This window comes from Sinocyclocheilus grahami, unplaced genomic scaffold (assembly GCF_001515645.1).
Source record: "Sinocyclocheilus grahami isolate Dianchi unplaced genomic scaffold, SAMN03320097.WGS_v1.1 scaffold538.1, whole genome shotgun sequence".
In the NCBI taxonomy this organism is placed as follows: domain Eukaryota; kingdom Metazoa; phylum Chordata; class Actinopteri; order Cypriniformes; family Cyprinidae; genus Sinocyclocheilus; species Sinocyclocheilus grahami.
In genome coordinates, this window is record NW_015505717.1 from 613,576 (window position 1) to 685,664 (window position 72,089).

Below are 72,089 nucleotides of genomic sequence, written 5' to 3' on the forward strand. Positions count from 1 at the left end.
TGTGTGTGTGTGTGTGTGTGTGCAGACCACCCTTTATATAACAAAACTTATAAAAACTTAACATTTATTACAAACATAAATGTCATCACAATACATTGTGAAGATAACATGCACATAAACACACAACTAAATCCACACATTAATTTTATATAATGTTTTTTATTCAGTATGACTTAAATAACACTTGTTTATATAGGCGGACCAAGTGTTTATACTAAAGATCAGAGGAGAGAGTGTTCTGGCTGTGGATGTAAGGATATTGCTCAAGATAAATCCCTTAGCACTCTATTTGTTGAGTTCATTTAAGTGTTAAACTTAGAGAAGAGTGTGCAATAGCAAACACCCACACATGCATTTGTTCACATGTCTCCAGCTTACAAATGCTTGCAGTATGTTGAACAAGCACAGAGATCATCCACACAGACGTTCTCTAAAGTCCAGCACATTCTGAAAAATGGATGCACAGCACTGTGAAAAAATGCAGAAGGGGTTTGATTTAGTGATGCATTATCCACTATCACATTCAATAAATTATTATTACAGTGGAAACTCAAAGGTGCTCAGAGAGAGATAGGGAGTGAGGTCTGATAAGGGAACATTTTCCCTGTCAAGTTTGTACAACAGATGAGTCTAATTTAGAGAGACTAGTGTGGGCAGTTTCTGTTTGCTAAATGCTCATACTGAACATCTAATATAAAGTTCTCTCAACATGCCGTAGAAAAAAATCAAGTATTGCTGGGAAAAACATCAATCACTGTTTTATGCTATATTATTATGATACAGTTTTTTGTTTTGGCCAGATTATTATTATTATTAAAAAAGAAAAATTAAAATGCAATTGATTCATTCACTGACTTGAATACACCTCTTCTATAATGAGCATGTTTTTAATGTATGAATTAATATTTATTTTGACATTTTTTTGGAGACAAGTCCAGTGTGATACAAATGTCCTAAAATCATAAAAGAGGGTGAAACAAATGTAAAACTGTATTAAATATTTTGACATAATCTGATATGATTTATTATAGAAAATATGAATATTTAAATTAATTAATTATTTTAATAAAAATAAATAAATGATTGATTTTCAATTTGTCTGCCAAATCAAAATCATTTGGTCTGACTCACCAAAAACGGATATTTCTGAATTAATAGTTCATGATATTTGTATTAAAAAATACCTTGACTTTTTTTTACATACATTTAAAAGTAAAAAAATGATGCTTCCACTCACATGTATTAATGGTTACATGAAAATATTATATAATTTGTCAAAACCTCCAGCATTAATGTGTACAGTTCTAACAAATTGATTTTTAAAAGATTGTTCTTTTCTTTATTGTAGAAATCCCTCACATTTCACAACTTTTTAAAAAATCTCTGTTTTTATAGACCTTGCACACCAATAAATCTTTCTCTGTGACCAGTAGAGGGCAGAAGTCTTGCTCTAGAAACAAGCTTCTTCCCTTTTGCTATAGTCTGCTGAGTGCACACATTCTTCTTCACACAACCCAAACTCTTTGCAACTTCAAGACAGCTGTGGCTGCGAGGATAGAGCAGAAATAAGGTATGGGAATCAACATGTCCTTCCATCATAGTGAATACAACTTGACAAGATGCCTACAGAGTGTGACTGTGCTTGCAGGCGTAGATGACTGGCATAAAGTGCGTGGCTGATATACAGATGAACATCTGACATGCCAGGGGAAGGAGGAGTGCTGTACATGCTGTGCTGTGGATTTGACAGGCAGATAGTCTCAGTGCTTGGGTGTGGTGCGAAAACAGCTACAGACAACTCAGTCTGTCGGCATTCAGAGAAAGTGAAATGTCGAAATGCAGCATCCGTCATTTTCATATTGAATAATGCTGCATGTGTTTTTTGGCAGGTGGTGTATGGTGGTGTGATCTAGCATGTGGATGTGGGTTGGAGAATCAGTGGCTGATCATTAGGGCACTAAGTGTAAACAGCAGCATGCCCACAGGAGAAGGCCTAACGTGGCCTCCTCACAGAAGATCAATAGCCCATTCACAGAGAGCAGCACACATACACAACACATATCCTTAGCAACAGTCTTGGAGATCCACCACCAGATTTCCCATTAAAAATGAGCATTCTGTCATTATTTACTCATTGTTTATTTACTAGTGAAAGTGAAAAGGGACTTGTCAAGCTCCACAATGACAAGAAAGCACCATAAAAGTCATTAATATGACTCACACACACTATATTCCTAGTCTTCAGAAGAATATTTGTGTCACAAGGTGCACAGGAATGCATTGTGATTTTGTGATAGTCGATTTCAGTGCTTCAGTTTAAATTTCAACTTAAATTTCAAACATGCAGTGCTTGAGTAGCATGTACCAATAACAGTACTTTAGTAATGCTGCTTTTTGTCATTTTGAGACACAGTTATGAATACAGTTCTCCTTCACTTTCATAATATTCTTCAGAAATTCACCTTTGTGCTCCATGGAAGAAAGTGTTTGTTCATGAGGGTGACTAAGCACAATGTTGTTTTTGTTAAGTAAAACAGAAACTATTAACAATATAAACAAATAATGCTGAAATAAAATAAAACATAAATAGATTAAACATAAAACTTGAAATAAAAATGAGAAATATTCCCAAAAAACAAACAAAATAGAAATAAGTATTAAAATAGCTAAAACTGAAATAAAATAAATTGAAACTAAAAAGAAATACAAGTAAAATGCGTAACAATATTACTAAAACTTAAACTAAAATTTAAATAAAAATTGAAAATATTAAAATAAAAGATCATTCAAAATTTTATATTATATACATTTATGTGTCTGTATAATGTATTAAATGTCAAATACTAGAATAGTACATAAATAATACTAAAATAACACTGAAGAAGGTAAAGCTCTGCATGTGTTATTTCAAGTGAAGCATTTTCAAATACAATTGATCATGTCCTCCATAATCAAAAAAGTATGTTTGTACATTTTAATGTCATGCCATCATCCACGGCTATTTTTATGACAAGCGAAAAAGTATGACTGATATGTCTCTGGTGTCTCTCCCACTCTTTTTATAAACATTTTTAGGAAAAACACTGAACCCTGCGCACTGTTATAATTCTTAAAGGTCTGGTCATTTTGACAATGTTGTATTTACAGGTAATTGTAAGTCATGTAAAACTTGACCAAATGCTGTGCGCTAAGACTCTTAAATAATATGCCAGATATGCTGATGTATTCCAGGGTGGAGGAAGGGTATGTTATAGTCTCCATAGAAACATAGCCACAAACTCTTGTGGAAAGTCCCTTCCCAAACGCTGACCACAATGTGTCTGTGTATGTGAGTGCATGCGTTTAACATTTTGTCTAATTCTATTCCCCCCATAATAGCAAGAGTATTCCTTAAATAAAATATATAGAATATCATTGTCATTTAAACTTACCCAGGTATGTCTTAGCAAAATGAACAATAATCATGCATTTCTCACTCCATGTATTGTGTTTTCTGGTTGAAACAGAATGTTCTACTCATAGCAACTAGAACAGAAAATTTGTTTCATAAGGCTATTTACATGAGTAACTGTGAGCACTGGACTCAAACCTAGGCCTACTGTCAGAGCCAGCAAACTGCCTATTACTCTTGGCTAATCACATTGGACGATTCCTGTATCTATAGGCCATTCTTGCTTTTATTTTATTATCATCATAAACAAATTGGTTATACACATTGGTAATAGTTTTAACATTTACTGCACTTTGTTTTTCTTCTAGGTATTTACCTATAATAGCTAATGAATCAGTAGTCTCGCACAGTGAAATAAAGTGATACACATTTTTTCCCCTCCAAACCAATCCAGGCGCAAGATTTCATTGGTCAATCACAAGTCTAAAACAAATAGTACACCCTAACCTTAATGGCTTTGTTAGCAGATACTGATAGTAGCCTATTACTATTTGTTAATCGGACAAGTATATGATATTTTATAACACTGAACTAAATCCTTGAACTTTTCTTGACAGGTGACTGAATGATTTGACCAATGACCAATTCGGCTACGGGTTGAACTGGTTTGAGGAAAAAAAATTGTGGATAATTCAGATCTTTGTATAATAATGCAAGGTCGCAGATAACCACAGGCGTGCTGATATTTGTGATATTTTTTGGTGATGTGATATTGCTTTCATAAAACATTAATATACAGGTGCATCTCAAATTAGAATGTCGTGGAAAAGTTCATTATTTCAGTAATTCAACTCAAATTGTGAAACTTAATTATTAAATAATTAAGTATTAAATAAATTCAATGCACACAGACTGAAGTAGTTTAAGTTTTTGGTTCTTTTAATTGTGATGATTTTGTCTGACATTTAACAAAAACCCACCAATTCTAAAAGAACCAAAGACTTAAACTACTTCAGTCTGTGTGCATTGAATTTATTTAATACACGAGTTTCACAATTTGAGTTGAATTACTGAAATAAAGGAACTTTTCCACGACATTCTAATTGATTGAGATGCACCTGTAAGCAAGAAATTAATACTGAGCTACTTGTATTTAGTTAATACATTTATTTTTAATAAATATCGCTGGCAGAGTTCCAAAACAATCCACAGCGTCTACCTTTCCACGTTAATGCACAGGGTAAACCCCGGTCTGGAGCATTGAATGAGTGGAGCGGAGTGACAGAGCTCCATGGCTCATAGCGTTCTATAATCACTTGGCTCTAACTCCACTCCGGGATTTCCATTCCCTGTTCTGAGCAAATGATACAAACTGCAGTTTCTCAGTGATGTTGAACTAAATAGCAGCACTCCCGGAACGCTGCTGTGTATTTCAGATTAGAGAAACTAACTGACATGTAATGTTCAACTTCAAAACACACCATTTGTTTATGGAGCCTCAAACGTCATTATGTTTTTCTATACTTTTAATGGAACAACCTCCAATCCCTTCTCTTTAACTGGGCCGGCCAACTGCTCCATATTTGGATTACACATTTCACACACACTCTTACGCACGCCTACACACACATACTCACTCCCTCCGTCACACACTCACTCACTCACTGGAGGTGGGGGCAAGGAGCGATAGAGCTATTAGCTCGGGCTGCAGCAGACATCATTGTACGAGCGGAGGGGAGACGATTCCACCGGCAGTGCGCGAGAACGCACGGAGCCCTGGCAACACGGAGAGCCTCGCGCTTCCCTGCCCGTTATACCGTACAGTAAGTCCGTGCATCTAATTTACCAGCACAAAACTGTCTTTTAGATTTGCTTGCAGTCAGGGAAAAATGGCTGGGAACTAAAGGACGCAGGAGGAACAGAGTGTGACGTTTATTTAAAAAAAATATTTGTAAATATGTACTGTGACAGTTGCACTAATTATTATGTCAACCTGTCTGCGGTCGACCGGGCGAGATGTTCAAAATGTGCTGTTTGTCATCTCGATTAAAAATTATATAACTACTTTGAAGTAGCGTACGGGAAGCGGGGCGGTTACTTGTGAGCTGTAAGCCCGAGCAGGGAGCGCTCTCGGCGGGGCTGAGCAACTGCGCCACCCCGCCTCCTTTTATCGCTCCAGATAGACTTATAAACATCAATTTATCTGCGGATTATTGATCAGTCAGCTGTACTTTTTTGAACACACTGTCACTCGTCGTAGCTGTGCACACTTCTGCTGAGTCAACATTGTTGCTGGAAACCCTTATGATGTGAAAACACAATCGCGGAAGTGTTAGGCTACACTACAGTTGCGACTTCAACCCTTGTGCACCGTTTAATCCACGGCTACGCGGTTTATGCAAGTGCATTTATCGCCCGTGTCTGTTTAATTGAGAATAGCACGTACAAATAGGCTACAACACTTTGTCTCCGCTTCACTGTCACAGTGTTTTAATATACACTGGTTGTGTTTCAGTACCTAGTGAGCGCACCATATCGTATGGTTCCTAAAAGGCGGTGTGATTTGTTCGGCGCGTTCTGAACAGACTCCAGTAATGCTGTCTAGGTAGGCAGGTTTACTAGGCTTTGAGATGCAGCCATTGAGTGTATCCCGCCGTGATGTCACTCGGTTCATCCCGGCTGGTTATATAATGAGCTGTTGCTGTGTATATTTCATGTGTTTTTGCAGGGCTGATGGGGGCTCCATGCATTGTGACCGACATGCAGCGCCAGGTTTTGTTGCTTTACTAAATAAACCGTGCAATTTAGCTTTGATTATGTAAACAGTTGGTTGAGACAGCCTTAAGTATGTCTTTTGTTAGGATTAGAGTATCATTATATCACGTACTATACTGTACTATGTGTTCTGTACATTAATATACTATGCCTTGCGTTTGTGCACAGTTTGCAACAGTTGCATACTGTACTGTACTATACTGTACTGTACCAAACTATATTGTGCAATGTACATATACTGTATAACCTTAACCATTTTACATGTGCAAAGATTTATGGCACATGTCATATGACGGCTTATGTTACACTTTATACTGTAATGTATACTATAGTATTCTATAATGTAGTATGCTGATATACTTCACTGTACGATGTAACATTGTTTTGACTTTTGATCCGCAAGTGCACATCTGTTGCTGTTTATACATCTTACATGTTCCACATATACTTTCAAATTTGAATCTTGCCACATGTGCCATGTGGTGTTTTGAGTAGAATGATTTGCATTATCTTAAAGGGACAGTTCACCCAAAAATGAAAATTCTGTCATCATTTACTTAATCTTTCTTCGCTCTGCATAACACAAAAGATGATGTTTAAATAATGTTTCAGCTTTTTTTTTTGTTTATACAGGGTTAAAACGTTTCAAGCTCCAAAAAGGAGTTCAGTGGTTTAGTTGAAGTCTTTGACATTTTGTAATATGAACAGGGCAACATTTTCAACCTAGACTCATTGGAAAAATGTGCCTCTACCTTAAATGAACACTAGAGGCAGTAAAACACTGTTATTCCTTTTCACACTTATTATTAATACAGGGACAGAATATTGATTAATAAAGATTATTCTTGCATGGTTCTGAACGTAAAAGGCATTTTTCCATAGTGTATGATTTGTAAACTAATGCATTTTTACATTTGCATCACATAACCTGATTCATATGTACTGTATGGCTTTTCTGACATAGTAAACTTGCTCAGTAGCTCACCTGGTATACTGCATTGCATTTTGCGATCGGAGGAGTGGATGGGTACGAGTCCCCTGAAACACAAGTCACGATAAAAGAGCTCAAAAACTTGTAAAACACGATAAATGCACCAAAAAACACAATTTTTGCTTCAATAAATGCATTTTTATCTCACATTTGCTTTTGTTAACACTATTGGCTAGGTTTAGGGTAGGGTTTAGTAGGGTTAGACATTTCACCTGAAGATCCAGTTATGACATTTTGATAAAATATTATGAGGTCTATAATTAAAAGTTACATGCATGGATGAATTGTTAACAATAAGAAAATAGACAGGGTGATTTTTCATTTCATTTCAGTTCAAATGCTTGTTTACAGTGTGGCCTTCGAGTCAGAAATATTGTGATTTTGAGTTCAACTCAAAAAGCACATGAATGACCAAGTGAAGTCATTTTAAGAGTGGGGAAATTCTTATTGATACCTGGCCACTGCAATCTCAAAGATGTCAGAAGGCAACACTGCAGTAGATTGAAGTAGGGCTCCTCAATATTGGAAAAAACTGACATTATGTTTTTCTGCAATATATATTGTGATATGATTATTTATTTTTTGACCAGATTACTCTATTGGGAAAGAACTTATAATTCTAGATTTATTGGGGTGTTTGCATAAAAAATAAAATTATTACTTTTTACTCTGAATACTTTTTTTAAGTGAGAGCTTTTTTGGTTGAATGATTTTGGAAAAACTTGAAAAATGTGGATGTATACTCGTAAAAAGATCCAATTCAAATCTCAAAGCCATATTGAGATGTTGATCAATATGTTTTGATATATCATGCAGCCCTATGATTTTGCTCATTCCAGTACTGTATATCAGTAATATTAATGTGTTTTATGACAAGGTTTTGGTCAACAAATATAAAGCTTATTACTCACATTGTGGGTACATTATGCCAATTAATCTATTACTTTTCATATAGCATGCATGCATACATAAGGCTGTGTGAAAGTGATGTGCAGGCATATTTAATTATGCTTATCCACTTGTACAAGCTTATCAGGTTGTCCCCTGTTTATTTATATGATTTTGTCTTCTTCCGTATTTTGTTTCCTACTCTAATTCTGTAACACGTTGTGATATGTCTGCCTATACCTCGGAAGTGGCAGCTTACCAGGTGTCCATGAAAGCAGCATCCATACTTGTCAGTCAGCTGATCTGAGGCTTTGTAGTGAAGATAGGCTCAGATATAGAAGCAATCGATTGCTGAAGTTCTGAATGGCAGAGTGTGAATAGTGTAGCGGCTCTGTGTCAGTATGGGGATCGATGACCCCTCTATGGGCTGCTGTCCTCCTTTGGCGTGGGGATCTGTACGTTTGCTGCTCCCTTTGGGCATATCCAGATAGTAGAGCCACTATTGATGCCACTCTTTCACCATGAAGGCAACAAAGAACAGCAAAGCTTCACGCTCATGTGCAGCTGGTTTAGAACATGATGAAAACCCATTTAAAGCTTGTTGTGGAAAAGGCCTGTTTCAGAAAGCCTTAAGTAGCATCCGTTTTTGGAGCCTCCTTAAAGTGATAGTTCACCAGAAATGAAAATTTGGTTATCATTTATTAATCTTTATGTAAATCCAGACTTGTATGGATTTTTTCTTTAGTGGAGCAGAAAAGTAGACATTTAGGAGAATATTCATGCTGCACTTTTCCATACAGTGAAAGTGAATGAGACCAAGATACGAAAAAGGCACCATAAAAGCCATATTAAAGACTTGTATACCGTAGACCAGTATTTTGCAATTCTTCTGAAGCTTACTGTGGTGAATAAATTGAAATTTATGTCCTTACTGACCAAAAATCTTTCTTGACCTCCACTGTCACCATTCTCTTTGATTGAATGGAAAAAAGCAGCTTCGGCGTTCTGCTAAACATCTCATTTTGCATTTTATAAACATTATACAGGTTTGGAACAACACAAACGCTAATAAATTATGTCATAATTTTCATTTATAGATGAACTATACCTTTTTGTTGTCTGTTTTGCAGTTCGTGAATGAGCAGAAGGTTGATGGTTCTTAATATATCAGCCCTCAGGAAATCGACAGACTAAAAAGCCTCATTCTCAACATATGCATCAGTCAGTTATTGAGGTACTGCACAAAGTAAGACCTCTGTGCAATTTTTAGTGTTCATTCATGTGTCTCAACCTTTTTATCCCCACAGTTGGCCATATTCATATTTAATGGCCTTCGATATAGTTTGGCACTAGAATTGCTTTATTTGTAATGAGGAACTTGGTAGGGAAAAATTGCCCACATATTTTTACGCTCTTTAGTGTCAGTCATGTTTCTTGTCACTAGTAATTCTTTTGGTATGAAAATTACTAAATAATATAGCATTATGTGGCTGAATATCTCATCTCTGTTTCTTCCTTTCCATCTGATTTGTATTACATTTTGAAACTGCAATAAATTTAGCTTGTTTTGAACTGTTTTGCATATAGTTCATAAACAAAGGGCAGCTGGAATAATTTGACCAGCATGTTATAAGCCCTGAGGCACAGAACACACAAATGAAGACAATGCTCGTGGAACAAAGATGCCATCCTTTCTGATGCAACTAGTCAGATAAATAGGACCACCAAGTGTTCTTTAACCGCAGCACATACTTCTGTCTGCCCTCACATTTCATGCTGTACAGGACGGGATTGCAGATTAAAGGGGTCATATGATACGATTTCAAGTTTTCCTTTCTCTTTGGAGTGTAAAAAGCTGTTCGTGAATAGATAAGATCCCTAAAGTTGCAAAGACTAAAGTCTCAAACCCAAAGAGATATTCTTTATAAAAGTTAAAACTGGTCCACACCCTCCTAAAACGCCTCGTTCAAACACGGCCCCACATGTCTACGTCACGATGTGGGAAGATTTGCATAACACTGCCCAAATGTTCATGCAAAGAAAGAAGGCGTAACGTTATTGTTGCTGCCACCATCGCCGCCATGTTGTGAAGATGCTGTGTGTTTCGTTGTGAAAGCGAAAATACTTTGTTTGGCCTTAAAAAAGAGGACACGACTAGAAATCAGTGGTTAAGTTGTATTTACAACACTGTTCCAGAACAGTTCAACCCAAATATTCAGATGTGTGCAATGCATTTTATGGAGGACTGTGTTCTGATCCTGGGAGAGTAGACTACAATGCCGGCTGTTCTGACTCACAGACTGTAAGTACGTTTTCATGTTTAAAGAATTTGCCACTAATGATTCAAACGCGAGTTTTGAGCAGTGTAGAGTAGCGCTTGTTGTTTGTCATTTCTCCGATCACAAATGCAGACATGGTTTTATGTTTATGCAACGCAACGCGTAAAAAGACAGTATAAGTCATTATAATCCGAAATTATGTCCCCACTGGATGTAACAAATGCCTCGTTTGTAATAGGTTTTATTGTTTTTCTTTCGTCGCTCTGGCCGGACAGGGCATCACAGTATGTTAGGGGCGTAACATTTCTGTCACACGCTTGAGGTATTCGGCCAATCACAACGCACTAGATAGCTGGCCAATCAGAGCACACCTCGCTTTTCAGAACGATGAGCTTTGTAAAAATCGACGTGTTTCAGAAAGGCGGGGCATAGAGGAGAAACAATAATATACAGTATGTGGACAATAATGTTTTTTTAACCTTAAACCGCATAAACACATTTCATTACACCAATACACAAAATAATGTTCTTTTTAGCAACATCACATGACCCCTTTAAAGTTCCTTGGAGTGACAAGCTTGATAGTCAGAAGGGAAAGAGAAGGAACTAAGGTAGAGATTCCATGGGGAATGTATTCCAGGGGCCGGATTCTTCTTCTTTTTTTTTTAGAAATATAAAATATAAAGGTGCGGTTCCTATTTACCTGTATGCGAAATTCCACAGGCAAAATTCAGCTTGAGTTGGAGTGTTTACCAATATAAAACTACTTGGTTTGGAAGTGACTTCTAAGTAAGCGTTCTTGCATTACCACACTATTGATAATGGACCCTTTTCCCCAATGTTTCACTAATGTTCTTAGGTGCAATTCTAGGAGCTAAAATGCATAAGGTGCTAATATTTTCTTGAAGTTAATTTTTTTAATGTGCTGTGTATTTTAAATAGTTATTTTATTTCTCAAGATGGAGCGATCTGTTGTATTCATTTGTCCTCCGTCTTTCTTGCACTCTCACTAGAGCGAATGCATCATATGTTAGCATGCTGAAACAATGTAAAATATTAATTAAACATCTTACCATGATTTATGACAAGTTGTAATAACAGAAATTAAGAAGAATTGCATTCTTATGACTATTGCGTGAATCCGACCCACTGAGCTAGGAAAACCGGAAGATGTCTCCACCTAGCCAGGTGAGAGGGATGTAGTGGGACCTGCAAAGCATCATGGGTCTCACAGCGGGTATCAGGATTGAACATTGTGGCGGCCACTTTTGTCAAATGTAAAGATCCAGTAGCTCGCATTTCATATTTTAGCTAAAAAGCCTGTCAATGATAATTCTGAAGGTTCTTGCTAAATAGGCCATCTCTTGCACAGAGTCAGCAGCTGTCAGCGTGGTGAAGCAGTTTTGGGATGAGGAGGTTTGCAGGTTGAATGAGCAGCAGGCAGTGGGCTGATGAGGCCTGACACCGATGAATGAGGTTAACTGAAGGCCACCGTGCAAAACGGTATCCCAGGTGTCAGCAGTGACTGAGAATATTTACCATAAGCTACTGCACATGAAGTCCAAATATCTGTTTGTTTACTTTACTCTTCTCGCAATGGTTACCCAACTGAAAACTCAGAAACCATATGGAGAAGGGGGTCGTGTAGTACACGGCATGAGGATGTTCGGCTTTCTGATGAGTCTTGTTCCTGAAATGTCAGCTGTCTGTGACATCTGCAGATCCACATTTGTTTCTTAATGCAGAATCAAAGAGGTCTGCTTGTCCCAGCATGCATTTTGAGGGCATCATGGAAATCCATATTGAGCATTGTAAATACAGCCGGCACTGAAAAAGAGAACTTTCCCATACGTGAGACAAAATGCATCATATCGGCAATAAAAAAAGAAAGATTGATCGGTACTGAGGGCTTTTGGTTTGTGTCTGAAGGGCTGTTTTCCAGAGAAGGAGGTGGGATATGCAAAATAGATACTACAGCCTTGGCTCTGTTAAACATTTCATGTCACGTCCGGAATTGCTATTTATTTACCCTTCACAGTTGGAGATGAGAAGGAGAGCAGGCGCGAGGGAGGGGAACAGGGGGAACTCTCTTCTTCAGCAGTCTGAATGCAGTCTGATATCCATCTCATGAAAAAACACCATCTACTAACGGAAAGCATTTCCTAGTTGACTTCATAAATCTCTCTCTTTCAGTGGTGAGTGGGGCACGTTCATTATGCTATAGTATATATCTATAGAAAGCTTGCAAGGAAGCAGTATCAGGGTTATTATAGTCAATTAAAACTAAACCCATAAAAAATGCATTACTTAAAATAAACGTTAACTTTTTTTATTTCAGCTAGTTCCCAAGGCAACATTTCTTGTTTTCAGAAAAGATGTGATTGCTTTATTATAATTAACAGATTTAATTGAAGCTTTTATTCACATATGTGACCCTGGAGCACAAAACCAGTCTTAAGTCGCTGGGGTATATTTGTAGCAATAGCAAAAAATACATTGTATGGGTCAAAATGATTGATTTTTCTTTTATGCCAAAAATCATTACGATATTTAGTAAAGATCATGTTCCATGAAGATATTTTGTAAATTTCCTACTGTAAATATATTAAAACAAAATTTTTGATTAGTAATATGCACTGATAAGAATTCATTTGGACAACTTTAAAGGCGATTTTCTCAATATTTAGATTTTTTTGCACCCTCAGATTCCAGATTTTCAAATAGTTGTATCTTGGCCAAATATTGTCCTATGCTAACAATACATACATCATACATCAATGGAAAGCTTATTTATTCAGCTTTCAGGTGATGTATAAATCTCAATTTCGAAAAATTGACCCCGGGTTTTGTGGTCCAGGGTGACATATAAACATTGATTGATGCACTTACATGGAGCACATCTAATATGGTAAACAGAAGCTCAGTTGTGCTTCCTTGACATGCAAGAACCAATATGGTCTGTTCTTGTGCGTCAAGCATGTACTGACGTTTGATTCTTGAAAGTTTTGCTTGCTTGAAATTTTAATGGATGGCCGAAATTGAAAAATACTGCACATGAATTTGTGTTTTGAAGATGAGATTGGTCTGGATCCACAGTGACCATAATTTCACGAGTAGGATGTGTTCGTGGATCTGTTGGTCCTGGGTCAGTGTTCCTACCAACCAATCAGATTAAATGGTTAGTGTGGGCTTGGGTCTTCCACATTGTTATCAACTGTGATTTTAGGGGTAGATAATGTTAAGGGTTTGTTTTAGTGTAAGAGAGGCATATGTTTATATATTCCAGGACTAAGATCCAAGAGTTTGTCCTACTTGGCAAAATCATGCTAACCCTGGATTCACCTACTTAGGCTAATGTTACTTTACATGGCTGTACCAAGCTTTCAGTATGACCTTTAGAAGAAAAACTACATAAATACATGAAAATGTTCCGGTATGACTGAATGTAGCACCGGCCATGCATGTCACGATACATGTTTCTACACCAAGCCAGTCTGACACCTACCCACATTCAATGCGATTGTGATTCTAGTAAATGTCAGTACTTGATGCATAACCAGCTGTCAGAGAATTTCTAGTTGACACTGGCTGAAGAGTTGTAACCTTGCGTGTCCATGAACTTGAATTGACTGGGCCGGGGTCATTACTGCGAGGATGGTCCTCTTGCTGAGCGTGCTTGTGTTGTTCTGGAGATTGCAGTACATCAGGAAAGATATACCAGAAAGGGGCTGAAGGAGGGCTGCTTCTTTTTTCCTATTGGGAAATGATTTGATTCATGTGGCCTGTTCACTCAGCAACCTATTCATACTAGTTACCTCAATGTTGAAGCACAAACTGAGCTCTGGCGATTCCTCTCAGCCACTGACAGAGAGACAGTGCAGGGGGTAAAATATGGGGTGTGCTGTGGAACACAGAATAGCACTGTATTTTTTGGGCTTTGAGCAACTTCAGAGAGGAGGCAGTACTTTTTGAGCTTCTGTGACAGGAACCCACCCTTAGAGAAACATTATATGGTAGACTCGCAATTTCAAGGGTAGTCTACTTTGAGCACAAAGACATTCTTTCCCATTCGCCGCAGAGCCTTCAAACGTTCAAGTCCAAAGACAAGGGAACGCAACTGTTTCCAAATAGTTTTCTCTGTGAAAAACTTTGTCAGATGATATGCCGTAGCCCTCGCTCTATCTGCTCAGAAGTTGTTATATTAGCGGGTTTCATTGAATTCTCACAATCTGTTTGCCAAGAGTAGCGCGTGATTGTTCCATCAATAGTAATATTTCTCAATCCTGCCTGTTCTAGCTTAGAAAGCGGTGAACTTGTTGTTGTCGGTGCTGCTGTTTAATCTCTTAAGCCTGAGGGCAGATTTTGTAATACATTGTAAAGGAATTACACATTGTTACACCAACTTCCCATGGTTACTCCAATTTCCCAAATCTCAGGATAATTCAGACCTTTCAGTAAGCATTCTCTATTAAATTTTTGGAAAGAGGATTTTGTTGTTATTTGGTGTGGTAAAAAAAATCATTCAGCATTACTATTTTTTAGAGGAGCCACATTTCGTGTGCCAAGTCACAGACGCTTTAAACTGTGAATTGGGCAATTAGAGATTGATTTGGTTATCGAGGATAGCTACCTAAAGTTATACAGTAGTTATATTGATATCTAAAGAATAGCATCAAGACAATGACAGCACTGTCCATTAAATTATAAACAATAAAAAGTAACATACTTAAAGTAACATATTTGCATAATTGTTCATGTTTACTTTTCATAACCATTCATTCTCATATGGGCAATTTAAACGTAAGTTTTGAAAAACAGTTTTGCATAAATATAATAAAATATGCAACAAAATTAATAATAATAATGATTATGTAAATTATGATATTATGAATATTCATTGTAATTTAGATAGCAAAACAACTTTGCATAAAAATAATGGTTTTAAAATTATAAATATGAATAAAAATATATTTTTATTGTTGTATATTGTAAATTATTATTATTATTAATACAAGTAAGCCATGTTTTTTTGTTTTGTTTTAATATTTTTGTTATTATTGTGTCAAAGATGAAATACATCATCATCTTCATCTTCATCATTGATATTCATAATACATGTCATTATTATTTCATTTTCTAATTTGTGATATTATTGTGTTAAAAAGCTGAAAAACTCAATAATTTAAATAAGTTCTGTATTTGTCACACGCAAACTAAAAAAATATAATTTGTATCGTATAACCAAAGAGTTAACTAATTGCTGTGTTTCAAGACATGACAGCTTTCCACTCTCGCTTGGTTTATTCAGTTTTCTCACAGCAGTTTAATCATGTTAACTAATCACTAGGGGTCAGATGATAAGAAGTTTTTCCATTAAATGGGTCAGTTGAAAAGACATGAAGCACTGCAGTCTAATCTGGAAATTCCTCTTAAGGGCTTTTCAGTAACCAGTGCTGCGTTACTTAAAATTGTGCAGCGTTTCTCATATAGTTAATTAAAAGGCCCCAGATCTTTCTCTCAATTAATTATCAATTATCCCGGTGCTTCTCTGTGGTTCTGCAGGGCTGACTGGGCCGTTCCCCCAGGTGATATGGATTTGAATGGGATGGTATAATGAAGCGGAGCTGTGTTGGTGTATTTATGCGTATGAGAGTGGGGGGTGGAGGAAGTTTCTTTTCATTTCTACCACTGCAGTCATTTTCATTTTTTTCTTGTCATCATCTGCCCCACTTTCAATCTTTAATCTGCAGAATGGACTATCAAGGAGATGTATGTTTGTGTGGGAGTGTGCCACCTTGTGTTTTTATGTGCATGTGTGGGTAAGATGCCTTTCACGCTTTTATTTTACGTTGTGTGTGAAATGGGTGTGTACACTGCGGTTTATAGAGGGTAAGCGTACGCAGGGAAGAGCTATTTCGGGCCTCTTGTGCTCTTGTATTTGAATCTGTATACGTGTTGTGTGGGCTGGAAACTGAACGTTATGAGCTGCAACTGATATGGTGTGTGGAAACTAGTGGGGTCATTGGTGAAACTCCAGCTGAGGCTTACCAGCCTTGATTTATGGCAGCTCTCAGGAGGTTGAAGTTCAGATGAGTTACATACAGGGTCCAAAATGAACTTTTTGCCAAATCAGTCCATGGTGATTGAATTGAGAAAACAATTTAGCCATATATTTTAAGGGTCATGAAACTATATTTGAGATTATTTACAGTAAATATTTTTTATAATTATTTTTCTCACAATAAAATGCCAGAATTGTGAATCTATTCTTCATGTTAATTTATTCTTCATTAAAGGTCAGTATTTTTCTTTTCTTCAAGGATGCATTAAATTGATCAAAGGTGACAGTAAAGGCAATTCTAAAGTTCAATTTTAAAACTCAATTTTATTATTCTATTCTCTTTTTATTAAAGAATCCTGAAAAAAAATGTCACCACAAAAATGTTAATTAGCACAACTATTTTTAACACTGATGTGTTTCTTGAGCAGCAAATCAGCATATTAAAATGATTTCTGAAGGATCACATGACACTGAAGACTGGAGTAATGACTGCTTAAAATTCAGGATTAAATTACATTTTAACATATATTAAAACAGAAATCTGTTATTTTAAATTTTAATAATATTTCACAATATTATTGTTTTTATAGAATTTTTGATCAAATAAATGCAGCACAAGAGACATCTTTTTAAAAACATGAAAACAATCACACTGACCCCAAACCTTTGAATGGCAGTGTTCATTCATTCATTTATTCATTGATGTGTTTAATGATTTTTTGGAATGTTGTGGTTATTGTGATTTCATCTGTGCATTATTTTGTTGCATGTACTTCCTAGAAAAGCTGGAGGCAGTTTTATCAACTTTTATCATTTTTTCCCCTCATATTTTTATGCAAATTTTCAACATTCCTTGGATGGGAATATTATTAATAAATAATCACCAACCACTAATATTATTATATTAAGCTACAGTGCACATCTCTGTTTTTTCTTCAGGATGTCATTGCTTTCCAAAGACACACACATACTGTAAATGCAGCTCTCTGGGCTTTCAACAGTGGCTGTTGTTGATCACAGGGGGCCTGCGTTCCCCCCCTGGGATTTGGGAAAGTTTTCAGGCTGGCCGGGCACCAGAAGGCTTCACATCCCAGCAGACATCCTTAGACCCAGTGTGCGTTAAGTAACAGCAGCACGAAGCTCTCTAGTGTAAGTGTGTTTATGTGTCTCTGCATCCTTCTTTACATAAGCAGGGTCATTGCAAACAGAGACCCGCAGAGATGAGAAATGAGGGCCCCTGACATGTCTGCTGAACACACACACACAATTTTTGTGTCTAGTTTTACAGGATGGCAACCATATCGACAAATACAAATCAATTTAACAACAAACAGACTGAAAAAGCATTTTCACCCCAGGCGGGCAGGTCTCAAATACCCTTCCTGATAAAAATCACAAGGTGGGTCACATGACGTGCATGCTCAGGTCACTGGGTAGCTCTTTGAAAAATAGCTCCGCTTTGTAGAACAGGTTTTGTCTGCAGAATGAGTCGTATCATGTGTTGTACGTCCCACTGCCAATGAGATTACTTCGCGGGTCAGTTCAGTATTTCAGCATTTGTTTCCTGCAGTTTCAGAACTACCGTGGCGCTGTTATGTAAGAGTCTTCATTAAAAGTGACAGAAAAAGGTTTTCCGAAAGGTTGCGTGACCTTTTATCCGGTCGTTCTGAGGCTGTAATGTTAACAAACCGTTTGTAGGGGTGAATGGAAAGGCTAAAAGGTTTTGCTGTCAGAGTGGTGAAATCTCGTGGTGGTTTGGATTGAATCGGCAGGTCCCCGCTGACTGTCTGCCTGGCCTCGCACATGTGCACACACACACACACACACACACACACACGCACGCACGCACGGTGGGGGTGCCGCGTGATTGACTGTCGGCGCTGGATCGCTGGGCTTGTGGTGTTTCATTCACACTCCAGCTCCGTTTGTGCTGCTTTCACAGATCTCTGAGAGGAGGCCTCAACTTTCGTAAAGCACATGCTTGTGTTCATTCTTTATGTTCTGCGAAAGAGGATGGGAGGGACAGCTTTCACAGTGGGTTTTTTTGGACGTACTTTTCCATTATATTTCCTTATATTTATTGCCCATTTTCTGTACTATTAAAATGCTAAATTTGTATTGTTTTCATGTTATGTCTGATAACCCATAAATGGCCCATATTATAAATCTACGTATACATCTATTAAAATCTATTGAAAATAAAATACTAAAAATAAAAGTAATTGTATTTGATGTGTACTGTACCATGGTATTGCCTAGTTTTTTGTAGACAACATTTGGTTTAAACCAATACCATTGTATTTTAGAAGTGTACATGGTATTAGTTTTTTTATATATATTAACTTGCTTTTTAGATATGCACCATATTATTAACTTGTTTTTTTTACATGTACCATTTTATTACCTTGTTTTTAAACATGCACCATGTTATTGCTATTTTTGATTTTTTTACATGTGCCATGGTATTACCTTGTCACTTATGTACTGTGGTTTTACCTTGTGTTTTTTAGATACGCGCCATGATATTAGGAAAAACCCTGTTTTTTTCCTATGTGTACAATGGTTCTAACTTGTTTACTGTACTTGTTTAAGTATTTTATCATGGTATTAGTTACCATGGTTTATTTGACATACCATGATAATACTGTGAATAAATACTATGATTTTTGGATCTGTATCATGGTAATACTTTTTTTGTTTGTTTTTAGACATTTACAGTACCTTGTTTATTTTGCCATGATTTGTTTTGAACAATTACACTGCCATGGTCATATTTCAACCATTTTGATTTACTGGACATGATGGTACTATGTTAAGGTCATAATATTATTTGAGATACCTTTGAGAACCATGAAAATACTATAATTTATGAATATTGCAATCATTCAGTGTCGTGGAATACATCAAAATATTACCACACTGTAAAAAATAAGTTGCTGCCTTAAATTTCTTAGTACAGTCAATTTAGCTGTTTGTGATTTCAACTTAAATTACATTTAACTGTTTTAAAAATTAGTTGAACCTTGTACAACTTATAAAATAAAGTTGAAAATTGCTTAACTTATTTTGATGAGTTAAAGTAATGTAAAAACACACGCTGTCATAACTTATTGGTCATATCATATTTTACATCTGATATCACTAGTATGTTTTTGTCAGGGCAGGATGTGTAATTATTGACACTGAGAAAGACAAGGGAGAGAGAGAGAGAGAGAGAGAGAGTGTACTGGCAGGTGAATAGAGATGCGTTTGAAGTGTGCTATATATTTTGGATTGTAATGCCTTGCAGCTCTAATCCCTGCATTATGCCCTCTGTGGATTTGCCCATGGAATTACCCTGTAGTAAAGAGCTCAGTGTGCGTGACTGGGCCAGCGTGGGCTGACGGTAGCCAGACACTGATATGTAATGCTGATGGAGGGGAGGGTGCAATCTGAGCGACAGCGAGAGGGTCTCTACTGTGTGCTGTTCTCACTGAGTGGCATGAAGCCAGGACAGGGAGAGAATCTCATTGGATGTGACAGTGTTGTGAAACAAACCAGCAGCAACATAGCAAGTGAATTACAGACACAGAGGCCTGGTGTTTGGGAAAGGACCGACTGCTGGTGTGTGTGAGCCCGTTGTCGTGTGTGTATGTGGGAGAGGCTGATGTTAGCACAGTCATGTGCAATTTTTTTTTTTTGTGTGTGTATGCTTGTGAAGGATTTTTTTTGTCTCCACTGTAGCGACAATTTTAATTGCAATACTAATTGATTTAATAGTAATAGTATTTAAACACCCTATCTACACCGCAAAGGGTGAGACCACTCAACAGCTTCTGAGCATTTACTAAAGCACAGAACTTGGTGTGTTTGCTAAGAGAAAGTGTTTCTCTCATTAATTTTATAAATACTCACTTGTTTATATCAGTGTTACTTGTTAACTAAAATTATACTAGCTTTGGTTTGCAACTAAGTGAAATAAAATAAGTTTAAGGTGATTAACTAAAATTACTACAACAGAAATAAAAATAGATTAAAGCTACATAGAAATATTAAAAAACAAAAACTATTAAAATGCTAAAAGCACCTATCAAAATTGACTTAAAAAAATAACAATAAAATAAAAACTTAAAATATAAAAATAAAAAGCTAATTAAAAATATCAAGAAATCCTATAATAGCATATAAATAGTACAAAAATAATAATTTATCTGTACTGTATATTTTGTATGTAATGTATGTCTGTGGCGAATGAAAATCCATATGCTTCCTTTTGTTTTAACCCAAATATCAATTATTTATTCGTCCCAGAAAATGTGTGCAAAATGGTTATTATTTTATACTTTATTATTATTATTGGTTATTATTTTTATATTACTGAATAATGATTCATGGAGTTTTGAGAATTAGCTTATGGTTTTGTCAAATATGTGGCAAACTTTAACAGTGCATACAAGTTCTGTGCTTAATTTAACTTTTATTACACTGTAAAACGGTGTGCAACGGGGTTTGAAATAGGTTTTCTCTTGTTTGGTGGGTGTGTAAAAAATGTCAGCCCAATCAGCAGCAACATGTATATAAACCACGCGGTATTAAAGAGACAGCTCACACAATGTAATTAACATCCAAATAAATTCACAAGAACAAACATCGAGCGTATTTTGCAGTATTAAACATGAATTTATACCGATTTCATCAGGCTCCGAAAATTCTTCAAAAAGAACACAAAGAGTGGCCTTCTCAGCTGCCATAGTTGCAACTCTTGCGTCATCAGCCCTTTTGTGACATTTAATTAAGCCGACTGCTATAGCCTATATCCAGTTAGGCGTGCTTTCCCTTTTTTAAATTTGTATGTATACTGTTTGAATGACAGCTTGGTAAATCTGTTGGCGATCAAATATTCAATATTGCTACTCATAACTACTTGGTACATTATCAGCGCAGCGGGAGACGTTCAAACTAATATCACGTAATTTATGTCTCTATGATGAGTGGTTGATATCAGAAGGAGGCTAGCCTCACTTGCGAGGTTTCTTTTCTCAACACTCCTCAGCACTGAAAGTGAACACTCGATGCTGATTGGCTAATTTTTTTTTACCAACGGAGGTACGAGAGCTCAGCTCTCCCCGGCCTCCCCCTCCCCTTCTCTATCACCTAGCGGTTGTAATTACATCAGCAGATTCGGCACATTCACGATAGAAAAGCAGCGCTTTCCAACTTCATTCTTGTTATGGTATTACAGCTGTGAAATTACAAACAAAAAATACACATTCTAAGACATGAACTGAAATGAATTGTGAATTTTATTAACATTAAATTGTCTTCCTCCCATTTTCACCTCAACATTTTGGGGAAGCTGTGCCTCCCCTGCCTCCCCTGACGAGCCGCCACTGTATATATATATACATATATAAAACACAAACAAGAAAAAAAGCTTAATCAAAAAATATGTAAATAATCAAGCTATTAATAATGCTAATGTAGACCGAAGACTATAAAGTCTCCAATATACTCAAGGGGGGATCAATTGAAAAATTAAAAAAAAATTATCTTTTTCCCATAATGCATTTGGCCCTGCAGTCTTGACCTCATCACCAATGCCTCTGTAACCTGTAGTTCTCATCAAATTATGTGGAGTTGTTTAAAAACCTAGAGATTCACCTCAATTAGAGATGAGCAGAAAAACATCTTCAACAAACGAATAACCAAGTCCAGGTTCTCTTGAATGAAACTGTACCTGATATTTACAGATACCCTGCATGACTGAAATCATACATAGACACATTACGTAAGTTCAGAACAGCAAATACTAAACACTGCCAAATTATCAGTGTTCATGTCATAAAGTGACTAGAGGCTGTCTCAGTCTTATGATCATGTCTGGACTTAAAGGCATAGTTCACACATGAATCTAATTTACACTCTAATTGTAATTTTATGGCATAGAGCAGCCAGCATAGTTTTGAAATATCTTATTTTGTCTTCCACTGGAGAAAGAAAGTCATACAGGTGACATGATGTTGAGTTAATGATGACAGAACCTTATTTTTGTGTTACCTGTCCCTTTAAGGATTAGGTTGTAGGTACTCGCTTACAGCCGTAGTGTTATATTACTGTGAAGCAAGAGTCCATTGAGAGTTCACCAGTAAATCATTGTCATGAAGCTTGTTCTGGGTGGAGTGTTTGTGTGTGTTTTCATTATCTGTGTCAGCAGTGTGCTGCGTGACTGGCTGCTGTGCTCTGACAGGTTAGAGGTCAGCCATCTGCGATGAGCAGGAGAACTTTGAGCTGACCGATAGGGGTGTGTGTTTGTGGTTATGTGACCACTGCTGAGCCTATAGCGTATGTGCACCAGAAGCTTCATTCAGTAGCTTCTAAAGGGCCGTTCACACTGACAGCAAATTGTAGCGACAGAACAACCTGAGGTCTTTCATTTGAACACTTGCCATGATTAGATAAAGTTTATGCGAATGGGCAATGACATCACAGAAGGTTCTGTTCTGATAGGGTGTGCCAAAATGTTAAATGCAAATAATACAGATGATCTAACCATATAATTGTGTATAATATTTATGATTGCAAAATAATAATTCAAATTTAAAGTAAAGGAGAAAACGCTTCCTGTATCTTGCGTTATTGACATTGAAGGCTGTGTTCAATCAAACATCTGCCAGTTACGCTACTTTACAACATTAAGCAGGATGTATAATAACTTTCTTTAAAACAAAATACTGAAAATAAATGTAAATAGCTGTTAGTTGCAGTTCCAACTAATACAATACTATTGCATGCTTATGCTGTTGTGTATTCACAAAATAGTTTACATATTCATTTTGTTGGATCAGTGCAGTTTATGGTAATATTAATGAACTATAAATAATTGTTTAATTGTTTTGACTTTTTCATCTTACTTTAAGACTTTCTTCTTCTTTTTTTTCAGGACAAAATAAAACCAGACAGTTAAACACACTTAGCCTAAGTTAAATACTGTACATGAGGGAGTTAAAACATAGTTGGAGATGGTGGAAGAATAATAGATAGATCCAGAAGAAAACAAGACTGATAGAGTGAGTTTAGAGAGTAAAGTACACACTGTGTGTTTGTCATTGTGTGTGTACCTACTTAACCATATTTTGGGGACATTTTTACCCATAGTTGAGTTAAATCTGACAAATTTTGGGACATTCTCATTTGTAAACATGTTATAAAAATTGCAGAAAGTTTTCTGTTAGGGTTAGTGTTAGGTTAGAGTAGCCTAGTAAACGTGTGTAACTATACTTCCTTAATTTTTAAATAGTAAGGTCCTTAATGTCCTCACTATTCAAAAATGTACTCAGTAATATAGTGAAACAAATGTAGTGTGTGTGTGTGTGTTGGAGAGAGAGAGAGAGAAAGAAGGGAAAGTTGAGGTTAAGACATTTTTAACCTTTTCTTTAGTAATACAAACAGCTGCTAATGTGAATAGGCAGATGAACTTGACATTAAGAATTTCTTAAAGCCCTCAGGAACACACACACACACACACACACACACACACACACACACACACACACAGACACACTTGCATTTGTGGTTTACGGGGACTCTCCATTGGTGTAATGGTTTTTATACTGCATAAACTGTATATTCTATCACCCTACACCAACCCTACACCTAAACCTACCCCTTACAGAAAACTACTGGCAACTTTTGAATTTCATCAAACACTGTTTTATTTATGCTTTTTAAGCCTTTTGTTTTACGGGGACACAGGAAGTGTCCTCATAAACCATGTTTACGTTGTAGTACCCATTAGGGGTGGGAATCGCAGGGTACCTCACGATATGATACGAATCACGATATATGGCTCACGATACGATAATATCATGATACAGGGATTCTGCGATAATCGATATATTGCTAGACAATTCCATAATGATACATCACAATATCCGTCTAACTATGAAAACAAAATGCCTGTGAAAAGGTTAAGTGCAAGTTTTGTTGACATAAAACTGGACGTGCTGGCGGCGCTCTCTCTTATGCTGGGTTCAGACTACACAATATTTTTGTCGGTCACGATAGTGTCAGATTACACTATTTTGACTCCTAAAATCTTGTTGTGTCGTGGACAAGAAACATGTCAGACTACACGTTGCTTCCCGACCATTCATCGCGTGCCATCTTTAACGACGTGTGTGATGTCATCGAGAAGGCGGAACTAGCGACTGACTTCCGAAAACAAGAGTGTAAACATTGCTGAAGCGCTTCAGCTATAGTTCGCCAGCATTTTTCTTTCTTTGTGCTGTCATGGTAGTCCCTCGATGACACATCATACAGGCAGGAGTACTGTTGCCACAGCTCCACGAACCTTTCCTCCATCTCATAATTCCACCTAGCAGCACCATCATCTCTCTTTTGTTTCACCATGTTTGAAAACTGTGTATGAAAGAGCTTTTGTGCTGCTATTGGTCAACGTCACCAATGTGACGGAACTCGTCGTACACGACGGGAAAAAAATTAAACAACAGAAAAAAAATTTAACATGCTAGTCTTTCTGTCGTGATATCGTGAAGCATCGCAGACGTGGAATCGGTTGTCGTCCACTATGACACACTGCACGAGCTGAAACGATAGAATCTTGCGTCCCGACGCCCATTCACGAGTTCACACTTACATATAATAAATGGAGTAAATGTTATGCGTATTTGGTGTGCTGTCCTGGGAGAGGGTACCGAGCTTTTCTCTGCATTTAGCCCGGACCCAGAGCGCTCCCCACCGTGCTGGGGTAGGAACGGGCCAATGGTGAGGAGTCGGGTGGTGGAGGGATGCTGGAATACTGTAGAGAGAATGAAGGTAAGATGGCTTGGGCTATTTATAGAAGTTCTCTCTCTCTGATAGGATAGATGGTGTAATTGCTGACGATGAATTGGCCGGGTTAATTATCTGAACGTGCTCCTCCCGAACTTTGTTAATAAAACATAATTTGTTGTTTACGAATCCCCACGACACCCTACGTCAAGCAAATTGTGGCAAAATTGGGCTAAAATCGTGTAGTCTGAACCGGGCATTAGTCAAGTCAAGTCAAGTCAAGTCTGCTTTATTGACAATTCTTCCACATGTACAGCACATATTGAAATTGCGTTACTCTCAGACCCTTGGTGCATACAGATAACACTACAGTAGAACATAAATACAGATAGATACAGATTAAATATAAAATACAAAATACATTACTCATATAGACTATGGCTACTCATGGACTGAATATGCGCTCTGTAATAATAACGTGATCGCGGTGCCTATGGTCCACGCCGATAGCTGTTCCGGGGCAGGTTTTTATCTGTTTATCCTTCCTCGTGCTTCCCCATCTTTTAGATGCTGGGAGCAGGAAAATCTATATAGAGCGCCTTATTGTAGTAATATATTGTAGTATTGTTTTGTAGTAAAATATCGATATTTGGCGCCAGATATCGATTCTCATATTGCATGGAGAAGGACAACGATATATCGCCATATCGATATATTGTCCCACCCCTAGTACCCATGTCATTATACACATCTGTGTCCTCATTAACCATATACTGTATACCAGTACACATACACACCGTAGCTGCACAAATACAAGTGGTGAAGGTCATTTTGTTAGTAGGATATTAAAGCTCTAGATCTAGATTAAAGATCACTTAGCATTGTTAGCATGTTAATAATATTCTTGATTTGTTTCGTAAAGGAACAAATACAAGTGGTGTAGATTTGACTGTTTGTGGTCAGCTGCCATTTTACCATTACACTTCTGTAATTCATCAGAAAGATGAGAGAGAAACAGCAGCCTGAAGCCCTTCTCAGCTGCTGAATTACTGGAAACAGAAACAGAGAGTGCTCTTTATGAAAGCAGGACGAGAAGATACTCTTTTTAGTATTATCCTTGACACTAAAGAGGCAAAAGTGCTGTTTGAAATGTAAAATGACTCAAACCGCTACCAACGGGTAGAGATAAAGTTACAATGTCAGAATGCTCGTGCCCTTTCTAAACTGTATTCATCTCTTTGTAAATAGCGATTTAATTCATAGTAAGAAATAACTGACAAAAATAATGGCCTCATTTTAACTATAGTTTTAAATATAGTTTGGGTTGTTAACTGAACTTCAACATTCATCAGCAGATTTATTAGTTTACAGTTCAATCCATCCACACTAGTGGAAGCATTCAGTATCATAAAATTTTGACTGCATTAATTAGGTTAATGTTAGCATTTATATAACCTAGATAGTATTTTTCTAGGTTAATGTTGATGTGTGTGTATATGTATATGTATATGTATATGTATATATTTATATATATATATATATATATATTTGAAAACTGTGTATGAAAGAGCTTTTGTGCTGCTATTGGTCAACGTCACCAATGTGACGGAACTCGTCGTACACGACGGGAAAAAAATTAAACAACAGAAAAAAAATTTAACATGCTAGTCTTTCTGTCGTGATATCGTGAAGCATCGCAGACGTGGAATCGGTTGTCGTCCACTATGACACACTGCACGAGCTGAAACGATAGAATCTTGCGTCCCGACGCCCATTCACGAGTTCACACTTACATATAATAAATGGAGTAAATGTTATGCGTATTTGGTGTGCTGTCCTGGGAGAGGGTACCGAGCTTTTCTCTGCATTTAGCCCGGACCCAGAGCGCTCCCCACCGTGCTGGGGTAGGAACGGGCCAATGGTGAGGAGTCGGGTGGTGGAGGGATGCTGGAATACTGTAGAGAGAATGAAGGTAAGATGGCTTGGGCTATTTATAGAAGTTCTCTCTCTCTGATAGGATAGATGGTGTAATTGCTGACGATGAATTGGCCGGGTTAATTATCTGAATGTGCTCCTCCCGAACTTTGTTAATAAAACATAATTTGTTGTTTACGAATCCCCACGACACCCTACGTCAAGCAAATTGTGGCAAAATTGGGCTAAAATCGTGTAGTCTGAACCGGGCATTAGTCAAGTCAAGTCAAGTCAAGTCTGCTTTATTGACAATTCTTCCACATGTACAGCACATATTGAAATTGCGTTACTCTCAGACCCTTGGTGCATACAGATAACACTACAGTAGAACATAAATACAGATAGATACAGATTAAATATAAAATACAAAATACATTACTCATATAGACTATGGCTACTCATGGACTGAATATGCGCTCTGTAATAATAACGTGATCGCGGTGCCTATGGTCCACGCCGATAGCTGTTCCGGGGCAGGTTTTTATCTGTTTATCCTTCCTCGTGCTTCCCCATCTTTTAGATGCTGGGAGCAGGAAAATCTATATAGAGCGCCTTATTGTAGTAATATATTGTAGTATTGTTTTGTAGTAAAATATCGATATTTGGCGCCAGATATCGATTCTCATATTGCATGGAGAAGGACAACGATATATCGCCATATCGATATATTGTCCCACCCCTAGTACCCATGTCATTATACACATCTGTGTCCTCATTAACCATATACTGTATACCAGTACACATACACACCGTAGCTGCACAAATACAAGTGGTGAAGGTCATTTTGTTAGTAGGATATTAAAGCTCTAGATCTAGATTAAAGATCACTTAGCATTGTTAGCATGTTAATAATATTCTTGATTTGTTTCGTAAAGGAACAAATACAAGTGGTGTAGATTTGACTGTTTGTGGTCAGCTGCCATTTTACCATTACACTTCTGTAATTCATCAGAAAGATGAGAGAGAAACAGCAGCCTGAAGCCCTTCTCAGCTGCTGAATTACTGGAAACAGAAACAGAGAGTGCTCTTTATGAAAGCAGGACGAGAAGATACTCTTTTTAGTATTATCCTTGACACTAAAGAGGCAAAAGTGCTGTTTGAAATGTAAAATGACTCAAACCGCTACCAACGGGTAGAGATAAAGTTACAATGTCAGAATGCTCGTGCCCTTTCTAAACTGTATTCATCTCTTTGTAAATAGCGATTTAATTCATAGTAAGAAATAACTGACAAAAATAATGGCCTCATTTTAACTATAGTTTTAAATATAGTTTGGGTTGTTAACTGAACTTCAACATTCATCAGCAGATTTATTAGTTTACAGTTCAATCCATCCACACTAGTGGAAGCATTCAGTATCATAAAATTTTTACTGCATTAATTAGGTTAATGTTAGCATTTATATAACCTAGATAGTATTTTTCTAGGTTAATGTTGATGTGTGTGTATATGTATATGTATATGTATATGTATATATTTATATATATATATATATATATACACATACTGTATATTAGTGCTGTCAATCGATTAAAAAAATTTACTAATTAATCAAAATTTTTTCTGAAATTAATCCCACGATCGCAGTTAATCCCACCTAACAATGAAGTTTTTAAATATACTTTTATGTTGCAATAATTTCACATTCAATCTACAAATTGACAAAGAATTAACATAAAAACAGTATATTTTTAATATTTGTTTAATGGCATCTTTTTTTATGACTGAAGGCGAGTATCACTGATTCCAATACTCATGTCTCTATGAAATGTTTTTTCTTCTAATATTTAACCGTTAACTATAGCCATTCAACATTACAGTATAATTAAGAGCTATCAATTTGAATATTTATTAAACTTTAAAAAAAAATAACAACTTCTAATTTAAGTGAACATAAAACAATCTTCACATAAACCCATTATAATAAATGGTCATATTTACCTGTGTCCTTCAGCAAGTAGGAAACACAGAAATTGAATAAAGTTATCAAACACTAAATTCTAAATTAAATATAGATGAAAGCTTAAAGCTACAAAAGTTATTGATTTCCTTTCACTTTTTCTCTTTTGTTCTTTGATTAACAGACATCACAGCAGCTGGTTATTAGGTTTTTTGGCTGCTATTACTTTAAGAGCTGCCACTGCTGAACATGACACAGATCTGACACTCATTGTATTTTCTCACAACTCTTTACCTTTCGTGACCCACTTCAGGTCTTAAAGTCTCTACTATTGAGCTGACGAGTTGAATCGGGTGTTAGATGAGGGAGACAGTGCTGGGGTGCTCCAGACCAGGACAGTTTTGAAAACCACTGCATTTCAGAGACATGTCCTTGAATGTAACTCATAACAAATACATACATGCACAGTTTTAAGGCAGCTTTAATCGCCTTTTTGGTAACTTAATGACTTAACTGACAACATAACTACGACATTGCATGCTCGTAGGTTTATTTGCACTTTAATGTGGAATTATATACAACGAGCCATACTGCATTTGTGCGTGCAATTGAAGAGCACGTGCTACGAGCACAGTATAATGGCTGACAGGACAGGAAAATTCTTTTATATATATAGCATCTGGACCAATCAGGCACACCATTTTTCATTTGATTTAACAAATCAATTATTCATTAGATTAACAAACATTCACAGACCCCTCACCCAATAAACATACTGGGTGCCAAGATGTCTGTGAACGAGGCCCAGGACCCTGGTCCCCATGGCAACCATGACACCTTTGCTAGACCAGATACATTTACGACCTAATGGCATGTTGAGAATTACCCCTCTCACTACAATTTCCATAGGAAAGGGTCCTGGGCCAGTAGAAATGGACTCTTCTAATTAATCCATAGGAAATCCTTTCTTTGAATGAACACACATATCCTTCAGTCCTTCAGGTATGTTGTCTTTGAGATTTTATAATGTTTTATGCAGGCTTATGATGGAAACACTCAGTCCTGTCATCTTGCCTATATGTAATCCTACCATGTTTAGTATCTATGAATTCGCCTTCTGATGATCTAAACGAGCGTGTATATTATATGTTGGTACATAGGCAATATATTAGTGTCCTGAGAATCTTTAGTAATTTCGATTCAAGTTCCATATGCAAATTACCATGCTTCCACACAAAGGGTCATAAACTCCCCAGTATTTCCAAACTCCCACTTGGGATTCCGGCCTTTCTCATTGGACAAGCCCATCTTGAGAGGCGTGAATCTTCTCCGACCTTAAAGGCCTCACATCAGTGACCCGCCCCAGAGTCGGTGGTTTGGTTGAATTCTGAGAAGATGAAAATGTGAGCTACAACGCTCCAGGACAACCTAAGTTTTGTGCCAGGCCTTCGGCCTTGACTTTTCCATTCACCAAGATTCTCTGACTCAAACTGGTTCTTTTTCATCAACCAACTTCAGCAAAGATCAACTTGAACCTTCAGATTGCATCAAGCTTCTCTTTCAGACAGACGAGACGTGCAAGTATTCAAACTTAGTTTTATTAATTGATGCATTAATTATCATAATGCACCTTTTTACAAAGTGTGCGTTTGAACTAAGAATCTGATGTTTCCTTCAGGCTGTAAATCTGCTGAATATCAAATGGTTCCATAACTTCATATTTGTATTTCTCTGCTCTTTACTGCTTAAGCTTTAACCCTTTCCTATACCAACTGTATGCGTGTGTGTGTGTGTGTGTGTGTGTGTATGTGTGTATGTTAGACCAGTTTAAGTGTTTATGTGTATGTTAGACCAGTTTAAGTGTTTATGTGTATGTTAGACCAGTTTAAGTGTTTATGTGTATGTTAGACCAGTTTAAGTGTTTATGTGTATGTTAGACCAGTTTAAGTGTTTGTGTAGTATGTTAGACTAGTTTAAGTGTTTATGTAGTTAATAAAGTCTTACTTGTATCACACTTGACGTTGTTCATTGTTTGCTCATAACTGGAGTCCCTAATCATGCAGATTTATGCCACAGGCTCTGTGTAGAGTTGTACAGTAAGAAAGTTATTTCCCTTAACTAGGAAATTAACGTTCTTAGAATTGACAGACAGTTGACCCTGAGAGGTCAAGTAAATATCTACAGCGGATCTAAATATTTATAATTAATTATAACTAGTTATGATTAATTATTCATATTTCCTCATGAGCTGATTCGCTACATATATATATGAAATGTTTTACATTTTGTCACTTCCCAACTACCCATGTTCCAGTAAGCCTGTCTTATTTTAACTGTGATATGATTAGGTTTTGAAAAATCAGGGGACGTATTACAGAAAGATCCTAACTTTCAAATCTTATCTTATCTGTTTGGTAACCATGGTAATTTCAGTTAGGACCACATTTAGGACAAAAGCTATTACAGAACAGCGGTTTTTACGTGTGTTATCTTATCTTAACTACAGATAGGAAGGAGGTATTACAGAAACCTCCTAACTTGACAAAAAATCCTAAAAACTGTCTTAACTTTAGGACAATCCCACAGCTGTCCTAACTTCAAAATTATTTGAAAGATAACGGACAAACCGCTTACAATTGTGCTGTCCAACAATGGTATTACATTTATTATTCACTGACAATGTAGAACGGAGATGTTTAATGGTAGAAAGACTCTTGGAGGACCCTGAAGATGTGTTACATTTTGATGACAAAACACTTATAAGTAATTACAGACTGCCACGCAACATGATATTACAGTTAGCACAGGAACTGCAACCAGCATTACAGAGACCAACAAAGTGTCATGGAGCATTACAGGTTATAGTGCAAGTGATTACTGCCTTAAGGATTTTTGCAAAAGGCGATTTTCAAAGTGAAGTAGCTTCTATTATTTTGTTTACCTCATCAGCAGCTTGCACAGTGTTGGTTGCTTGGTAACAGACCTGAGAGTGGATTGTCGAGCTTGATAATGCAATTTAAGATTTCCTAACTAGAGATAAGATACAATTTTGTAAGATAGGATAAGAATCCCAAATCAAGTTAAGATTTGCTTCTGTAATACGAATTTCTGAAAAATCCTAATTTAACATATCACATCTTAAGTTAAGACCTAAGATAAGAAACTTTCTGTAATACGCCCCCAGATGAGTAACTGTTACTTTTAGTATCACTAGTCAATCTTAACTATTTACTTCATCAACTTCATCAAGTCATACTGTAATGTAATGTAAGTATGTAAGAACTGTAATGTGTGTAACCCTTATGAAGGAAGAGGTGGGAGGTGTTTGACGGACAGTGGGCGGGGCATCAGACAGTCGTTAAAGGGGTCATATGATGTTGCTAAAAAGAACATTATTTTGTGTATTTGGTGTAATGAAATGTGTTTATGCGGTTCAGAAAACACATTATTTTCCACATACTGTACATTATTGTTTCTCCTCTATGCGCCGCCTTTCTGAAACGCGTCAATTTTTTACAAAACTCATCAGTCTGAAAAGCGAGGTGTGCTCTGATTGACCAGCTATCGCATCATATGACCCCTTTAGTATTCTTTCCTGTGTTTTTGAACAGTCAGCAAAATTCAGCGCTGCTAAGACAAGGAAAGATGATGGTTTATATGTGAGTATATTTGTCTGTCTATATATATATATATATATATATATATATATATATATATATATAGCTGTTGGTATGCATGTGTGTATGTCATAACATTTGCATAAATATTTAGCCCTTCTTCAGTGTTGTAGAAGTAAAACTGTTGCTTTCAGTGGACTCAAGGCTCCAGTACAGATCATGTAAATCTCATTCATTTTCTCCATAGGAATTTCAAATCATTCTGTAATAAAGACTTCTAAACATGAACCACACCAGTGAGGGAATTAACTACTAATTATGCCATTTATACAACAATATAATTGGAGCATATTGCAAATTATTGAAATATATAAGCTGTTTGAGCTTATACAGTGAGTATTATGTAAGTTGCGTTGCTTGTCGCTCCGAGTCTTGAATGGTTTATACATTATGGTTAAAATTGGTTTCTCTTGCCATGGGTGATGGCATCTAAACAAGATTAATTTGTGGTTTACTCAGAATAGATTTGACACAGCAGTTTTTAAGAGCACAAGTAGCTCGTACACAAATGCACAAAAGCACTCGTATCGTCTTGCCAGAGCATTACCTTCACCCTGCCCTTGTTTTGAAGGAACATACCAGAGCAAATGGAGACAAGAGTGTCTCAAGTCCCAGCGCCTGCTTTGAAGCAAGAAGCGAAACATTTGAGGGGGAAAAAAGGAGAAATAGTTTCTGATTCAAACAAACAAAGAGTGGTTGCCATGTCGACAGGCAGATATAAATAGTGTCCAATGTTTGTTTTGTGAATGCGGTCTCCCCCAGGAGCTTCAGAGACCAGGAGAGTGATTCTGATTAAACAGCCTTTCCTCATAGCGCTCAGCCCTGGAACGAACCATTAAACTGGACCAAGAGGTCGGACAATTTAAGGGGGGAAAAAAGCTTTTGTGTAGAGGAATGTACACTTAGTGGTAAAATACTATTATTGGCTTGAAATCAGAGAAATGTTAATTTAATAAAGATTATATACATATAGATTTTGTTCACCAAGATTGTCTTTATTTGATCAAAAATACAGTAAAAACAGTAATAATGTCACATATATTATTGCAATTTAAACTTATTTCTGTGATGTCAAAGCTGAATTTTCAGCATCATTACTCCAGTCTTCAGTATCACAAGATCCTTTAGAAATCATTTTAATATGCTGATTTGCTGCTTAAGAATAATGCATTATTTGCAGTGTTGAAAACAGAATATTTCAGGATTCTTCTGTGAATAGATTTATTTTTTTTTTTTAATAAATCTTTTGTTACATTATACATTTATTTACTGTCACATTAGATATGTAAGTGAACCCTATGGTTGTGTATGTAGTATATGTCACACACGTGTTTAAAATAAAAAATTTTATGAAAATATGTTTAAGGGTAACATTAGCAATTTCTTGATTGATTTATTGACTAATTAACTGAATGATTAATTATTGATCTTTTTTATTTTTTTTCGATGGATGATAATAGTTTGGTAGTAAAGGAAATCCCTACCCTAAGGCATCTCGCTGGTTCATACGGCTGAAACTATTTAAAGTACATTCTCAACTAGTCCCCTGTTACCTTGGTTACATATTCAAGAGGAGTAATGGTGGGATTATAAGAGGATTTCAGAACACATTTATTTTATTATACGGTAAATCTTACTAATATTTTTCTCAAATTGATACTGTATATAGTCAGTTAACACTAATTTCTGTTTAAGAAATGCCGTTTTAGTTCTGGTCTAGCAGTGCAATATAGGGTAATATAATTTAGCACAGCCACTCGGACCTCATTGTCTAAGTGTAAACCTCTTTTGTTTTTGTATGTGGCAGGGAATGGTGAGGGTTGTTGGAGCCAGGCAGACTCAGACGTGGACAGACAGAGTGGGAATCACGAGCTGTCCCCTCAGACAGCAGGAGGAGAGATTTATACATCCCCGTCCCAGTGGTTTCATCTGGACTCTTCTCTCCGATTGAACATTGGAACCTTCTACCTGGTCAAGATCCGCCTGTATCATCCTATTGGGTAAGACAGCGGTTTACTTTCACTTCAACATTTCTGGATTGGCTTGTGCACAAGAATCATTCTTTATTGGGTCAAGCTTTTTTAACCTCAACTTCAAAACAGATCTCGCAATAGACCTCTTATGAAAGAGAGACTTGTGTGTTGTCTTCTGCCTGTAGGGTTTTCTGACAGATGTGACAACTGGAAAAAACGTGGAATGTTTTCTGTCCCTTTCTCAGTAGCGGTTGTGTGTAAAGACGGGTGGCGTGAGGTCAGCCTCATTACACATCTGCGTGAAAATACGTTAAGTTTCTACGTTTCTCTTCTTCTTTCTTGCTATACTTCGATCACTTGTTATCTCTCTTTCACTTGCTGACTCAACACTGTACTTCCTCTTTTTCCACTCACTGTTTTGGTATTTGTTCCTACCTCCAGTTGTCTTTGTTGTCATCACATAGTTGTCTGGAATCCTCTCTGTTTTATTGTCTTTTTTGTCTGTGCCTCCATGTTTGTTTCCATTTTAAAGGAATATTTAACACAAATATTGAAAAATAAAATTATTCATCCTCTTGTTTTCCAAACCCTTAAGACTTTTTTCTGTTAAACACAAAATATGATATTTCTCACTAGACCCCATTGACATGACAAAAATGACAGTGAGACATTCTTGAGAATGTCTTCTTTTGTGTTCTATTTAATAAAGTTGTACAACTTTAGAATGACATAATGAAAAAAGAAAAGTTTAATTTTTGGGTGAACAATCCCTTTAATTTCATCATACTTTCAGCTGTGATTAATTAGGGATGAGCAGGCTGGTCAACGAGTTTTCTGGCAAGCTGTGATGGTTTAGAGCAATTACTGGTGGATAATTAGTCTGTTTATTTGTTAAATGTCGGTCAGAAGTCTCCATGTTTTTGGTTTCAAAATGCGTCAATATTAGTATTGAGCTAGCTATTTTTTGAATGGAAGGCAATGTCTTATATGAGTGACCCATAAGAAATGCATGTGACCAGGCCTAGTGACCCCTAATGATAAAGGACAAGTCATTCAGACAGTCTGACTAATCAATTTGTGAAATATTTCAATTTCTGATAATAATAGTGTAGTACTTTCAGCTCTAACGCATTTCACCATATTTTACCAACCAAGGCTGCTCTTATTTGATCAAAAATATCATAAAAACAGTAATATTGTGAAATATTTTTTACAGTTTAAAATAACTGTATTCTATTTGATAGGGCTGTCACGATTATGAAATTTGGCTGACGATTAATTGTCTAGAAATAGTCACAGTTATTGCGATTAATTATCTGTTTTAGGGCTTTGGCGATTATGATCATTATGCCGAATTGCCGATTATCACGATTAATTGACTGTTTTTTTTATGGCTTTCATTATATAATTGTGATTAATTTAAGGGTTCAGTAAATAATTATGATGTTATCTTTTAATCTTTTTTGAGTTATTATTTTGCAGTGTAAGATTACATAGAGTATTCCAAACTCTAAGAATCGGCCAAGCCAGCTATTTTTTTTTCTACACCACAGAATATCAATACTGTGTTTGTGGAACTAATGGTCACTCTTTTTTTAAACCCTTTGTTAAACATAATCCACTACATACTCACTACTAAAACTCCCATCTTCTCCCTCTGTCCCCTCACTGAGGCAGAAGTATCAAAACTTCTTTACAGAGAAAAACTACATTTGAATAAAAATATATAAGCTTTGAAATTAAACTAGCTGACGGTATAATTTAGCAGCAAAAACAACATCTTAAAAAAAAAATCTTTGGTGCACATTATACAATTTAAACATGTTTATTCTATTAACTATTTGTATTCTTACAAAATACATTCATGAAAATAAGATAGAAATCATGAGAAAAAGAAAGGCTTCTAATAAATTTTCTGTGTGCAAAACTTTGATAATGTGAAACGCTTCAAACAGAGTGGCACAAAGCTCTTATGCACATCCAGGGTGCAGAATGGTGCACTTGAAGCATCATGGAGTCGCAACTCTGCACTCCACGCGGTACAAACAAAGAGAAGAGAAATGAGAGAGCAATCAACTCCAGCAAATGTCATTTTATGCGAATCCCCAGACCTTTATCTACACATCAAGTATTATAATGGGAATATATATATCATCTTAGAGAGAGAGTTTTACTGTGCTGACTGTCATAACTGAACGTGACGTGCTGTTTGAATGCTGAGCGGAGAATTCAAACAGCACGTTTGAGGAGAGAGAGATTGCTTGGAGAAGGTGTGAGGGGATTGGGTCCAGAGGGCATATTGTAGGATGGCTGGAGAGGAGAAGTTTTGATACTTCTGCCTCAGTGAGGGGACAGAAGGAGAAGATGGGAGTTTTAGTAGTGGGTGTGGTTGATTTGAAGTCCTGTGTGTGGGGGACTGAGAATTGACTACTGATTGTTCTAGATTTGTCTGTGAAGAATGTGGCAAAATCATCAGCTGTTATAGAAGTGGTGGAAGGTGGTAGAGGGGGACAGAGGAGAGATATTATTCAATATAAAAATATTTGTATTTATTTAATATAACATTTTTTTTTACATTATAAATGTTTTATTGTTACTTTTGGTCAATTTATTGCTGGTGGAAGGTGGTAGAGGGGGACAGAGGAGAGATATTATTCAATATAAAAATATTTGTATTTATTTAATATAACATTTTTTTTTTTACATTATAAATGTTTTATTGTTACTTTTGGTCAATTTATTGCATCCTAAAAGCATTAATTTCTTAAAAAAACAACAACTCTTGATGTCCCCAAACTATTGAAATGTAGTGTATGTTGTCATTCCACAAACTTCAGAAAGTTTTTTGCCACAGAAACATGTTAGGATCACATTAGTCGCGTTCGTCATAAGTATTTCACCTTTTCCTCATCGAAGGTTTGATCTTCATCCTTCACAAGTTGTCTTTCCTCTCAGCGCCAGGGCAGTATAAATAGTTTAGATTCTGTTGTTAAAATTCGTTTTGCTTCCCATCCTGACTACCAGCTCCTGTTTGGAAAGGAAGAAGCTTCCAGGCTGTCAGAGCATGTTAGTGCACATATAGGCTGAATGTGGATGTGATATGTGTGGTGTGAGATGATGTTTCAGTGGGATTGGCTGTGTGTATCCATGTAGTGTGTCTGTGGGGACAGGAACTGATGCTGGTGGAGCTATAGTCGGGCCCAGCGGTGCGTGGATAAACCCGTCAGGAGTGTCTGTTCAGCTTTGAGTTCTGACAGGGATCTCTCTCTGCCTCTGGTGTCATTTTTCACACTCCCTCATTTTCTCCTCTAGTCCCCCCCCTCATCGGTCTAAATGGAAATCCACTCAGTCTCTATTTTTCCCCTTCATTCGGTGTCGTTCTTCAGCATCCTTTTCCTTTACGTCTCTCAACCTTTTTTATTAGGCTCCAATAGGGATGTCAAAAGTATTGGTACTACTGGTCCAAGTCGATAGTAAAATTTTGAACATGTTGCTATCAGTACCACCGAGTATGTGAGCGGAGTGGGGTATATAGCTATTTTTCCTTGGCTGTGTAAAATTTAACTTTTGTGGTCAAATGTTCTTGATTAATGACCGGCAAACCAATTTGTACATTGTACCAACTGTATACATTTTATGTCTCTTGTATCACTCCACAGTCTCTTTTTTCTCACATACTAATACATCAAATCAATATTTCATGCCCATTTATTTGGTTTGTGCCCATGTTTAAAACGGGATAATGTACCATGAGAATGCTGGACACACGGTTGGGTAATTTAGCGATAATAGCTTAGCAACTGTATTATAAATTAAATATTAATACTAATATTAACAAATAAAATTAAAGCAAGTGCTTCTTAATTATCTCTCTACAACACTGGTACAAACCAAATAAATGGGGATGAATATTGATTTGAGCTGGATTTATTTTAGGGATGTCAAAGCTAATTTTTTTGGCAGGCATTGCTTCAATCTTCAGTGTCCCGTGATCCTTTAGAAATTATTATAAAATTAATCTAATATGCTGATATGTTGCTCAAGAAACATTTCTTATTATCAATGTTGAAAGCAGTTGTGAGACTGCTCATTTTCATTTTGTGGAAACCATAAAGCATTTTTTCTTCCAAGAGTCTGTAATGAATAGAAAGTTTCAAAGAACATTATAAATGTCTTTACTGTCACATTTGATCAGTTTAATGCATCCTTGCTGAGTAAAAGTATTAATTACTTTTTTAAAAAATCACTGATTCCAAACGGTAGTGCATATTACGTTAACTGCAAGTTTGGCTGACAAGCAGGTATGTAATTAAAATAAGTAGTTTCCTTTTTTATATATTTTTTTATATATTCATAAGTTTTTCTAGATTTCACTTCTATATTTATTTATTTTATATTTAAAAAAAATTTTATGTTAATATTGACTTTGGCACTTTTGACATCCCTAATTCCTTTTACTGTTATTCTCGTCCTCTCACCCTTCCTGATTTGTTTTTCATCTCCTACAAATGTCTGTTTTTCATTCTCTTTCTCTTTTTCCTGATCTCTAATTACTAAACAATGAGTTAATTACCTGTGTCAGAGCTCATGAATTTATTCATATGCTCTCTGGCACTCTGGTAATTACCAAAAGCTTGTAGCGTACCAAGCAGAAAGGTTCTTCCCCCTCACAGGGGCTGTTCACATCTTTATTGCAGCGCCCCATATCCATTCACTGCCTCTTTAAAGGGAGACCCTGCCGCTATTACCAGGAGATGACTTATCATGCAACTCTTATTATGAAAGTCATGCCTCTGTTCTCATAGACGAATGTTTATAATTTCCACTTGGAATGAGTGTGACAAAATAAATCATTACATCACCATTGTTTACAGCAGCGATGTTTTGGAAAAGGGAGGGCTGGAGGTATTCGTGAGATTATCCGCAAGCTCAAGGCACTCCATCGATTGGCCCATTTCCAGTTAGTCCGTCCTCAAGTGAGTCTTTGCTTGAAACGACAAGCATCTGTACTCTCCACAGCTCTCGGCACAAGCTGCACAACAATGCAGCCAGTCTAGTATCTACAGAGAGACAGTGTACAGAAAGCATTGCTTAATGATCTTTAATATCTGCAGCTTATTAGGAGCTAATTCCTCCTCTGTGGCTCAAGTGTATCGATTGAAGGGCGACTGGGGAAGAATAGCTTCATAATGGCCTAAGAGTTGAGATTCAAGAGTGTTTTCAATCTGACAAATGAATGCTAACAATATGTTTACAATTGTAAAATGATCCTCGTAGGCATTATATGAAATTATATTGTGAATGAACGGGATTGAGGGTCGTAGGAGGTCAGTGTCACATGAAAAATACATAAAGAAAATATACATTTAACTCTTCTTTTAGATATTTCTAGTATTTTTGGCATGCGCGGCATAGAATCACTGCTGTGCAGAAATGCACTGGACATACTGAAGCGCTGTCATTTCCCTTGTGGGCTCCCTGATAAAGACTAAAAGGAAAGGTCAGTCGCAGGCCGGATGTCTCACAGTCAATGTGAATTGTGTTCAAAGGAGCTGCTGTTTTTCATGGAAGTTATTATCGAACGGGTGCTTCTTTCTCTCTCTTCGTCCGGCCAGATAATGAAACAAAACAATTGAAACAACCTTATCTGCCGTGCCTTGCAAATCCACATATTTGCGTTATTATTTTACACCGTTACATTATGATATCAGTGATGACAATATCTCGACTATGATTAGCTTTATGGTAAGGTTATGATAAGGTGTCTCTGTCCACATTTTTCTTACTAATTTTTTTTTATAACTATTTAACCAAATACAACCAATTTTTTTGTGGCTATTTCAGTTTGGATACATTCTTTCCTTTAACAGTGTCACACATCATGAACATCATGTTTTGATCTACTCTTGGTGTCTATTTTAGTCGCTAGGTAGCTCTACCCACACTGAAATCTCATTGGTCCAAAGTCTTGCTCAACATTTTTGTATTTTAAAAATCAGATATGTTCACATTGGCTCTGTTTTTGCTCATATGACTTTCTTTCAAATGTGGAACAAAAAAGAAGAACTTTTGAAGAGCATTCTGGTCGCTCATTTCCATGTAATCACAAAGAATGAGGACTGGAGCTTTCAAGCTTCAAAATGTACACAGAATCACCTCATGATTAGGCTGAAATTTAAGTCCAGTTGATGAGAGTTCATTAGATAAATAAAGAATGAAGATCAGTCAGATCTTTTGATTGATCCAGGTCCACAAACTAACCTATATAACTATTTAACCAAATACAACCAATTTTTTTGTGGCTATTTCAGTTTGGATACATTCTTTCCTTTAACAGTGTCACACATCATGAACATCATGTTTTGATCTACTCTTGGTGTCTATTTTAGTCGCTGGGTAGCTCCACCCACACTGAAATCTCATTGGTCCAAAGTCTTGCTCAACATTTTTGTATTTTAAAAATCAGATATGTTCACATTGGCTCTGTTTTTGCTCATATGACTTTCTTTCAAATGTGGAACAAAAAAGAAGAACTTTTGAAGAGCATTCTGGTCGCTCATTTCCATGTAATCACAAAGAATGAGGACTGGAGCTTTCAAGCTTCAAAATGTACACAGAATCACCTCATGATTAGGCTGAAATTTAAGTCCAGTTGATGAGAGTTCATTAGATAAATAAAGAATGAAGATCAGTCAGATCTTTTGATTGATCCAGGTCCACAAACTAACCTACTCAATCAAATAAAGGCTCACTGGAGATGAAGATGGTCCGTGAGAACTTAAATTTCAATCTGTTCTAACATATTTATGATACTCTCTGGTGCTTTTACGTCTGTATTGCTCCATTCTCAATTCTGTGTGATTGCAATGGAGAAAAACAACCCATGCATTCTGAAAAATTTAGCTTTTGTTTGAGAGATTGTGTACTTTTGGGTGTTTAGCACTAGCCAAGCGGCTGAATGAAAATACTAGCAGATAATAAGATGTTCATATAAATATATTGTAGTTATTCTTACACTGTACATTCCTGCAGGCTGTTTTGTCTGGGTTAGGGACACTGGCCACTAAGAAGCCAGAAAGACGAGAACAGAGCAAGTCTTTCACCGAGACAGGGAGAGATGAGTCATTCCTCATGTGAGATTTTGAGGAAGAATTAAAGGGAAGCCTTCGGCGGGGACGCGCCAGGTCCTTCTGCGCTCTGAAGCTGCGAGAGAAAGACATGTGGCAGATAAGGTGCAAGGCGGGGGAGGTGATGTGTTTATCGTAGGCAGTGTGTGTGAGTGTGCGCATGAATGTTTTTCACAGGCCGGACAGCTTCCATAATGTGCGGCAAGATGCTTGAGGTCTCTGTGATTGACGGGTCCTGCCGGGTCTGATGGATCCTCGGAGGGAGAGGACAGATTAATGTCGCTATTTTTCTGTTGCTTGCTACTTTATTTAGCTTTCGCCCTTCCGCTCTCATGCACGTTCTCCTCACTTTTCTTTCCTGTGCCTTGGTCTCCCTTCATTGTTATTCAGAGTGAAACTTGATTCATTTGGCTGACAGGAAGTGCAGTTCTTGGAGTACAAACCTGAGCATGCACGTATCTGTCACACCCTTGTGAAAATGCAAACACTGCACAGCAGTGTTTAATCAACACATACATACATAAACGCTCATTTGCATGCAGCTAACCGTGGCGTATGGTGGACTTCTGAAATGAGGAGCCAAATTCCCCTCTGGGCTTTTTCGTCCAATTCATGTAACTAAACGATGTTTATATTTACATTTCATGGAGACATAATTTCCATTTGATGTTTACAAGGTTTATACTGTAGATGGCAGGGATTTTCAAAATGGGGTCCAGGGGCCTGCTAGTGTGCTCATGGGAGAAAAAAAAAATAACAGTACCATTTCATTCTGCTTTTAAAAGACTGTGTTCATCTTTTCTCCCTATTTTTTCCCCCTTTCAACATACATACTTTTAAGAATAGTTGGTATTTGTCTCCTTGGGTTTGTTGGATACTATTCTCTATTAAAATTAATATAATAGCCTAGTATATTATTATAGGTAGTAAATTATTATTATATACTTTTACACAACAATATTTGTGCTATAAAATAATTCTAACTTACATACTGGGTAAAAGTAAAAGATAAACAGTTAACTTAATACAAAGTAAATATGTTCCATAGATAGTAATCTATTCTTTAGCATTAAACAAAGACAATTATATGGTTTAGCACACAGTTGTCTTAATAATAAAATACTTACTATTTTTCTCATTCAGTTTGAAAAAGGTCTTTATGAATTATAGAATTTAGTAAATATTTTAGCATGTTTCATCATATTTAACGGTCCTTTGTATCAAAAATTTTGAACCCCCCCCTGCAATATATGAAACACCATTTACCTTATTCTATCAACAAACAACCAATAACTAGTATTTTGTATGTTTACATTTTCATTCTAAACCAAGTTGTATGAAAAAATTAAAATAATACAATAAAAGCATATTATTATAACAATCATTAGGCTATTACTAATATCCACTTTCTTTTCAGATCATTAGACAAGAAAACATTGGTAAACATATACACTATTTGATCTTTTAACATTTGTTTTAGTTGCTTTCTTATCCAAATTTTTGAGCAGTTGCTGCCTAGTTGGATGTATGCTTGTCTTCAGTAGTCCATTCTTGGAAAATCATGCCCTCTTTTACTTGTTCTCTCTGTTCCCTTGTTTCTCTCTCTTTCTTTCACATTCACAGAGACAGAGAGCGAGGGATCAGTTGAGTAGCTCTCTCTGGTTGAATGATTCATCCCAGCACACACACAGCTAGGAGAGCTTCTGATGCAGATATTTTTAGAGTGCGTTGGCAGTGGGATCCAGGGAGATATATGTGTGTGTGTTTGTGTGTGAGTACTACAGACAAAACCAGAACGTGATCAGAGAAGTAATGTCACATCAGAGCACAAAGACAGTGACTCAGTCTACAATTCTCCTTCCAGTAAAAACACACAGCGCTTACAATCAACAGACTCTACTGTCCAAATGATCAAGTCAGACATTACTGAACGCAAACACAACGCAAATCACCACACTTTGACCAAATCACTGAGAAATGAACACATTACAAACTATACTGACCAATTGGCGACCAGAGCACAGACAGTACTGAAACAAATAATGTTATGTGTTCTGTAACCATGGCTGGATTCACAAAAATCTCCTTAAGGAATAAAATAAGAAAGCTCTTAGAATAAATTATAAGAAGAATGTTAAGTACTCTGCTTGGAAAAATTCTTAAGAATTTCTCATATATTTTTATTCCCTGTTGATAACCCACAATATTTCCAGCTGGAACACAAGTATCTGATAAACCTACAATTATTCTAGATTAGACAAGTAAAATATTATAACAGTAATATGCATTATATGAAGCTAGTATTAAAATGTTTAATATCCGAAAGAACACAATAAATTCATTAAACATTTTCTCTTTTGGTTTTACTTTATTTGTATATATGTTTTTTTCAGAATTTGAATTCTTATTATGTTTTGTTTTTTCAGAATACAAAATATTCTTCGCTTAAGAAAAATTACGAATTTTATTCTTTAGATTGTTTTCGAGCCCTCTAGTTAATCTGAGTAATGCTTTTTTTGTCTTCATCAAGAATTTATTTGATTTTATTTTGAAACTATCAGACAAGCCAACTTGTGGGCTGTTTGGAATAATTTACTAGCATACTACTCTTACTATTTCTGCAACATACAGAATGTATACTATAAAGTGCACTTGCCCTTCCATATGCAGAGTGATGAATGAACCAGAAGAAATATTCACTTTGATTTCAGTATCATTATTTGATCAGACTACCAAAATACTGTGTGTAAAGACTATTTACACAAGGTATACAGTGAATACAGTGATAGTGCATACCTCCCTGTGTGTATACAGCACAGTATGTATAAAGCAGTATGCTAGTATTCCTTTAAACATAGCCATAGACTCTATACTAACAGCACAAAAACAGTGACCTCATAGTTTAACGGTCCTTTGTATCAAAAATTTTGAACCCCCCCCTGCAATATATGAAACACCATTTACCTTATTCTATCAACAAACAACCAATAACTAGTATTTTGTATGTTTACATTTTCATTCTGAACCAAGTTGTATGAAAAAATTAAAATAATACAATAAAAGCATATTATTATAACAATCATTAGGCTATTACTAATATCCACTTTCTTTTCAGATCATTAGACAAGAAAACATTGGTAAACATATACACTATTTGATCTTTTAACATTTGTTTTAGTTGCTTTCTTATCCAAATTTTTGAGCAGTTGCTGCCTAGTTGGATGTATGCTTGTCTTCAGTAGTCCATTCTTGGAAAATCATGCCCTCTTTTACTTTTTCTCTCTGTTCCCTTGTTTCTCTCTCTTTCTTTCACATTCACAGAGACAGAGAGCGAGGGATCAGTTGAGTAGCTCTCTCTGGTTGAATGATTCATCCCAGCACACACACAGCTAGGAGAGCTTCTGATGCAGATATTTTTAGAGTGCGTTGGCAGTGGGATCCAGGGAGATATATGTGTGTGTGTTTGTGTGTGAGTACTACAGACAAAACCAGAACGTGATCAGAGAAGTAATGTCACATCAGAGCACAAAGACAGTGACTCAGTCTACAATTCTCCTTCCAGTAAAAACACACAGCGCTTACAATCAACAGACTCTACTGTCCAAATGATCAAGTCAGACATTACTGAACGCAAACACAACGCAAATCACCACACTTTGACCAAATCACTGAGAAATGAACACATTACAAACTATACTGACCAATTGGCGACCAGAGCACAGACAGTACTGAAACAAATAATGTTATGTGTTCTGTAACCATGGCTGGATTCACAAAAATCTCCTTAAGGAATAAAATAAGAAAGCTCTTAGAATAAATTATAAGAAGAATGTTAAGTACTCTGCTTGGAAAAATTCTTAAGAATTTCTCATATATTTTTATTCCCTGTTGATAACCCACAATATTTCCAGCTGGAACACAAGTATCTGATAAACCTACAATTATTCTAGATTAGACAAGTAAAATATTATAACAGTAATATGCATTATATGAAGCTAGTATTAAAATGTTTAATATCCGAAAGAACACAATAAATTCATTAAACATTTTCTCTTTTGGTTTTACTTTATTTGTATATATGTTTTTTTCAGAATTTGAATTCTTATTATGTTTTGTTTTTTCAGAATACAAAATATTCTTCGCTTAAGAAAAATTACGAATTTTATTCTTTAGATTGTTTTCGAGCCCTCTAGTTAATCTGAGTAATGCTTTTTTTGTCTTCATCAAGAATTTATTTGATTTTATTTTGAAACTATCAGACAAGCCAACTTGTGGGCTGTTTGGAATAATTTACTAGCATACTACTCTTACTATTTCTGCAACATACAGAATGTATACTATAAAGTGCACTTGCCCTTCCATATGCAGAGTGATGAATGAACCAGAAGAAATATTCACTTTGATTTCAGTATCATTATTTGATCAGACTACCAAAATACTGTGTGTAAAGACTATTTACACAAGGTATACAGTGAATACAGTGATAGTGCATACCTCCCTGTGTGTATACAGCACAGTATGTATAAAGCAGTATGCTAGTATTCCTTTAAACATAGCCATAGACTCTATACTAACAGCACAAAAACAGTGACCTCATAGCTCTGTAAAAGTGTTTTTTGTGATCTGCACATTGGGCATGTTCACTATGCTATTGTTATGCAAGCGCTCACTGTTCAACTATGTAATGTAAACACCGCCCTGCCCTAAATGGATATCACAGAGACTATATCAGCCAGCTAATAGAAATACATTTCAATTAGCATGGATGTACTTCCAGTTGGACTTAGCTAAATCCTTTATGTGAGTCATATGTCAGACTCTCTGAGCTTTGTCGAGGCAGCCATTCTGGTGTAAATGAGCACTGACTCTGAATTATTAAAATGCCTTGTCTTGGCCTGGTCTCTCTCTCATAAGTCACCCACATATCGAGTCCCGGGCTGGAATGGTTTTGTAAAGCTAATACGGGCTGTGGAAACGCCTCATCTAGTCGTTCCGAGGGACAGCCTGTTCTCATTGTTTAGATAAATATGATGAGTGAGGTGTGGTTGCCATTCTCTCTCTTTCTCTTACTCTCACACTCTCTCAGGTGTTTCTCTTCACTCACAGCTCTGAGTGAGGGAAAACTTGTGTAGTGAGTGAGAGTGTGGGGTTTGTAGGTGTGAATGGTGCATCTGTGTGTGCGTTTGTACCTTTATAAAATGGTGCCAACATCAATATGAAAAACGATGATGTTCAATAAACTGTTTTTATTTATTTTTTATAAGCATAATTTTAAGAATGAACAAATATGAATGATTATATATAAATAGATATAAAATTAGATATAAGATTAAAATACAATTGGATTTAAAACGACAGGTATAAAAAATTATGTTTACATTTCTATTTCTAAGAAATATTTCTTGAGCAGCAAATCAGCATATATCATGTGACACTGAAGACTGGAGTAATGACTTCTGAAATTCCAGCTTTACTATCACAGGAATAAATTATGTTTTAAAATATTACAATAGTAAACAGTTACAATAGTTTGTTTGAATTGTAATAATATTTCACATTTTATTATTATTATTGTTATTTTTTTTAAATCTTTAATTTTTTTTTTATCCAATAAATGCAGCCTTGGTTTGCGTAAGAGACTTCTTTTAAAAACATTTAAAAACTCTTACTGAGCCCAAACTTTTGAATAGTAATGCGTGTTAAAAAAGTACGAAAATAAAATATAAAGTTATTTTTCTTATTGATATTTATTGAAATTCTTCCACCAAGTCATGTAGTTTATTAACCTAATTATAGTTTGTTTACAGTAGCAAATTTAAGGTAAATTGGCTGGTTAAGACAAGTTTTTTTTTTCACTACTGTCACATAAAATGGATGTCCACCAACTCAGCTTCCGTATCCATCCTTACGTTCACCCATGCCTCTTTCATTTCTCCCTGTCTTATTGTTACACCTGTTTGGAGGTTTCCCGGCCCCTCAAGACACACATTTCATTACCTGGCTGACAGTGACAGGCACTGATTGGAGCCTCGGACCAATACGAGGGTGTGAAGAGGGGGCACAGTCAGTATTCATCCTGTATTCTCCAGTTGCTTTGGGTGGCTTTTCCTCAGGTTTCTCTCCTGACAGCCTTGGCTAGCACACAGGGCAGGCTGCTGTCACTGATAAGGCAGGTGACAAATGAGCCAGCCGCTGCCTACATAGGTTTTACATTTAAAAATGGCCTAGGCCATCTTTCGGGATGCCAGCATGAAAGATTCACACCCCACACCATTGGAATCAAAGCTTTCTGATGTAACCCCCAGTTCAAGTCCATTTTAACCCCTTGAGGTTTGCTGGACCTGAATGGATGAGAAATGGAGCTTTTATTTAAGAACGGAATTGAGTGTCAGTGGCACAGTGGCTCGTACAGCGGGACTTATGAGAGCAGTGTTGTTATTTTACACTCTTCTCGTCTCCATGGTCACAGGGCAGGTTGGAGTGCCAGCGCTATGTGTTGTGATTACAATGATGCCCTGGTAGCGGCATGACAGATGCGAGAGAGAGACACTTGCAGGAACCTCTAGTGTACACTAAGAGATGGTGTAAGATGGATTGCGTAGGATAGCAACTGAACACTTGATGACCAATCCATCAAACATCTCTCACATCCACATCACTTTTCTCTTGTTTTTTTTTTTAAACTATCAATGTGCTTATTTGTTAGTTTCTTCACATAATATATATATTTTTAGCATTGTCCACCTCTGACATCCTTTGATTAGTGTTGTGGTCAAATGACATGTTGCTGTAAGCCCAGTAAGGTTGTGATGTTATAAAGGCCATTTATAGTAATGGTCAGCTTTGAGATATTATATGATGTGCAGAGTTAGACATCTGCATGAGAAAACATTGCTGTATTTTTAATAGCTGTCCATTTCAAGCCATGCTGTTGCTATTTTTGAACTCAACATGGAATCAAAATCTCAAACCCTTTAGAACACGTTTCTGGTCATCTGGTCTTTTTGTTCATGATTCATGTGTGCCCATTAGTTCAGATGTTTAAAATGAAACATGTTGGATGACCATTCAACTCCTTTAACACAAACTACTGTATACTGACCAATCAGAAACAAATTTCCTTTCCAGCTGATGCCATCTTGACCAGTGGTTCTCAATTAACAGGCCTCCGATAGCATCCAATATTATTATATTATATTATATTATATTATATTATATTATATTATATTATATTATATTATATTATATTATATTATATTATATTATATTATATTATATTATATTATATTATATTATATTATATTATATTATATTATATTATATTATATTATATTATATTATATTATATTATATTATATTATATTATATTATATTATATTATATTATATTATATTATATTATATTATATTATATTATATTATATTATATTATATTATATTATATTATATTATATTATATTATATTATATTATATTATATTATATTATATTATATTATATTATATTATATTATATTATATTATATTATATTATATTATATTATATTATATTATATTATATTATATTATATTATATTATATTATATTATATTATATTATATTATATTATATTATATTATATTATATTATATTATATTATATTATATTATATTATATTATATATATATATATATATATATATATATATATATATAAATAAATTAACACTACCAGTTTCTGTTAGTAAAAAAAAACCATAATATACACAACTTACATAATATTTTTTTCACTCATGTTATGGAAATATAGTAGGCTGCAAATATTGTTTCCTTTTGACTTTACAGGTTTTGTTTTGAATCAAAATGTAGACTTGATATGACTGCTGATGAACCAAACTGCAGTGATGCGAAAGATTAGGTGGCCTAATTTCACAGACAGGCCGATGTGGGAAATTCACGATCTGATAGGTCACTGCAACTTTAATGTGAATGTGGTCTAGTCAGTTGAGTCAGTAAAGAAAAAGACCCCAGTGCTGTTTAAAATATGTTCTCATGGCCCCGGTCCATATGCTAATCATTAAGCTCAGGCCTCTCTTTAACACATGTTGAATGACCACAGAGCTTGGGACCGTTGAGTCATTTCCTGTTTAAGTGTACGTGTGAGCATATGATATGCATTCAATGAGTATCAAGGTCCAGGAGTCGTCGATCCGTACTCAAGTGAAAAGAAACAGGCCTGGATGAAGAGCGCCGGAAGATGATGGATGTCCTCATTCGGTCAGCTCATTGGATAATGTGATGGAGTACAGTAAGGGTTGTTACCGAGTCAGTTTATTGCTATTGACTCGACTATGAACACCGCATGCTGTATCCATTGTCTGTACAGTTATAATCTTTCTTTCTGCGTCGGCGTGAGATCTGTGTTTGGAGAGCTGTTACTTTAGACCTAAAAATACAAGCTGAGTTCACAGCTGCGATGGAGGCTGCTGTGTTCGTTTCCATATGGGCTCGAGGGTTCGCTGAAAAGCATGCGATGAGGCTGTGAAAAGGTGGGAAATGGGAATGCCTGTAGGGAGGAAGTGATTGTGAATTCTCTTTGACAGGGTTCTTGCCGTTTTTGTTAGTTTTTTTAGTCTTAAGCATCTTTGCAGCTTTACATGTCGATCCAAAGCGTATCTAATGCCATTAGAGAGGATATAACGTGGTAATGAGTAGCATGTTTTAATAGCCTCTTCCATACATTTATATTGGGCTATGAAGCTGTGATGTGATACCTGGTGATTCCCGACAGGAAGTGAAGACTTGCTAAGCGAAATGGAGTTTTTATGTTCAATGTCCTTCATGTCAATTGGCTTTGGTGTTTAACCCTCATGATGCATTCAAAAATCTGTATACCATTTCACATTCTGTTTGGATCTGAAGAATTGTTGTTTTATGTCATAACTTAACATTTTTCAACTAAAATAATATTGTATCTGGTCAGCAACTTCTCATTAATGATGAATACTGCACACTGATGGTGGATGAGGAGATACCCCCTGACAATGTGAAGCGCTTTGAGTGCCTAGAAAAGCGCTATATAAATGTAATGAATTATTATTATTATTATTAATGAGTGAATGTGAAAATATGTCAACGTTTTGAAAGTTACCATGCTACCATGCCATGTTATTACTGCATATAATCCTTTTTGATTAATTAAAAAATTTAGAAACTTTATAACTCATGATGGCAGTCCAAATTTATGAAACCTACATATTTATTTCTAAACAGAACTGAATATGTTATGAGGATTAAAGTAAATAAAGTTTGTCATTGGCAGGTGTGGCAAAAATCAGGATGCCATTATAAACAGTTGGTAATCATTTTTAACAAATAGTTTGCATTGAGCAATATTGGATATTAAATAGTTTGTGCTCATTTCCTCTAAGTTTACATTTAGATTTAGATCACCAGCTGTCATCTAACGCTCACTTATTAACACAAATTATTAAATAGATAGATTTTTAGTTTTTAATTTTTTTTATTTATTTAGACAAAATAGCATAGAATTTTCAGCCATTTATTGGTTATCGTTCAAGATATCAAATAATTATCAACTTGTCAGAATCAGAATTTTAATATTAATGCATGGTAGAAAGTCAGTGTGAGATATCGGGCTCATAAAAACGTCCTTCTGTCTTTTCATGTAGAGGTCAAAGCGGTGCTTGTTGGAAGATGCATTGAAGTCCTGATATGAGTCATGTGAAAGGAACTTGCGTGTATGTCCATTAGATGTGCAGAACATACAAAGACGTCATTTCTCAGTTTCGGCTTGCACATTATGGTCTGAACTTCCTACAGAATCTATATAGGAAAAATATTTTCTCTCACTCGCTTTCTGCTTTTCTCATGTACTCTGAGTTGAGGTCTGGTTTCAGTCAAGGTTGTGGTTTATCTGTGGTTTTCTATCCCCCACAATTCCATAGGGCAACAGTGTAAAGCTCAAGGGCTTGTTCTGTAACTGCCCTGAGCTTGTCAGTGTAAGCAGTGCTGCTACATAAGCACCCATAATTACACTGACCTTGGGTCAGTGTCGTGTATGCCATAATGAACTACTAGAGGAAATGGAGCAATTTGACATTCAGAATCTACTGTGATACTAACTTGTTAAATAATGCAGTTCAAGTGTGTAAAAGAAGGTAATTATTGTATTATTGGTAATTAAATAATTATATATAATTATTGAGAGTCAACTCTGTTCTGCGTCGACCTAAAGCTTTGTCGACTGTGTCGACTTTTCAAAAGTTTTTAAATCATTTAGTTATCACAAGCCATCAATAAGGATATTGCGATTTGTACATTTGCGACATTCTGATCATTTCAATATACTGTGCTGCCCTATCAAAGAATTGATTCAAGTAATGATTCCACTTAACAATTCTGTCTCCATAACAATTCCATTAATAATTCATTAAGTATTTTAGAGGAAGTACCAAATAATTTATGCTAAATATATAATACTATACCATATATGCTATATTTTATTTATACCAGGGCTTCACACTCCAGTCCATTAGGTAGCCGAATTTCTTTTCTGTTGGTATTCCATCCACCGTTAAAATGACAGTAGTTTTTGTCACCTCTAGAACTGGAGTGTGAAGCGCTGGAGGGATGTCTGCTATGATTGTTAAAATTGGTTTAATGAAGTTTACTGCTAAAATTGTTTAATTTGAGGGAATTCAGTGAGTGAGCTGTTTGACACTCATTTGTGAGTAATTTTGATTCATTAAAAGAATACATCAAGCTCCATGAATGACAGTAGTTTTTGTCACCTCTAGAACTGGAGTGTGAAGCGCTGGAGGGATGTCTGCTATGATTGTTAAAATTGGTTTAATGAAGTTTACTGCTAAAATTGTTTAATTTGAGGGAATTCAGTGAGTGAGCTGTTTGAGACTCATTTGTGAGTAATTTTGATTCATTAAAAGAATACATCAAGCTCCATGACACTGTAGATTCAGTTGTAGCTGTGCAGGAAATTGTTGCATTTTGTTATAGTATTCCCTCTGCATTGGTGAATGCATGATTGAGAACTGTTAACAGAACCAAGCATAAAATAAATGTAAAAAAGCATTAAAAAAACGCAGAGATTTCGTTCCCACTGACACCTGACACATCAGTTAATTTATTCATGGTTTACACTGCATGACCAATCACCTCAAGACACCATCCTGATCTCGATATTCCTCCAGACTTAGACACAGATAAATGGATCAGGTTTGTAATAGGCACTGGAGGAGCCATAAAGAAGCAGAACACATTGATTAGGTGAGAGTGAGTCTGAGAGCTGAAGAAACCTCCTTGTCTGAGCGGGTAGGACAAGGGCTCTTATCGATAATGAGAAGATGGGAGTGATTGCAGCAACTGCAATGAATCTCTATCAGTGCATATGACCATGCAATTTCATGTGGATTAGTTATGTTAGTGTACATATAGTGTATGTTTAATGGATATGTGGGGGAGTTTCCATTTGTTTTCATTGGTATCTCTCGTTGCTTCTCTTCAACACTTTGTCTGTTGAACACTTTGTTGAAAATAAGGGACCCATCTGGGCAGCAAATACCAAAGCCAGACCACTCTTGCTTCTCTCTCTATCTCTCTCTCTCTCTCTCTGCCTGATGGTGTGGTGTAGTGGCACTTAAACTCCCACTCAACTGGACTGTATTCACTATCATATGACTAGTGTATAAACAGATTAACTGTGGCCACAAACATTATGCACTACCAAAACAGATCAACTTCCTCTAAAAGTAATGCTTTTCTGCTGTTCTCATGAGGTGTGGAGAGGCCAATTCCTTTTTCTGTGCACTTGTGTGTAGTAAAGCACATAATGGGAATAATTGTAAAGCTCCAGCATTGACAGTATTTTTGCTGTTTTATAATGATCATACTTTTTAGGGTGCATAAAGTCAAAGTTGTCAGCTGTCGTGATATCATAAAGAACAAACAATCTTTCATTTTAATGAAGCTTTGTTGGCATAATTTTGTATTATTTGTATTTTATAACGTAATGCAACTTAAATATTTACATTTATATATACAGTATATTTGCTTTATTTGAATAATTAATATTTGAAAAAGAAAAGTAAAACATTTTGTCTCCCACAGTCATGTGTCAAAGTCATGTTCCAGAAAAAGAAATAAAAAGAAAAAAATAAATATATATAAAACAGAAAATTATATCTGCAGTCAACAAATATATATTTTGATATCTTTGTATCTTAAAATATCACATAATTTGACCTTTTTGTGATAAGGCAATGTTAGTTCAGTTTGGAAAATGTCATGTGGTAAGACTCCCCAAACGCCAAAAGATATTTATTAATTAATAATTCATGATTTTTACAAAAAAAAAAATATATATATATCCTGAGACACATACTTGAAAACCCCTAACATGACAATAATGATTTAGATGTGTACTCTGACCTCATCGATCTCATGGACTGTAGCAATAGTAATTCCATTCTTCTACTGTAAATAAAAGCCTAAATTAAATCTGTTCATCATATAAAGTGATCATATCGCTTCACAAGACTTGGATTAAACTGCTCAATTCATATTGATTTTGCTTACGCAGACTTTCAATGGAGGGACCTCTTCAGGTTTCACTAAATATCGTGTTTTGAAGATTGGTTTCACTAAATATTGTGTTTTGAAGATTGATCAAAGTTTCATGGGTTTGGATTGACATGAGGGTGAGTATATGATGACAGAATTTAATTTTTGAGTGAACTATTCCTTTAAAATACATTATCTAAACTCACTAGATGGAAACTGTTCTGAAAGCAGCAGAATAGATGGTATTTTTGCAGGAATTTTGTTCAGTTCTTGCTCTTGGCCCTTCTGAAATCAAACACTTCCCTTCTAGACTCATGGAGTGCATCAGAGCAAAGCAAGCAGGTTTCAATTAAAGAATGTGGGAGTTTGGCAATTTATTGTTACTCTGGACCTTCTGCTTCACTTAACGTCACAGCGAAGCCTGCAGAAGATGCACATTTGTGTGTGTGCATGCCAGCTTGTTTGATGTCTGTGAGAATGTCAGACTTTTGCAAGAGTGCCTTGATTTGTGCATCTTGTGTGCGGGCGTCTTCATGCTTGTGTAAGAGGCAGTGGATTTGATTGATTGAGAACTAAAAGCCCCACTGAGGGGCGCAGACAGCTGTGAGGAGGGAGTTAGCTCTGAGTGTGTGTGTGAAATGTGTGGGCCTTAATGTAGATGCATTATCACAAGCGCTGGTCCATTAATAATGACACACGTAATTTGCTGCCTCGCTAGTGCCCTTCTTCCTCATGCCCAAAATGGGATAAAAAGCCATGATTGGTGCGTTGTGTAGAAAGCTGTTTGTCAAACTGTGGATAGCCCTAATCTGCCATACATAGGAGGATGGCATTGGCAAAGCTAAACGATTATGTTGGCACCCGCTCCCCACACAAATGTACATACTGCCCATTTAGAGCCATTTAACTGGTGATCCCACTGGGACTTTAGTGTGTGCAGTGGAGACGTATCAAATGACTGTAAATCAAAACACATCAAACTGTGTGAACAATCCATTTGTTATAATAAAGTCTGTAAACATGCTAATTTTAGAAGGATTCTTGAGAGACGTTCAACTGTCATTTGAACTGTAAGAAGTACTATTACAAAATAAGAAATCAAAAACTAAATAATACTTGTAAATAAATATACCAAACTCGATACCAGACAAGATCAATGAATAGCTTCACAGTATTATAAGGTATGTTTACAATGCACAAACTTTTAATCTGAATGAATCCAATTTGTTTTCAGATTTTGAAAGTTCTGCTTATATGAACCCTAAATCTGATTCACATATTACTTCCAAACAAAACCTCCATGTTCAGAACCAGAGAAGGCCTGCAAAATAATGTCAGCGGAGCCATGAGTATTGTCATTTGTGCCTTGATGACATATTAAAACAAAAAAGGAAGAAAGCTGACAAATATGTCAGAAGAGCTTTTTTTAGGAAATATTTGGTAAATATTCAGTTTCCACTGACAAGTTCGTAATGTGTTAGATGTAAATAACCATACACATGTTCGTAAGATGCAAAACTTAATGTAAATGTATGCATCACACACTGCATATGTGTGCAAAGTATTTTTGAACTCAATTAAGAAAATAGTTGGATGCAAGTATTTACGTGCTTGTTTTTCCCCCCCAGATTCATTTAGTTCTACAACACCCCTTCCAACCCAATCACTCAGATTGCAGTGTTTACATGAAGATTGAGCCATCAGACTATTTGGTTACATATAAATATAGCTATTAAATACTGCTCCTAATCATTTCTAACAATCGATTTTACTATTTATTTTGCTTGAAATTTATTACATATCCCTTGAAGTGAAATAATGTGTAATAGCATATAGTTATGTAAGGACAGGAAACGTTTCTCCTTTTATTTATTTCGCTGTGCAGACATGTTGACAAGCAATGACAGACATCAACAGACAGTCACAGCACTCATTCAGACTGAGAGAACGGATGGAGGAGTGACAGAAAAACAGACAAACCACATCTGGGGGTTTTTCACGCTAGATAACGACAAAGCTAAATATGACACTTACTATAATGTGTTTGTGTGATGTTTGTTATAAATGTAAAGTTAAAAGGTTTCTGTAATGGTTAGTGATAAAAAAAAGAAATCTGAATTTGCTGTTTAGGCCTTTTTAAATGTTAAATATAGGGAAAATCCATTTAAAAACTAAAAATACATTGACTAGACTAGAGGTATAATATTAGTATCAATATCAGTAATATTGACTTTGATAGATCGAAAAGGAAATAAGTGGTATCACCCTTATCCCAGCATTTTGCTTCTCAAGTAAACCGATCGTGTTTCAAGGCTGCTGAGATATATTTCCTGGAAACAAGACACTGATTAAGAATAGGATTTTTTGCAGTGTGTAGAAAAATCCTATAATTTCAGCTGCATCTGCTTGTGTGAGTGAAAGTGTGCATGCACGCCACTAGCAAGCATCTGTTCTTGTGTGTGTATGTACCAATGTTGGGGATAAAGTGCATGAAAGGGCACAGGTGCGGTTGACTCAGCCTTTTAGACTTAAGTTTGAGAAGCCATTCGGTTTCTCCTGCTTTCTTCTCGGTCTGGCAGAAATGCTAAGAGTGCTAAATGCAAAGTGCCATTAATGGTTGTAAACTGGGTGAGCGAGCTGTAGGCTGCTGTGATTCGCTGCCCACGGACAGAGCTGTAAAACCAGCTGGGCTCCTAGTCAAGGTTGATTGGATTGCAAATAGAATTGAGCGGAAGGTTCGGCCTACGTCAGTGGCTATCACCACTAATGACCTCTGCATTGGGCCTGAATTAAAGCCTGTGACAGTGGCTGCTTAGTGTGGATGAACATGAGAAATATATTCTTAAAATCAGCTTCACCTAATCATTCTCAGAACAAGAATCCTGATTGGTTGTTGTTAGCATGTGTCCATGCAGTTGCTCAGTGGTTCTTATGTTACTATATGGTTGCTAGAGTGTTTTCAATGACTGTTAGCATGTGGTTTGTTAACATGTTGTTATATGGTTGCTAGGGTGTTCTGACAGCGAGAGACTGTTTAGGACTGCATCGCATGTCTTCGATGAGAAGAGGAAGGGGTGATTGTTGCTGGTTACTGTTTGATGATTGAAATTGCGAAATGGGCTTAAACAATTATTAAATAAACTGCAGAACGTCATGTTTTCTAATACACGCACGCATCGCATGTATTCTGACAGCGCTGCAAGAGCTTGTGGTGCTATCTGCTTGTTAACCAGGGTTCAAAGTCCAAAGCGGAAGGAAAATCTGCGCTGAAACCGTGTTACTCGTCAGTTGCTCGGTCACATTTTTATGAATTTTTACAAGGCATGTGACAATGTGATACATACGACATATTCGTAATGAGACTCATTTATAAATCTGCTGTCAACAAAAAGAAGCATTGAGGTCTTCCTGCGCGTTTCTGCCTAAATAAAAGTTGAGAAAAAGCAAGAACTCCGTCAACATTCATAAATGTTAGTATTGTAGTGTTACTGTTGTTCTGAAAAAATGAAAGTAAGATAATAATGATAATGATAATAATAATTACAACAGCTCTGTTAGTACATTTATTATAACATACACACATATTGTTCAAATTGGGATCTGTAATATTTTCTAATGTTTTAAAAGAAGTCTGTCTCTTCTGCTCAGCTAGGCTGCTTTTATTTGTACAGTAAAAAATACATGCCTGATTCAAGAAGGGGGTCTGATTGCCAAAAATGTATTCAAAAACTGATTGCTTTGTTAGTTTAATGTCGGCTAGAATGTAAAAAAATGTTCAGTGTTAAGTATTGTTAAATTGTTGTTTTTTTAATTGATTTTTTTTCTTTGAAAAGCAAGACAAAACAGTAACAAGGTAACAAGCACTATTTAATTTATGCAGTGGTGAAAAAATTGGCAAAATACATAGGAGAAAAAAACTCGAAAAACCCTGTCACCCTGTCCTTATTCGGCCTTCGACCTAGTGTTTTTTTTTCTTCTTGGTGTCAGCTTCGGCCAAGAATTTTCATTTCTGTGCCCTACTAGTCTTATAGTGTCTGCACACCAAAAGCGAATTTAATTATTCATGCGAGTAGATTACATACAAACTCAATGCAAAGATGCGAATAGACGCGAATTTGCACCGGGTGTCGCGATTGCTGTGAATATGCAATATATGCCTCAATCGCGTCTTCCGCGGTAGTTGAAAAATTTCAACTCGGGCTGAAAATTCGCATGACACGAAAAACGATGCGAATATTCAAGGATAAGTAAATTAACAGCACATTTTAATTTTTGGGTGAACTATTAAAGTGCATGAAAGGGCACAGGTGCGGTTGACTCAGCCTTTTAGACTTAAGTTTGAGAAGCCATTCGGTTTCTCCTGCTTTCTTCTCGGTCTGGCAGAAATGCTAAGAGTGCTAAATGCAAAGTGCCATTAATGGTTGTAAACTGGGTGAGCGAGCTGTAGGCTGCTGTGATTCGCTGCCCACGGACAGAGCTGTAAAACCAGCTGGGCTCCTAGTCAAGGTTGATTGGATTGCAAATAGAATTGAGCGGAAGGTTCGGCCTACGTCAGTGGCTATCACCACTAATGACCTCTGCATTGGGCCTGAATTAAAGCCTGTGACAGTGGCTGCTTAGTGTGGATGAACATGAGAAATATATTCTTAAAATCAGCTTCACCTAATCATTCTCAGAACAAGAATCCTGATTGGTTGTTGTTAGCATGTGTCCATGCAGTTGCTCAGTGGTTCTTATGTTACTATATGGTTGCTAGAGTGTTTTCAATGACTGTTAGCATGTGGTTTGTTAACATGTTGTTATATGGTTGCTAGGGTGTTCTGACAGCGAGAGACTGTTTAGGACTGCATCGCATGTCTTCGATGAGAAGAGGAAGGGGTGATTGTTGCTGGTTACTGTTTGATGATTGAAATTGCGAAATGGGCTTAAACAATTATTAAATAAACTGCAGAACGTCATGTTTTCTAATACACGCACGCATCGCATGTATTCTGACAGCGCTGCAAGAGCTTGTGGTGCTATCTGCTTGTTAACCAGGGTTCAAAGTCCAAAGCGGAAGGAAAATCTGCGCTGAAACCGTGTTACTCGTCAGTTGCTCGGTCACATTTTTATGAATTTTTACAAGGCATGTGACAATGTGATACATACGACATATTCGTAATGAGACTCATTTATAAATCTGCTGTCAACAAAAAGAAGCATTGAGGTCTTCCTGCGCGTTTCTGCCTAAATAAAAGTTGAGAAAAAGCAAGAACTCCGTCAACATTCATAAATGTTAGTATTGTAGTGTTACTGTTGTTCTGAAAAAATGAAAGTAAGATAATAATGATAATGATAATAATAATTACAACAGCTCTGTTAGTACATTTATTATAACATACACACATATTGTTCAAATTGGGATCTGTAATATTTTCTAATGTTTTAAAAGAAGTCTGTCTCTTCTGCTCAGCTAGGCTGCTTTTATTTGTACAGTAAAAAATACATGCCTGATTCAAGAAGGGGGTCTGATTGCCAAAAATGTATTCAAAAACTGATTGCTTTGTTAGTTTAATGTCGGCTAGAATGTAAAAAAATGTTCAGTGTTAAGTATTGTTAAATTGTTGTTTTTTTAATTGATTTTTTTTCTTTGAAAAGCAAGACAAAACAGTAACAAGCACATTTTTGCTATTTAATTTATGCAGTGGTGAAAAAATTGGCAAAATACATAGGAGAAAAAAACTCGAAAAACCCTGTCCGGTATACGTTATTCGGCCTTCGACCTAGTGTTTTTTTTTCTTCTTGGTGTCAGCTTCGGCCAAGAATTTTCATTTCTGTGCCCTACTAGTCTTATAGTGTCTGCACACCAAAAGCGAATTTAATTATTCATGCGAGTAGATTACATACAAACTCAATGCAAAGATGCGAATAGACGCGAATTTGCACCGGGTGTCGCGATTGCTGTGAATATGCAATATATGCCTCAATCGCGTCTTCCGCGGTAGTTGAAAAATTTCAACTCGGGCTGAAAATTCGCATGACACGAAAAACGATGCGAATATTCAAGGATAAGTAAATTAACAGCACATTTTAATTTTTGGGTGAACTATTCCTTTAAGCACACAGTCTTGTACCTTTACCCTTTTGTCTGATTTCAGATTTTGTAATATTGTGTGATTCACCTCATAGCTGGTTGGTTTGGTTTATGGCTTATAACTCTTTAACAAAGACTTTTAAAAATCTCTATAAAAAAACACAGGAAAGATACTTCCAGAACCAAGGCCACTGAAAATGTGGGCAGACACTGTTGCACTCAATAGTAATAGGCACTGTTGTATTAGTAAAAACATCACTAGTAATAATGACATTGCTTAAGCAAACACCATAAATGACTTCATGTCCATTATCACATGAAGACCTCACTGCAAGTCTTATAACAGCTATAATGTCATTAACATGCTAGTAGGAATTCTAGGTGTTGCCACTATTATAATCTCTGTTCTTCGTGAATGCTGAAGTTCGAGAACATCAGCTTGGTGAGCAGCTTAGCGAGTGTATCTGGTGTTACTGTGCTTGGCTGCAGCTTTGCACAGCTTTATTCGATCACCTGCATGTGTCCTGCAACAAAACGACTCTCTCAAGACTGCATTTACCCGATGCTCGTGGAAAGGGTACAGATCTGGCCTCTTTTACTTAAACGTGGCCACTGATACTTATGCAGATTTTGGACGCCAACATAATTCTCACACACTTGTGTAGTGAGTGTAAGTAATCCCCCCTACTGTTTCAGGCAGTGACTCATCATAAACACTCATGCGGCTGGCCTCGCTGGAGTACACACCGTCCTGCTCAAACGCACACACGAACACACTGTAGTAACAAGAAATGAAAGCACAGCCTTCTGACTTACAAGCACACACATTCTCTACTGCATGCTCTTGTAGCAATTGTGGTTAACAATAGTGCAAAATGCTGCCATAGGCAATATAGGCGGTCTCCAAGAGTGAAATTGCTTTCTGGTGCGCCATAGGGTACATGCTATACAAATAAAAAAAAAAATTGTATTTTTGTATTTTTTTTAATAGTTTTTATAGAGTTTTTTTTATAATTTCTTTTTTTATTTTATAATTTATTGATCCTTTTTTTTTAATGTAAGTTGATTATAGAATAATTTAAATTTTTATTTTATTGTTTTATTTCATTTTATTTTTTGGTCATGTTTGTAGATTATGAAGATCGTTTTATTTATATTTAGTTTTGTTGTTGTATTAGTTTTTGTATTTAATTTAATTTTGTATTTAATTTTATTTTCTAAACATAGGTAGAGACTACATAGTACATTTTAATTTCTATTTAATTTTACTATTGTATTATTTTTCATTTAATTTAATTATTTTATTTTATAAAAATGTGTAGTAGACTACATAGGTATTTTTTTTGTTTTATTTTATAAGTGAGTATAAGATAAATATACATCTATATAATTTAGTTTTTTTGTTTCTGTTTAATTTACACATTCTCTACTGCATGCTCTTGTAGCAATTGTGGTTAACAATAGTGCAAAATGCTGCCATAGGCAATATAGGCGGTCTCCAAGAGTGAAATCGCTTTCTGGTGCGCCATAGGGTACATGCTATACAAATAAACAATTTTTTTGTATTTTTGTATTTTTTTAAATAGTTTTTATAGAGTTTTTTTTATAATTTCTTTTTTTATTTTATAATTTATTGATCCTTTTTTTTTAATGTAAGTTGATTATAGAATAATTTAAATTTTTATTTTATTGTTTTATTTCATTTTATTTTTTGGTCATGTTTGTAGATTATGAAGATCGTTTTATTTATATTTAGTTTTGTTGTTGTATTAGTTTTTGTATTTAATTTAATTTTGTATTTAATTTTATTTTCTAAACATAGGTAGAGACTACATAGTACATTTTAATTTCTATTTAATTTTACTATTGTATTATTTTTCATTTAATTTAATTATTTTATTTTATAAAAATGTGTAGTAGACTACATAGGTATTTTTTTTGTTTTATTTTATAAGTGAGTATAAGATAAATATACATCTATATAATTTAGTTTTTTTGTTTCTGTTTAATTTTTATTGTATTATATTGTATTTAATTTAATAATGTATTAAATTTTTTTAACATGGATAAAGATAACCCAGGTATTTTTTTCTATAGAAATATACTGTTGTATTATTTGTCATTTATTTTAATTATTATTATTGTTATTTTAATTTGATAAATGTAAGTATAGACTACATAGGGTAATTTATTTTATTTTATTTTTATTTGTGAAAAAATCATATTTGTTTTGCCTTTTTTTTTCACCTGAAGTTGCCAAGTTCTACGAGTCAGGACCACTACTGCGATAGTGACACGCAAACATGTTTGCTCACATGCATGCATAGACACACACATAACTAAAGCCAGTGGAATGGTTACCCACAGCAGGAAAACCACACGGCACATGTAAATGAGATGCGAGGGAAGTGTGAATGCACTGCTCCCATGCAAATGTAATGGAGACCTCAAAGACAGAGGTTATAAATAGACTCGCAGAGTGCGGTTGCCTCAATGAACACCACATCGCTCTTAAAGTGACACACATGACACATTCTCGTGCAAACGTGCATACTTCAGGGCACTTGAAAGGGCAATTTGGAGTTCACACAAGTGAATGCTCAAAGCGACATGTAACCCAGTTAAACAAGTATCTGTGACGTCTGTCTGCACATATTTTGTATTGTGTGCAGCTTGTTCAAAATAGACACACACTCTTACTCTACTGTTTGACTGAAAGCCTTTGAAGTAAAGGAGGAGCATTTTGGGGAAAAGAAAGGCAATAAAGCACAAGATGTCATTACGGGAATCGCTCAAATAATGGATGAGAGTTTGCCAAGTATGCGGTGTAATGTAAGCATTACATGCCCGCTAGTCAGTTCTCCTCACAGCGCCAGGCTGTGGGACGCCCTTAAAACTGCTTGTAAAAATGTCATATTTAAACATCACTGTCAATTTTCAAAAAGGTTGCTTTGCTAAACCTGCATTCACCTGCACAGGGCTTCCCTCTCATTTGCATGTACCTTCTCAGTTTTTTTCGCATGTTTACACTCACTTCATGACCTGGAGGTGTTTAATCAGGTTTTGTGTTGTTTTCCCATATTGTAGTGATCTCAAGAAACCACCCACCTATCCACCCATTTCAAAACATTTGCATACAAACTCAATTTGCTGTTGCAGAACTTAATGCAGAACTTCATGTTATAACATGTCTAAGCCAGGCATGGAGGTTTTTGTCCAGATGACTGCACGAGCTGGTCTTGTTAGACCTAAACCTACCTAACTGTCCAGCCCACCCTGAGAGTCCTATGGCCAACTTTATATCACAAAGCTGGAGCATTTGAGTGGCATGATTTTGTCAGTCTCTTGCGCGGTGTCTGGGATCACCCCCTATACCCTTATATAGTGCACCATTTGAGGAAACAGCCATTTGTAGTGGTGTCCGAAATGTGATCCCATAATGCACTGCAATAATGAGTGTACAACGGATGTACATTCAACAGCTGAACGTCTTCATTCTCTCAGTCAGTGAACTACATTAATGGAGCAATTATGGTGGACATTTCTAAAACACCAAAAATGGTGCTTTGCAGGATTCAGCAAACAATATGAGCTAAAAAATAATCCCAAACTTATAAGCAGTGACAGAAATTAACTTTTTTTTATTAAGGGGAGATATTTGCCTCCTTAAAGGGGCATTTTTCTAACCTTTTTAAAAGGCATGTGTCCCCTTTAATGTATATTTTTACATTTAATCAATAAATTTACACACTGTTTAATGCAGCTCAGAGATTCCATGAATGCATTTACACCATAGTTAGAATTGAATAAATAATGTTGAGATTAATGTTTCAAATATGAAATACATTAAATATACAAATATGAAATGTTGGGGGAAAAAAATTTAATTAGACTTTAAATATGAAATTAAAACCGCCAGTAGATGGTGGCAAATCACTGTCTTGATTCATTCACTCACTTGATTCGTTCTGAATGGGTGATTCATTCAGCAACAAATTCAAGTGACTGTCTTTATAAATGGGTCACTGAATCAATGACCCACCCAATTTATTAAAAATGCTGAATAATTTAGCAACACAACTGTGCTGTTTAGAGAGACCAGTGGTTCTGTTGTGACTTTTTTGGAGTTATTTTTGTTGGTGGAATAGAGCAAAAACAGTTGATATTGACAATATTGTGTCTAAAATGTACATCACTTAATATTAACTTAAATATAGCCTATTCTTTTGTTTATTTATGAAAGGCTATTTATACCAGGCTTCGCTGGTAGGCATTGGACTGTCAAAGCTGGACTGTCTGATCTAAAACCGGACAGATGGCCACCCTAGGAGTAATGTAGGAAGTGAATGAGGGTATAGAGGATGATTTTGGTTTCAGCCTTGCTTTCTATTGTAGTAACTATGAAACTCCGCCCACCAAGCAGTCTCGTTGGTTCAAAATCCTGCTCCACATAACTATAAACATCAAATATGTTATGATTATTTTTTATTGTGTGGACCGATAATCCTTCATCACACTGCTTTTTCACATTTGTGTGGACCGACAACTATCGTGCCTGGTTAGGACACATCTTCACAGCAAGGTGTTTTACAGCCTGTTGTCAGGCTCAGTGCTGCTTGTTCAAACGCAAACTGAGACCATATGGTAGCCCGACCACTTGCAGTTATTATATCTCAGGTTCCTTCCACGGTGATTTCCACTGTGCCACATGCGACATATAATAATGTTGTGCAAATCTTGAGATCTGATTTGATAATCCTTCACCACACTGAGACACTCCCATTGACTACAGATGAGAGTAATTCTAAGAGTAATGCTTGTGTAAATATTCTCACTGATCCTAAAACTGTTCTCGTTTCCCCCTCAAATCACTTTAATGTGAAATACAGCGCCATCTGGTGTCTAAAACAGTACTGCATTATAATTTATCTTGTTTAATTGTGTTCATATGGTGTGTGTATAGAAATAAAGGCAGTCAGTTATATATACAATATCTTTGAGTTTAATATCCTTTACATAATCTGACTGTATGGCATTTCTGAATTTTCTGAGGCCTTGTATACTATCAATTATGTATGCATGAGATTTTTTTAATTTTTTTATGTCAGCACAAAGCTAGTTTGGTCTGCTTTCAGGCTTGTCTCACAGTAGGGGGTCCGAAGGAGCTGCGATCCCATACGCACTTTGGAGGAGTCATCAGGGCTTTGAACATTTGAAGATCTGCAGAAATAGACGCTTCCATCCCGCTCCCATGTTCGTGTCTTTCACTCTCTTTCTCTTTTATTTTCTCCCTTTTTTGCTGTTGTATCTATTCATCTGCCTTTGTATCTCTGCAGCTTTGATTCTTTTTCATGGACATGATGTTTTTTCTGTCTATGAGCTTGTGTGAGGCTCAATTGTTGGGGTTAGAAGGTGTTGTAAAGTGAAAACCTATGCATGTGAAGCTGTGGATAAATAGACCAGAGCGAATTCTGCTTTTATATATATTTTTTTCATATTCTGTGTCAGGCTGACTACCTGTTTGTTTAACAGTAAATAACTAAGTCACAAAGCTCTGAACCATCTCATCCAATGCCAAACATTTCTGTAAATGCTGTGGTCAGAATGAGCATGTTAAGAATGACGCAGCGTCTGCACTTGAAGGAATTTTCCAGAGTTTGATATGTATTTCAACCTAAAGCTCAAAATAAAACATTGTAGTATGCTTTTAGCCATATTTAACACTCATGCAATGATTAAGACTCACCTGGGTGCATGAAAGAAAAAAATAAAGAACAGTAAACCTTTTTTACATTATATACATCTGAGTTATGCACATTAGTACACTGAAAAAAAATAGGATTTACTTTGAAACAATTTTCAATCAGAAATTACTATTAAATTTAGCAAATGATTGCAAAGAAATGGCATTGAATTGAAAATTATGTTTTCTAGTAAAACGGGCTGTAATTATATATTTTTACAACTTTGAAAAATCATTTTTACAGTGTAGGTAAATTGATGAAAATAGTTAATTTTAGCATATTGTAGTTGTTAATTGCATTTTTGAACTTTTTTTTTTTCAAAATACATTTTTTGTGAATATATTTTTGATGACGCTCAGCCTCCCTTGTTATTTTAGCATTAGTTTTTATACTGTTATAGTATTTATTTATATTTTGAAATAGCTTTTATTTTTATGTTTTCCATTTTAATTTTAGTTTTACTTATGTGCTTTTGTCAGTTTTAGTAATTTTAGGACTTAGACTTCATTTTAACTTTCAGTTAGTTGCCAAACCAACATTTCCCATTTTCAGAGCTTTTCAAGTTTATTTTTTTCATCTAATATTAGTATTTGTAGCTTTTTTCAATTCATGAAAATTATTTTTAATAGTTTTAGTTAAGAATAACAGCACCCCCCCACCGCGCACCCCCTCCCAACGGAAACATACAGCACTTGAATTCAAGTCACCCCCCCCCCACACACACACACACATTTTTGCTCTGTCTTTTAATATATTGACATATTTACAGCTATGTCATGTTCCTATTCCTCATATTTCTGCTACTAGTAATCCTGTTGTTGACAATAGCTTTCAAAAGTTTTGTTTGAAGGCGATGGTAAACAAATCCTTTACAGAAAAAGCTTACAGTGCCAAACGAAAGGACACACACATGATGGGATGACAGTGATGTTTGTCTGCACCTATGACTCCCTCAGCACTGACAGAGAGAGAGGCAGACAGAGAACGAGAGAAGATAAAATGAATGAGGTCAGCCTGGGGTACGACACGGTAACCTGAGAGAAGTACCTTCCCCTCACACTATCCATTACTTCTGCATTTGTCCCAGCTGAGCACAGCAGGAGAAACACAGGAGGCACAAAGCTATCTCTCCATCAGTCCCTCACAATGACCCAAAGACGGCCCTGAATGAACCTGTCACGGATTGAGTTTTACTACTTTGAGTGTGACCAAGAGCTTTGAGTGGCTTTTTAGGCAGTTGTAAATTAGTTTGTGTATGTGTGTGTGTGTGTGTGTGTGTGTTTGTGTGTAGAAGAGATATCCACTTCCCTTTCTCCTGTTGTACCTCTCCAGTAGTTTCGCACAAAGGGAACGTATTGAATGGTGATTGTAGGTTGAGTGACAGGCTTTGTGATTGTTAATGACACGATTGCGCTTGTCATGATTTATTTGTGACTATATCTACTGCTGAGGTATCTATGCTCAACTGCCCTGGTAAAATTCTTAGCATTTTCTGAGGAGCAATGCATGTCTGCTGAATCCATTAACAATGTCTAATTATTAATCAAAATTGATTGTTTAAAAGTGAACTAGATTTTTTTTTTTGTATAGTAGCATGATAGAGCAAATCTTATGATATATGGTATGTGATGGATGTAAAATAATGAGCACTACAAAAATAGTCCTGCAATTAAGTTTAAAAATCTTTATCACATATTTATGTTTTAATATAAATCATAATCTTAAATCTGCACTACTTTTCACTAGTTTGGGGTTGGTTTTAAAAGGGTCACCAAGGTTGCATTTATTTGATCAAATACACAGTCAACCAGTAATATTAATATAATATAATTCAAAATAACGTTTCCTATTTTAAGATTTTTTTAACATAATTTATTCTTATAATGGCAAAGGTTGGCAAATTTTTGAACAGTAGTGTAAGTGTAAATATTCATCCCTGATATGAAATGTTAAATGAGATTTGTTTAAATCTCAAAAATATACAAATTACACATGGTGTATAGTCTATAACTTGATTAAAAACAGATTAGACTGATGTATATTGCCTTTCATATTTTAGTATATACATATTTTTTTCTATTATATGAAAATAGCTCCTTTTATGACTTATTTTTTGTGTCTTTGTTTTGTTTCAAATATAATAATACAAATATTATATTGTTGTAGTAATAAAGCCTTTAAGCGTTTGTTATTTTGGGAAATTTAAATGTGGCAAAATTGAGCAGTTTTTTTTTCTCTACATCTGACAAAAGATTTTTTTGTAGCACCTTTTCTTTTACATTTGGCACCCTATAATATGGTATTCTAAAACACACTTCCAGAGATGTAAGGCACATTATTAAATAATATTATAGTGTATAAGTCAAAGCCATCTTACTTTAATATTATACAGAGACATCCATTCTCCAGTATGAGTCACTGGTTTTCTGCACTTGTTTCGTGTATAAATATTGCCTTTTTTCCTGGCTGGATAAGCTAGTCCTGTCTCATTATGTTAAATGGTGGAATGAATAGACTGTAATATTGCTGTGGAAACAGGGAGCATCCCTCAGCACCAAGACTGTGTGAAGTCATTTCTCATCATTACAAACGCAGCCACTCGCTGCACGGCTGCTTGCACTTTTTGGCATATATATATGTATATTTGGGGAGTGGATTTTCATTGGGTGGCTCCAGCCATTTGGCGTTAGCTGAGATTAACTCATTGCTGCTTGTCTATTGATCGGTGAAATAACAGAGCTGCTGTAGTAATGTCATCACCTGCCTCTCAGCGCTGACCTTGAATGAAGCGAGCGACTGAGCATGCTCACTGCGCTGCCGTGTGAGTGTGTGTGCGTGCGTGCACACACACACACACACACACACACACACACACACACCTGATGCTGAATTCCTTTGAGGCACTCCATCTTGTTTCCTCTCTGTCCGGTAAGAAAAGAGAGATGGTGTCTGCTATGCCACTTCCATCTGTAGAAGAAAAGCACCATGATTACTCTGTGTGCAAAGCATATGGTGCACCTTATGATAGCGGTATGAGGCATTCATGCATCATTATGTGTAAATTGAAATGGCTTGATTTGACATAATATGCCTTTGTATTATATATTAGGTCTGATTAGGCCTGTTCAACACATTTCAGAATGAATACACAGATTTATAGGAATAGATTCTGTCATCATTTACTCTCGATCATTTACTCTTGACTTCAGTGGAACACAGAGAATTTTTGAAAACTATACCAGTTATTTTTTTCCATGCAAGTGTTCAAAAGTCTGGGGTCAGTAAGATTTTTTTAAAAATTCATAAATGAATGAGTGAATGACCGTGTGACATTTATAATGATTCAAAAAAATTTATTTCAAATAAATACTGTTATTTTTAACTTTATAAGAGTCCTGGCAAAAATATATCAAATTTTATGAAACCAAGCTGTTTTCAACAATAAGAAGACAAGTTTCTTGAGCAGTAAATCAGCATATTAAAATGATTTCTGATGGATCATGTGACACTGAAGTAATGACTGCTGAGAATTCAACTTTGCATCGCATTTAATACATTAATTATTTGAAAATAAATTATTTCATGTCAATTATTAGCGTGCAATCTATTAAAGTAGAAATCAGTTATTTTAAATTGTAATAATATTTCACAATATCACTGTTTTACAGTATTTTTCATCAGATAAATGCAGCCTTAGTGAGCATAAGAAACTTCTTTCAAAAACATAAAAAAATCTTGCTGGCAAACTTTTGAACAGTAGTGTACATAAATTAATGGGAACCTAAGCTCTCAAGCTTCAAAAAGGTTGCAAAAGCTCATAAAATCTAATAAGTGAATAAAGTTTTAAATTTCAGTCTAGTGAAATATTTGCATCAGTTCGGGGTTATAAGTCATACAAACAATCTTTCCAATCTGCCTATACTGAGTCATCTGTTGTGACTCACTTATATCTGAGGCAAAAATTTATTAAAACATAAGTTTTCAACTTTTTCATTTGTTAGTTTTACATGGTCAATATTTCTGATATTAAGCCACAACATGTGAATTATAAAACTTTCTCAATGCACCCAGTATTGGTAGCTGTGGAAAAAGGTTAATTCTGTTCCCTCCTCACACAGATGTGGCCCGGCTGGGTCCGGCAGTTTATAGGGAAGTATGGAGGTATTTCAGCCACTTATCAGACAATTAAAGCCCTCTGCAAAGGGACCGTTCACCCCTAAACCTTCGTGGATCCTCTTGATCTATCATCCCCCATCATCCTCTCTGTTCTTCACTCTCCCTCTCTTTCTGTGTTCTGTCTCTTTCCCTGCTAACCGAGCTCCGCTACAAGGATGGTATTGGCTTACTGCTTGTCCTATATCCTGCTCATGGGAACCTTACACGCTGCACTGTGTTGTGCAACATACACATACACTACTCTACTCTAAAATGGACTTTGTGGAGCAGACTTGCATGAGAATACAAACTTGTTTTAAGAACCATAAACAGGTAAAGGGAACAGGGATCTTGTTTGCGTGTGAATGTATGCCTGACTATGTTGCATTGCTGGCAATATTAGATATCTAAGATATGTCTGAATTAATCATTTTCCTTCAGTCTGATATGACATTTCCCATGTGATGTTAAGGGATTACGATCAGGGATTTTGAGTGGGCAAAGCAGCATTAGAATAAGAGCTGAACCTTTATATGATGAATGTGATACAGTTTCATTTTGAACCCTCTAAAACTGAAGGTATAAATAACTACATTTTCTGAAGTCTGCAAAATTCACAGACACAGCACTAGGGTGTTGTGGGTGGTTGCTATGTAGTTTCTAAGGTGTTCTGAGCTGTTAACTGATTGTGTTGTGGTTGATAGGGTATTCTGGGTTGTTGCTGCAATGTGATGTGGCTGTTAGGGTGTGCTGGATGGTTGCCAGGGTGTTGCTGAGGTATTCTGATGGGTTGTTAATGTGGTTGCTTTGTGTGGTTTCTTGGAAGTGGTTGATATAGAGTTTTGGGTTTACCTTCACCTTCAACAGTCTGATCACCTACTGTATCTTTAACAAGCCACATGATTTGAGGTTTTATTCATGTCTGTAGCACTAATAGACCAATTTGGTGTTTGCAAACAGTGATGATGTTTTTTTTGTGGGCGTAGTCGATCTGGTGGCAGAAAATGACAGTGTTATAGTAGCAGTCTACGGAAGCCATGGAATAAAAGAATAAAAAAAAGGTAATTCTGAGTTTATATTTCAAAATTCAGACTTTTTCTCGCAATTCTGAGATTATATTTCACAATTCTGATAAGAACAGTTGACTCGTCATTCTCTCTTTTCCCCTTGGCTCAAAATCTTGAGTTTATAATCCCACACTTCTGGCTTTTTTCCCCCTCAGAATTGACAAAATTGAGTTATAAAGTCCGAACTAAGAGAAATAAACTTGCATTTGCAATAAAAGTCAGAATTGTGAGATAAAAGGTAAATGTTATAGGTTTAAATAGTAGGCTATTTCATGCTGTAACTGCAGGGCTAATACAATATGTCCCCTATGAACTGCATATGTGAATATTGTGTAGACCTATTGTTTAAATCAAATTTATGCTTTAAAACTAGGGTAATCACAGCAGGTTTCATCCTTAGTCTGTCCGTTTAAACATCTACGTTTAGCTTCAAATGGCGTCTTTGATGACAGTATTCGATAAAAATTATTTGCATTCCGATTGTGACATCCAAGGGCACAACAATAAATGTTTTCTCTTATTCCATGGATTTTACTCGTTTCCCTCCACTTGTTCCCAATGTTTTTCTGCCACCACAATGCACGCGCAGCTGCAAGTGACGTAACTGTGACGTCTACTCCAAATTGGTCTATAGTGCAATATGAGTTGCTTATAGTGAAGTTTAATATAC

The 72,089-nt window shown here is 36.0% G+C and overlaps 1 long non-coding RNA gene across 1 annotated transcript; it reads left to right on the forward strand.

Annotated features, from left to right (window-relative positions):
- The first annotated feature begins 4,817 nt into the window (after positions 1-4,817).
- Positions 4,818-34,729, forward strand: LOC107555579 (uncharacterized). The gene is made up of 3 exons (XR_001605178.1): positions 4,818-5,214; positions 17,295-17,299; positions 34,513-34,729. It is a non-coding gene; the product is annotated as an uncharacterized lncRNA (long non-coding RNA).
- The last annotated feature ends 37,360 nt before the right edge of the window (positions 34,730-72,089 follow it).